The 72,089-nt window shown below is 37.6% G+C and overlaps 3 protein-coding genes, 1 non-coding gene and 2 pseudogenes across 4 annotated transcripts; 1 reads left to right on the plus strand and 5 right to left on the minus strand.

The window, feature by feature from the left end:
• Positions 1–9,154: 9,154 nt before the first annotated feature.
• Positions 9,155–13,090, minus strand: LOC133261244 (olfactory receptor 52N2). The gene is made up of 3 exons (XM_061439755.1): positions 13,028–13,090; positions 11,108–11,246; positions 9,155–10,246 (listed from the first exon to the last, which is right to left on the minus strand). The coding sequence occupies exon 3, from the start codon at positions 10,194–10,196 to the stop codon at positions 9,231–9,233; it is 966 nt and encodes a 321-aa protein (XP_061295739.1). The 5' UTR covers positions 10,197–10,246; positions 11,108–11,246; positions 13,028–13,090; the 3' UTR covers positions 9,155–9,230.
• A 7,545-nt stretch (positions 13,091–20,635) lies between these two features.
• Positions 20,636–20,742, minus strand: LOC133227213 (U6 spliceosomal RNA). The gene has a single exon (XR_009729765.1). It is a non-coding gene; the product is annotated as a U6 spliceosomal RNA (small nuclear RNA).
• A 1,929-nt stretch (positions 20,743–22,671) lies between these two features.
• On the minus strand, positions 22,672–29,470 carry LOC133260958 (olfactory receptor 52N2-like; annotated as a pseudogene).
• Positions 29,471–36,510: 7,040 nt separating this feature from the next.
• Positions 36,511–37,505, minus strand: LOC133261245 (olfactory receptor 52N2-like). Its single transcript, XM_061439756.1, has one exon. It carries the CDS (start codon positions 37,483–37,485, stop codon positions 36,511–36,513), a length of 975 nt encoding a protein of 324 aa, XP_061295740.1. The 5' UTR covers positions 37,486–37,505.
• Positions 37,506–50,755: 13,250 nt separating this feature from the next.
• Positions 50,756–51,714, minus strand: LOC133261246 (olfactory receptor 52N2-like; annotated as a pseudogene).
• A 9,024-nt stretch (positions 51,715–60,738) lies between these two features.
• On the plus strand, positions 60,739–68,867 carry LOC133261247 (olfactory receptor 52N1-like). Its single transcript, XM_061439757.1, has 2 exons — positions 60,739–60,761; positions 67,834–68,867. The coding sequence occupies exons 1-2, from the start codon at positions 60,739–60,741 to the stop codon at positions 68,774–68,776; spliced, it is 966 nt and encodes a 321-aa protein (XP_061295741.1). The 3' UTR covers positions 68,777–68,867.
• The last annotated feature ends 3,222 nt before the right edge of the window (positions 68,868–72,089 follow it).

Raw genomic sequence — 72,089 nt, forward strand, 5'->3', positions numbered from 1 at the left:
AATCTGTGGTTTGCTTTGAGTGGTATGATTATTTTAACAATATTGATTCTTTCAATCCAAAGGTATGGTACATCTTTTCAACACTTTGTATTGTTTTCAATTTCTTTCATTCATGTCTTATAAATTTCCAAGTATAGGTCTTTTATTTCATTAGATAGGTTTATTCCTAGGTACTTTATCCTTTTGATGTGATGGTAAATGGAATTATTTCCTAACTTCTCCTTCTTATAGTTTGTTATTAGCATATAGAAATGCAACATATTCTCTCCAATAAGTGGTGATGGGAAAATTGGATAGCTACATGTAAAAGAATTAAATTAGAACATTTTCTAACATCATATACCAAAATAAACTCAAAAATTCATTAAAGATTTGAATGTAAGACTATAAATAATGAAACTCCTAGAGAAAAACATAGGCAGAACAGTCTTTGACATAAATTGTAGCAATATTTTCTTCGATCTGTCTCCAAAACAAAAGAAACAAAAGCATTACAAATAAAAAATGGTACCTAACTAGGCTTAAAAGCTTCTGCAAAGCAAAGGAAACCACTGACAAATTAAAAGAGAATCTACTGAATTGTGAAAATATTTGATATGACCTGTAAGGGATTAACTTCCAAAATATATAAACATGTCATACAACTCAATGTTCCCTCCCCCCAAAAAAGCATTTAAAAAAGGACAGAAGACCTGAATAGACATTGTTTCAAAGAGGAAATGAAGATGGCCAACAGACACATGAAACAGTGCTCAACATTGTGTGTCATTCAGTTCAGTTAAGTTCAGTCGCTCAGTCATGGCTGACTGTTTGTGACCCCATGAATCACAGCACGCCAGGCCTCCCTGTCCATCACCAACTCCCAGAGTTCACTCAGACTCACGTCCAACGAGTCAGTGAGGTCATCCAGCCATCTCATTCTCTGTCATCGCCTTCTCCTCCTTCCCCCAATCCCTCCCAGCATCAGAGTCTTTTCCAATGAGTCAACTCTTTGCATGAGGTGGCCAAAGTACCAGAGTTTCAGCTTTAGCATCATTCCTTCCAGAGAACACACAGGACCGATCTCCTTTAGAATGGACTGGTTGGATCTCCTTGCAGTCCAAGGGACTCTCAAGAGTCTTCTCCTACACCACAGTTCAAAACCATCAATTCTTCGGTGCTCAGCCTTCTTCACAGTCCAACTCTCACATCCATACATGACTACTGGAAAAACCATAGCCTTGACTAGATGGACCTTTGTTGGCAAAGTAATGTCTCTGCTTTTGAATATGCTATGTAGGTTGGACATAACTTTCCTTCCAAGGAGTAAACGTCTTTTAATTTCATGGCTGCAATCACCATCTGCAGTGATTTTGGAACCCAAAAAAATAAAGTCTGACACTGTTTCCACTGTTTCCCCATCTGTTTCCCATCAAGTGATGGGACCAGATGCCATGATCTTCGTTTTCTGAATGTTGAGCTTTAAGCCAACTTTTTCACTCTCCTCTCTCACTGTCATCAAGAGGCTTTTTAGTTCCTCTTCACTTTCTGCCATAAAGGTAGTTTCATCTGCATATCTGAGGTTATTGATATTTCTCCCGGAAATCTTGATTCTGGCTTGTGTTTCTTCCAGACCAGCGTTTCTCATGATGTACTCTGCATAGAAGTTAAATAAGCAGGGTGACAGTATACAGCCTTGATGTACTCCTTTTCCTATTTGGAACCATTCTGTTGTTCCATGTCCAGTTCTAACTGTTGGTTCCTGACTTGCATACAGATTTATGAAGAGGCATGTCAGGTGGTATGGTATTCCCATCTCTTTCAGAAACTTCCACAGTTTATTGTGATCTACACAGTCAAAGGCTTTGGTATAGTCAATAAAGCAGAAATAGATGTTTTTCTGGAACTCTCTTGCTTTTTCCATGATCCAGCGGATGTTGGCAATTTGATCTTTGCTTCCTTTGTCTTTTCTAAAACCTGCTTGAACATCAGGAAGTTCATGGTTCATATACTGCTGAAGCCTGGCTTGGAGAATTTTGAGCATTACTTTACTAGCATGTGAGATGAGTGCAATTGTGTGGTAGTTTGAGCATTCTTTGGCATAGCCTTTCTTTGGGATAGGAATGAAAACTGACCTTTATCATTAGGGAAATGCAAATCAAAATCGCAATGATATATCACCATAAAGTATTAGAATGGCTATCATCAAAAAGACACAAATAGCAGATATTGGTGAGGATATGAAGAAAAGGGAACTCTTGTACATTGTGTGTGGAGATGTAAATTGGTTCAGTCACTATGGAAAACTTGTAAATGAGCTCTGTTGAGATGGCTTAAAGAAAATTTAATTTTAATTCCCACATAAATGTTCAAAAAAAAAAAAAAAAGGCTAACCCAAATGAACTTCAGGTTCATGTGATCAGAGAAAAATTCAATATTGTATGAAAACTGGTGCTAGAGTTAGTTTAAGTTTGTTGGTTGATTAATACAGACTTATCTGTATAGTCACCAATATTAAGTGTAATAATTTTATTATACCTAGACTTACTGTAAGCCAGTGAGATCTTATTATTTCTATTATAAAAGTTTGTCAGCAAGAAAAATAACTTGGTCTGATGAAACTTTTAAGTAAATTAAATGTAAATGAAATATGAGTTTTTAGGCAAACGTTTTAAGAATAATTATGTTTTAGGTTTGTCTATCTAAGAATAGTTTCTCCAGATTTTTGGTAACTTGCAACTTTAGAGTTTTTGTAAGTTAAGTTAAATAATGTTAATTCATTGAATAACAGTTATCATTTCCAAAAAAGATAAAGCACTGAAATATTAATTGCTAAACAATTTTAAGTTTACCTATCTTTGTCTTCTTGTTAGAGAAAAACTAAAGATGTTTACGTTGGCTGGACACATATCTTGTACTACATTGAGGAAAACATTATACTATGAGAAAATGAATGTTTCTAGAGTTTACAGAATCTATTCATAAGCTTGTCAATTGGGAAATACTGATATGACAAACATTTCACAGTTACTTGCTTCTTGGTTTTTGCTAAAGTTTAAGGTTTTAAGGTTAAAGATTGAAATACATATAGATATGTGTCACTAAAATTATAAAGAAATAATAAAAATATTTTAGTATGGAAATAAAGTAGGATGTATGTTTTCAGTAAAATGAGGCATGAGAATAAGGTATGAGAAGTGGAAATGTATTTTAAAGGAAGAAAAAGTAATTTTATCCCAAATTTGGTTGTTTTTCAATATGAAAAAAATAAGGGGAAAATTAATATGAATACAGGAAGTTTTGGAAAGTTTTTGGAAAAAGAACCCTGAGAAAGAAATTTAGTGTATGATAAGGAACAGTTAGAACTGGACATGGAACAACAGACTGGTTCCAAATAGGAAAAGGAGTACGTCAAGGCTGTATACTGTCACCCTGCTTATTTAACTTCTATGCAGAGTGCATCATGAGAAATGCTGGACTGGAAGAAGCACAAGCTGGAATCAGGATTGATATGCAGATGACACAACCCTTATAGCAGAAAGTGAAGAGGAACTAAAAAGCCTCTTGATGAAAGTGAGAGAGGAGAGTGAAAAAGTTGGCTTAAAGCTCAACATTCAGAAAACGAAGACCATGGCATCTGGTCCCATCACTTGATGGGAAACAGATGGGGAAACAGTGGAAACAGTGTCAGACTTTATTTTTTGGGGCTCCAAAATCACTGCAGATGGTGATTGCAGCCGTGAAATTAAAAGACGTTTACTCCTTGGAAGGAAAGTTATGACCAACCTAGATAGCATATTCAAAAGCAGAGACTTTACTTTGCCAACAAAGGTCCATCTAGTCAAGGCTATGGTTTTTCCAGTAGTCATGTATGGATGTGAGAGTTGGACTGTGAAGAAGGCTGAGCACCGAAGAATTGATGGTTTTGAACTGTGGTGTAGGAGAAGACTCTTGAGAGTCCCTTGGACTGCAAGGAGATCCAACCAGTCCATTCTAAAGGAGATCGGTCCTGTGTGTTCTCTGGAAGGAATGATGCTAAAGCTGAAACTCCGGTACTTTGGCCACCTCATGGAAAGAGTTGACTCGTTGGAAAAGACTCTGATGCTGGGAGGGATTGGGGGAAGGAGGAGAAGGCGATGACAGAGAATGAGATGGCTGGATGACCTCACTGACTCGTTGGACGTGAGTCTGAGTGAACTCTGGGAGTTGGTGATGGACAGGGAGGCCTGGCGTGCTGCTATTCATGCGGTAGCAAAGAGTCGGACACGACTGAATGACTGAAGTAACTAACTAAGGACTAGCTTGGTAACACAGTCCAGTATTCTTGCCTGGAGAATCCCCATGGCCAGAGGATCCTGGTGGGCTAGAGTCCATGGGGTCGCAAAGAGTCAGACACGACTGAACAACTTAGAACAAGGACTGGCTAAAATTAAGTTGAAATTAATTGGGTAAATGACTTTTGTTATTAAAAATAATTTGGAGCAAAATCAGAATTTGATTTTCTGTCTCTGTTAAGAGAACAAAGTTTTGTTGAAATGCTGATCTGTTTTAGATAATGGATTATAAATTTCTTTACCTTTAAGTAATCTGTTGTAACTTTCTGCATTTGCCTTTAAAACTGTTATTGTCATTTTGATTAAGTGAATAAGTGCTGTTTCACAATAGCCTATGATCCTTCTTGAGTAAGTGTTTTAAAATCTCTTGAAGACTGTTTTGTATACTTCTTACAAACTTTTCAAAGGTCAGATTTTAATTAAATTTCTTTTGATTTCTCATTAACTTTGGAATGCTTTGGAGGGGTTCTCAAACGTGCAAAGAGATATTAAATTAATTAGGGTTACGTGGTATGTTAAGTTGCATGGAAACACTGTGAAATGAGTGGTGCTAAACTTCATTAGATTGTATTATATGAGTAAATGTCATAATCTAAATGTTCTAGAAATTATATAATATTAAATTTCTAAAATTTGTGTATGTCTTAGCATATTATCTTTCATAATTCTAGTTATTATTGTAAAGTATTATATGTCACAAAAATAACTGAATGTCTTTCTCACTTGCATTGTAATTGGATCTTTAACCATGACCTGTGAGTCTTTGTCATTTATTGACAATTATTGTTGTCTCCGATGTTTTTGCAAAAATGCTTCGTTTTCAAGAAGATTCATACAAAGGACTTTTAGACAATGACACATTTCTGATAAATTTCAGATCATAACACTGAATTGGGTAAGAAATTAAAGAATTCTAATGGAAACTCTGATGACTTCATAAAAAAACTGCTGACAAAAGATAAAGATATAGGATTAATTACATAGGAATGTGTGAACTAATGAAGAAGGTCATAAGTTTCATGTCTTTTGCATAAAGTATTATTGAATTAATTTTTGCTTTCTGTATATTAGGAAATCTTTCCCCTTAAACTAATTATGACTTACAGAAGTTTAGTAAATTGTACTTTTATAAGTAGAATTGAAATATTTACTTTTTCTATCTACCTAATTCAGCCAGAATTTGGAAACTCTTAGTGAGCATTTTTATTTTTAATAATATAGTTACTTGCATAAGTTCAATAAGGATCTCTCCTTATAACAGATATAACTGGAAACATTGGTTATATTACTATGGTGTTGAAAGGAATATTATATTTGTGAATACCCATAAAATCAGATATAATCAAACTGTTTTAGAAAACTAAATTTATGGACCTGTGAAAACTCTTGGAAAAACCACCTGGTATTTTGCTTACCAGGTTTCCCAGCAGCCTTACCAGTTTACCAGAGTAATCTACCTTTAGATGAGGATGATCTGAAAGCCGGAGATTATGCACATTGGAAAAGATATCATATAAAAGACTTTTAACAGCCACATTGAAAGGAATCGTGTCAGGACTCCTCTCCTGAATGGATTGCAATTCATAGACAACAAGAAGAGAACATCTGAAGGAGACAGCTGACCCAAAATGCTGGACCAGGTCTGTATATGATTACGTTGATGATTGTTCACACTTTTGTTTATAAATAAATGTACTTCTCTCTTGGGATCAATCATATTCAAGTATCAAAAACCAGTTCAACTTTAGTTTAATGGCCAATTTCTAGTACTCCTAGGTTACCTAGGTTGATCTGTCCTCATCATTGTTCTAGTTGGATAGCCCTTTAGGAAGTTTAACAGAAGGAAGTTATAGCTCTGTTCTGATCACTATTGATATCACTAGATAAGACCCTTTTGTGTTGTTGATCAATCACAGTTGCTCTGACCATGGCCATAAATGGGAGCTTTCTTTAAAGTTACACAGACTCCATTAGGGCAAAGAGCTAAATTACAGTCAAAGAATATAACTTCCCTGTTATTAGAAGGGCCATTTCCTCAATTATGGAATGAATTTACATGGCTAACAACAAGCTATGATCATTTAAGTTTAAAGGTCCTCATGTTGGGAATCGTTAAATCATTTTAAGGATAATCAGCCTAATAACACTAGGAAATTGAGCTGTGTACCTTATGAACAATGGATATATCATTATCTTTCAGATTCAGTAATTGTTTTGGAACAGATTGAGATGACCAGGAAAATACTGGGTAGCTTTTAACAGGACCCAGTGGATTTATGGAGCAAACTTATGGTCTTGGTTCACCCCAGGTTGGTAGGGAGATACACAATTGGTTTCCCTTGGACTCAGGTTTGCCTGATAGGGCTTCCTGATGGCTCAGTTGGTAAAGAATCTATCTGCCTGCAATGCAGGAGACCCTGGTTTGATTCCCATCTCCACTGGAGAAGGGATAGACTACCCACTCCAATATTCCTGGGCTTCCCTTGTGGCTTAGCTGGTAAAGAACCTGCCTGCATTGCAGGAGACCTGGATTCAATCCTTGGATTGGGACGATCCCCTGGAGAAGGGAAAGGCTACCCATTCCAGTATTCTGGCCTGGGGAATTCCAAGGACTAGTCCATGAGGTCACAATGAGTCAGACATGACTGAGCGACTTTCACTAACTCACTCAGGTTTGCCTATGGGTGAGTAGGCACTTTCAGGTAGCCTTGAAAGTGACCCTGACAATCTACTTTTAATGTAGCACACTGGGGCCAATACGTTTTCTAGTGGTAAGGTCATTGGGCTGCAATGTTTGTTTCTTTACTTGGAAAGAAGGATGTCATTAATCACATAGAGGCTTTAAAAAAATTTACTCAGCAAGCTTTGAATGATAGTAATCAATCTATTAACTTGGTAAATTTGAAGTCTCCAGGATGACAAAAATGGTCCTACAGAATCACATGTCCCTCAGCTTTGCAAGGGTGGGACTTACACTATATGTACTAAATGTTGTGTTTTTAAAGCTGAATGAGTCTTCTAATATAAACAATCTTGTGATACACAAGAAGAGTGAAATTTCTACTCTGAACGATCCTTTTCTCAGTTTAGGCAAAATATGAGGAAAATAGTTTGGTTAAGGAGAATCTGGCTTAAATCTTTACTAATGGCATTGTTACTCTTATTGGCAATTTGGATTACTTGTGTAAGATAATATCTAAAAAAGTTGAACTATTGGTCACATCTGTAGTTGTTTATAAATTAATGAGCATGAACAATGTACTTGCAAGGTAAAATTGGCATAAGTCCTACTGGACAACTTGAAATTGACTGTCAGTCCTTCTAGACATCCTGTCAATATAGCCTATATAAGAGTAAAGAAATAACTAGACTATTAAGACCTGGAATTGAGGGACATGATGGACTCAGGACAGGAAAGCAACCATGCTGGCATCAATGCATGAAATAATCGATCACCTAATTCTTGAATTAATGAAATAAAATTGTTTTTATGGCAGGAAAAGAAAAATTCTACATAAAATTTTCTCTGCCGTTTAAGCCACTAACATCATTTGATAAAAAGAATGGAAGCTGAGATTTAGAGAGATTAAAGACTTCCCTGGTGGCTCAGATGATAAAGCACTGTCTACAATGCAGGAGACCCGGGTTCAATCCCTGGGTTGGGAAGATCTGCTGGAAAAGGAAATGGCAATCCACTCCAGTACCTGGAAAATCCCATGGACAGAGGAGCCTGGTAGGCTCTAGCTACAGTCCATGGGGTTGCAAAGAGTCGGACACGACTGAGCGACTTCACTTTCAAAGTCTGTCAAAGTCTTGTAATTGGAAATTAAGACACAAAATTTATACTTTGGAACTCTTCAAATCCAAAATTAATGTGTTTCCCAACTCTTCTGAACTGATTTTTTGCTCTCTCCATATTGAATTCACTTTTTATCATGTCTTCTGTTTCACATTTGTTTCCTCTCATGATTTCTGGCTAAAATCTAGCTTCTGAGCACATTGTTGCCAGGGATTACATCATACTCAGTTCTGCCTTTCTTTCATTAAACCCAAGATGTGACCCACAATATGACTTTAATAAGTATCTGGAAAAAAAATGAATGAGTGAATGAATTATAACATATACTAGAAATTAAACAAGCACCTTTGCTTGCTTGACTGATAAAATATAATAAAATATAATAAATATATATTTATAATATTATATATATATATATAATTATATATAAAATATAATAAAAATTATATTTTTAGGTGTATTTTAAACGGAGGGTCCCAAACTGATGAAATGAAAAAAAAAAAATAGAAAACTTAGATATCTATAAAATGAAAAATATTTTAAAATATTTAGTTGATAGTTAAAATTGGAAGATTTCACAAAACATCTGAATTTAGCTTGCTTAAAAAAATACTGGAAAGTATTTAATATTTGGCCCACATAACCCCATAGCAATTATGTGCTTGATTTGAGTAGAATCTGTCCTTTATGGAGAGGATGTGCTTGCTACATATCACCACAGCTTCATGTTCTTACACACAATGCTTGCATTGACATTAGGCCTGTGTTTTTCATTTTCTTACCTATCTGTTCACACATCTTGAGTCTATTAACCCTTATATAAAATATAAAATCTATAAGAAATGAGTATGTTACTTCTTTACACTGCATTTTCTTTTTTGGTAGAACTCTACATAGAAAAAAATTTTTCATAATGTATACTTGAAAAAGTTTCAAAGACTCTATCTACTGGAGGACTTAATTTTTAATACTATTTTTTTTTTTACAAACATTACAAAGCTTTTACAAATTTCTTGCTTCTTTTACAAATTTGCTCACATCTTTTACAAATTTCTTCTTCATTCTATTTTATGCTCCCCCCCCATCACCCACCCCAAGCAATGTATCTATTTTAAGATTTATGTGTCTTGGGTAAAAACGACCTTCTCTCCAAGTAAAAATTTGATCACACCCTCACGAATCAGTTTGGTCTTGATACCATAAACAATTGGGTTCATTGTAGGAGGCAGGAGCAGATAAAGGTTGGCCACAATAATGTGTATGTGGTGAGGGACACTGTGTCCTCCAAAACGGTGGGTGAAAAAAGTGAAAAAAGCTGGGACATAGGTGATCACAATAGCACAGATATGTGATGTACAGGTGCTGAAGGCTTTGTGACGAGCATCTGTGGATGACAGGCTCACCACAGCTCGCAAGATCATAGTGTAAGACACTGCAATACAGCACATGTCAAACACGCCGATGAGGAGAGCAACCATCAGACCATAAATAGCATTGACCCTGAAATTGCCACAGGACACCTTGGCCACAGACATGTGGTCACAGTACGTGTGGGGAATGAAGTTGCCTCGACAATAGGGCAGGCGCTTGGTAAGGAAAGTGAATGGAAAGATGAGCATCACACCCCTCAGCAGAGTGGCAAGACCAGCCTTGGCAATGACAGCACTGGTGAGGATGGTGGCATAGTGTAAGGGGTAGCAGATGGCCACATAGCGGTCCAGCGCCATGAGCATGAGCACCCCAGACTCCATCCCAGTCAACATGTGGACAAAAAACATCTGAGCCAGGCAGCCACTGAAGTCAATCTCCTTCAGGTTGAACCAGAATATGCACAGCATGTTGGGTACCGTGGTGGTGCACAGGGTGACATCTGTGAAGGAGAGCAGGGCCAGAAAGTAGTACATGGGGTGATGCAGGGCTTCCTCATGGCCGATGAGGTAGATGAGTCCACAGTTGCCCACAACAGCAATGATGTACATGAAGCAGAATGGCAGGGAGATCCAGATGTGTGCGGTTTCCAGCCCAGGAACACCATTCAAGATAAAGAATTTTGGGGTTAGACTGGAGCTGTTGGCTCCAAACATAATGGCTGACAGGAGGAGGGCATATTATATTCTTTAGAAGTGATCCTTTCCTGGACAAGAAAATAACTCAGGTGAGCAGAGGGCTTGAAAACAAAAAGTAAAACAAAGTAACCAAAATGACTTTTCAAATAAGAAGTATTGATTAAGTTCCTTGGGGTCACCTTATCTAAATTCATATTCCATCTCTGGTTCTTACCTAGGATATGCTATTGATGAGTTATTTAGCCATTGTATATCTGTTTTCTCAATATACAATGAAAATAATAACTTTGTCTGGCTCAGAAAGTTGTCAATATTGCTCAATAAGATAATCTATGTGTTGTGCTAAAACTGTGTATAACACACAGTGTTATACAAAAAATAGTGGCAGCAGTATTGCTGTTGTTATCACTATTATTATCATTTCTTGCATGTGTGCTAAGTTGCTTGTCATGTCTGACTCTGTGTGACCCTATGGACTGCAGCGCATTAGGCTCCTCTGTTCCTGGGATTCTCCAGGCAGGAGTACTAGAGTGGGTTGCCATGCCCTCTTCCAGGGGATCTTTCTGACCCAGGGATCAAACCTGAGTCTCATGTCTCCTACACCTCAGGTGAGGTAAGGTGAGGTAAGAGTGCCCCTTACCTCAGGATAAACACGTCATGTGATCAAAATTGCCCTGATTAATATAGTAAATTCAAATGGAGCTGCTCAGCTCTGTTGTAATTCAAGTGCCATTGTGCACTTTAGGACAGGACAGGTAATATGAGATTTTGAAAAACCTCAATTATATTGAGATGAGTGAGAGGCGAATTTTAGATAGCAAGTGCTAGTAACTGGGAACTCCAAGATTAAAATATATTCTCATATCTTAGAAAAATAATTATAAATGTCTCAACCCTGAAAATAAATCTAAATAAATCCAGCTAAATACCTGCAAGTTCTTGCTGATTCCAGGTAGCAGGTAAGCATGTAGCAATTGGAACTTCTGCAAAGAGAATTGGCATACATGAGATTCCACCTCTGATGTCTGCCTCCTTCTAAGATAGCTCGAGGGCACTAAAGTCACAGGACTGAAAAGAAAAGACCAAGATATTAAGCTACCAGAGGAGGAAAAACTTTTGGCTCTGCTCATCTGGCTTGTAAACTAAAACTGATTATGGCAAATTCTCAGGCTCTTCCAAACGTCAACACCATATAACTAAATAATCTATCCACACTTATTAAATCATAAACAGATGAACAGATCAATTCAGTGCCAGTTCTTTTCCTCTTACCTTCAGTAAGATTTATCTTCATACCCTCCCTGCCAGATGATTCTGCTATAACATGAGCTATTTTTAAATGTAAAATATATTTGTAAAAGGAAAAGTAGATGGATCTCTGAAAATATGAGAATAAAGTTTTATTGTATGCTTATTTATAGAGACATAGACACCCAGACTCCTTGATGGACTTGAACAAGTCTCACATCTTCCTTTTTAAAATTTTCGTGACTTTTAAAGAAGGAGGGAGGTGATAAAAGTACATAATTAGAGGTGTTAGAATGGGTAAATAGAAGTTAATCCTCCAAGTGGTGTCTAATAATTTATTAATGTACATTACATATTATAATAGTAAAAATAACTCTCTGGCTATATGCTAAAATGTATGTATTTAACAGAGGCTTAATGTTTAACTAGAGGCTTAATAATAAGCCTCTAGTTAAGCATTCTAGTTTCTAGAGATATAGTCATGACTGAAATAGAAAAAACCCTCTCCATTCGTGGAGCTAATGTTCCAATGGAGGTTAACTTCTACCTTTGAACTTGTAACAATGGCTAGGGTGTGTGTTACCATCCTCATTTTATGTATGAGGAAATGTAAGTTCAAGGTAACTTGATGTGAAGTGTGTCAGCAAAAATTTAGAAATTGGTAAAGTCAGGATTCAAATTCAGGTTTGTTTGACCTTGAAGCTGTGTGTTTAATCATTCTATATCTGTTGCCTAAACTGAAGAACTGCATTAACTGGACATAACTAGCTTAATTTGTGATGGCAGAGGAAGAAAGAAAAAGCTTGCTCTTATTACTATCATAGAGAATAGATAGAATAAATGTGTGAAGTTATATAGAAAGTCAGTCTTTATGTAAAAGACCTATCTACAGAGAGAGAACTTATCTGTGAAATAGCCAGATGCCTATTCCTGGACTTATTCACATAGACACTGCATAAAACCTGGTAGGGGGGTTGCATGAGATTTCTGCTTCCCTGGTGGCTCAGTGGTAAAGAATCCACCTGCCAATGCAGGAGACAAGGGTTCGATCCCTGGGTTGGGAAGATCCTCTGGAGATGGAAATGGCAACCTACTCCAGCATTCTTGTCTGGAGAATATCATGGACAGAGGAGCCTGGCAGGCTACTTCTGTGGGATTCCGGAAAGAGTCAGGCACCACTCAGCGACTGAACAACAACAACAAGAAAATATCTACAGGGAAGCCACTCAGGAACTCCCCTCACTACCTTCTAAGATTCAAGTATACACATCAATTACTTTCCACAACACCCATTCTCCTGGAAGCAGTTTTGAGTATAGATATCTATTAATGAAGGCAAAAACTTTTGTTTTCCTCACTTTCAAGTCCACTGTTGTCTGTAATTCATCGTTAGTGAACCATGAGGTAGTTTTAAATATATTTCACAATTAGGGGGATGTTGTTTCTTTCCTTAGTCCCCAGAGAAATTGTCATCTATTTTGCTTAGAGTCAAAAAGAAATACTGAGTTTCTAATCAATAACATCTCAAAGAAATTGCATTTCTTGTATGAAAACTTTACCTTTGGGGAAAGTGCAAGTCTTTGGGAATCTCTGAAACTCACCTCAGTGTGGGCAAAGACCAGACTCATGGGCATGACTGAGACTTCTGAGTGTCAGAATTCAACAATCAGTTTCTACCTCTACATAGAATTTCTGTGTCTTTTGAGGATTCCACATACTGGGGTGTTTACAGCTGATTGGATCTCCACATTGATATGTCAGAGGGCTCAGGTTAGAGTCAAATTCCTTTGGGACTTTCAAAATTATTTCTATATTTATCAGCTTTTATATTCATAATTATCAGCAGGAGAGATGTTGATAAGAGTATTAAAGTTAAATATCTTCCCCCAGGTGTGGTTTCTAACCAAGAGTTCTGATAATCATAAGAATTATTTGCTTTTCAGTTATCTTGCTTTATAAAATAATGATCTAACTATGTAATCATAAAATTTCAAAAATATACTGAAACATATTCAATGCATATATCTATGTTGCATATATGTTCATAATATATTTCCATAGTATATATAGTATAATATTTATTTTATATTTAGAGAGAGAGGCAGAAATTGAAAGTGACAGATACAGAGAATAAAATATATCATATAAGAATAATAGAAATATTTTGTGCCTACTTTGTGGTTTGTCCTGAGTTTATTAGATAAGCTAATAAATACACAAACCCACACATGTGAGAATATTATATATATGTGTATATATTGTGGCAAAGTAGTTCTACGTTTATCTTACATTTTATTACCTGAGCTTCCCCTGTACTATTTAATATGAAGAAAACTAATTCTGGAATGATTGAAAAGCAAATTGAAATGATTTTTGTCATTCTCAATGCTGAATATGTAAAGATTCCTTTTAAATAGAGCAGTTGGAATTCTCTCAACCATTGAAAGTGTATCACAAAACTCTCCTGATACTGTGATACTCTAACACAATATTGGGGAAAGTTTAAAATTGTATGGCTATTTTGCAGAAAAGCTGAAATACTTATATACTGGGAACTATAAAATACTGATACAGAAAACTGTAGATGATTCACAGAAATGGAAAGATACGCCTTGCTCTTGAGTTGGAAAATCAATATTGTTAAATGACAAAACTATCCAAGGCAACCAACAAATTCAATGCAATCCCTCTCAAAATACCAATAGTGTTTTTTCAGAGAACTAGAACAAATTATTTTAAAATGTGTGTGGCAACACAAAAGACTGAATAGCCACCGAAATCTTGAGAAAGAACAGAGCTGGAGACAGCATGCACAGGAACTTCGGGCTATACTTACAAAACTATTGTCATCAAAACAGAATAGAGAACCTGGAAATAAACGCATGCAATTCTGGTCAATTAATCTACAATAGAGGAGGCAAAAACTTACAATGGAGAAAAGACAGTATCTTAATAAATGTACAGTTTACAAGTAAGAGAATAAAATAACTGGACAGCTACACGTATGAGAACAAAATTTAGAACATTCTCTAACACCATATACAACAGTAAACTCAATAACACCTCTGCCTTTTCCACCCCAGTTCAGCAAGTTCTATCAGAGGCAAGGAAGTTAGCCTCAAAATATCAACAATTTTATGACACACATCGGGGAAAATAAAGCTTTAGATCTTCAGTCAAAAGGGCTTGTTTATATTTTGCCCCCAATTTAGGTATGTTTGCTCACTCAGGCAGCATAGACAAATGAAAATCTCAATGGGAGGGGCTGGCTACTAACTACACCAATGTGGATAGATCAGAATGTATGGTCTATTCAGAGAGAGGTTGACTAGTGTGAGGGAACAGGGCTTAAGTTATGACTCACTAACATCAGATGCCCAACCGAAGCTTCTTATTCAGATGAATGAGTTAGAACAAAAAGTTAAGAGTTTCAGTCTAAATGAGGACCCTATACTTTAAGTAATGATTGAGAAGAATAATTGTCCCCTGCCTCAAGTCTCCTTTTTTCCCCCTTTGCTTATGAACATTACTATTTGTTCTTTCCCATTGTACCATGTCTTGTACAATATTCAGATTGTGATAACCTCCCTTAAAATTTCCTTTTCTCTCTTCTCTTTTTCCTTTTATTCTGTAATGCTTTTATTTCTCTTTCTTTCCTTTTTGCTTGAATTTCTTCTTTTATGGCTTCAAAATTCCAGATTTAAGTGCAACCTAAGTGCTTATCACTGCTCTAGGGTGCAATATTTTACTCTCGAGAACTGTGCTTAGCAAAATGCTCCACTTGATACACACAACTCTTTCTCCACAGAACATTCAGCACTGCTTGCACACAACCCCATAAACAGCAGCCTACAAACTCTTTGTGTGCTATTGTTCTCTGGGGGCTTAGGGTGTGTTTGGGTGCATGAAGATAGTATTGGTTATATAAAAAAATCTGTGCCTTTGATCTTTTAACATAAAATATCCAAAGGTAAATAGATAAGCAGAATTGTCTAATATTTCTATAGATACTTATTTTTCCAAAGGAACTGGGGGAAAATACCAGACTAATACTAAACTTCTTTTCTGTTGACTGAGATGCCTTTGACTTCTGAGCTCAAACATAGAAATGGTAAACTCAAAAATCTCTAATTATCCTGCAAAATAATTAAACCATCTCTATGCAATCTTGTTCAGTTTTTAGCATTCTATAAAATTGCTTTGGAAATAGCTTAAAGTTACTTTGAAAGACAAGGTAGATGCATGGTGTTTTTCATTTCAAAAAGAACAAATAAATTTGTTATTCATGGATTCTGAGAGACAGAACTCAGGGAAAGAGTGAGATAAGATTCTAGTTATAATTTTGGCTTAACTTTTCCAGCTCATTAAAACATAAAACCATACTGTTGGCAGAGTCTTGTGAAAAGGTCGTGTGGAATGCTCACTGAATTTTGTGTTCTCCTAGTTGTACTGTTTTGTTGTTATATTTTCTTTATGTCTATATATCTACACATGTGTCCATATAGAAGTGGCCAAATGATTCTGGAGATTCATAAGAAAGATAACTTTCACTACCTTGGCATCCCCTTGTAATTTCTTTATACTTCCTCTCCTTTGGAAATATTAACATATCATATTTTAAAGGAATTATGATTTAATTAAACTGAAATATGTGTGGGAGTTCTTTGTACCTGATACATTGGTTCTAGATCTAATCAAACTATGTGAGGTTGAATGTGGGAAGACTGAGTCTTTTTCACGAAGCCACTGAGCCTAGCTTCACAACTTTGTTACTAGGGCACGAGATGGAATTAGAAATTGCATCCACCTTTTTTTCCATTTCTTTACTTCTCTCCTTCTCTCTTATTTTCCTCTTTCTATGCTTTTCTGTATCTTCCTTCTCATAAATACTGAGTAGAATATTCTTTTTTTTTTCTTTTCTTTTCTTTTTAACTTTACAATATTGTATTGGTTTTGCCATACATCAAAATGAATCCGCCACAGGTATACATGTGTTCCCCATCCTGAACCCTCCTCCCTCCTCCCTCCCTATACCATCCCTCTGGGTTGTCCCAGTGCACCAGCCCCAAGCATCCAGTATCGTGCATCGAACCTGGACTGGTGACTCGTTTCATATATGATATTATACATGTTTCAATGCTATTCTCCCAAATCATCCCACCCTCTCCCTCTCCCACAGAGTCCAAAAGACTGTTCTATACATCAGTGTCTCTTTTGCTTTCTCGTATACAGGGTTATTGTTAGCATCTTTCTAAATTCCATATATGTCAGAAACCAGTGTGAGGAACTCTGCCTGTGGCAAAGGTCATGAGGAAGGAGGCTTGACATACACAAAGGCAGGATCGACCCTCAAGGGTCCCCCTGGAAATTCTCGAGCATCTACCCCCAAAACCAGAGTCTGCCTACTTTACTACTTTGTGCTCTCACCTACACCTCTGACTTTACGGGGGGCTGTCCCCCACCACCTCTTTTGTAGAAGGAGTTAACTTAGAGCTCTAGTTAATAATAATTCCTGGGTGTGATAGGAGTGTTTCAACCTACAAACTCTTCTGAAGTTTCTCTAGCCTGCCTGACAGGCTTGTCCGGCCACATGTGATTGCTCACAGCCTCCCAGCCGTGAGAGGCAGGAGATGCTTTAAACCTTCTAAAAATAGGTTCTTTAGAGAAGTTAGGAAACTATTAGTATAAGTTTGGTGGGCTGATTAGAAATTGTATTGGTGAAGGGTTTTTCATTTGTTGAGCCAATGTTTGCTGCTAAGTCTCCACATCCCCTGCCTTTATACACATTAATGAATATATAGAAGAAATAAGTATTAACCTTTGATATTAATCAACATTAGACCATAGGCTAAGCAAATTCTTTTCTTAATTAAAACCCACTTCACCCTCACCCTATAGGAATATAACTTTATCTGGTACCTTTGGAAGGTGGCGTCTGTTTTAAGAATAATCACCCCTGGAGAAATAAGTGTTCTGGTTGACTGACCACTGTCACAAGGAGAGGGTCATAAATTGTCAGCAGGCCTCCTGGCCAGAAGATGATGTAACACCCCTAAGACCTCTGTATACGTTTGTATGAAGCACCTGACTTTAATAAAAGTCAGGACTGCTGACCCCACATGAATTTTGTATAACACCTCAGTGTGTAAAAACAGACCCTGGAAAAGTAAAGAATGGGATCAGTTCCTCGAAAGACTGGTTTCCCCATGTCATTCTTTCTCTCAACCTCTAGCTGAGTTCCCATCTGGAACGTGGAGGCTCGTCAAGCCTACTAATTATGCCTGGGCTTCTAAGATCTGACCAGGGAGGCCTTAGTGTCTCCTCTCCTTCAGGAGAATGGGAGGACGCCTGCAGCCTATGTAGGTGACGTAAATTCCTTGTCTTGGAATTTTATTAGCTTTTCACGTAAACCAACTTATTCAGCCTCTTTTCCCCAATGAATTTTCTTATTGAGCTATCCTTATTTTATCACTCTTTATATCTTTAATTAACATTTAATTAAAGCCACTGTATTTGCCGATGCCGTCTCTCCTTCGAATTTCATTGGATCCACTGGGACTGGAGCCTGGCAAGTGGCCCCTATACTGTATTGGTGTTTTTCTTTCTGGCTTACTTCACTCTGTATAATAGGCTCCAGTTTCATCCACCTCATTAGAACTGATTCAAATGCATTCTTTTTAACGGCTGAGTAATACTCCACTGTGTATATGTACCACTGCTTTCTTATCCATTCATCTGCTGATGGACATCTAGGTTGCTTCCATGTCCTGGCTATTATAAACAGTGCTGCGATGAACATTGAGGTACACGTGTCTCTTTCAATTCTGGTTTCCTCAGTGTGTATGTCCAGCAGTGGGATTGCTGGATCATAAGGCAGTTCTATTTCCAGTTTTTTAAGGAATCTCCACACTGTTCTCCATAGTGGCTGTACTAGTTTGCATTCCCACCAACAGTGTAAGAGGGTTCCCTTTTCTCCACACCCTCTCCAGCATTTATTGCTTGTAGACTTTTGGATCGCAGCCATTCTGACTGGTGTGAAATGGGACCTCATAGTGGTTTTGATTTGTATTTCTCTGATAATGAGTGATGTTGAGCATCTTTTCATGGGTTTGTTAGCCATCTGTATGTCTTCTTTGGAGAAATGTCTATTTAGTTCTTTGGCCCATTTTTCTATTGGGTCATTTATTTTTCTGGAATTCAGCTGCAGGAGTTGCTTGTATATTTTTGAGATTAGTTGTTTGTCAGTTGCTTAATTTGCTATTATTTTCTCCCATTCTGAAGGCTGTCTTTTCACCTTGCTTATAGTTTCCTTTGTTGTGCAGAAGCTTTTAAGTTTAATTAGGTCCCATTTGTTTATTTTTGCTTTTATTTCCAATATTCTGGGAGGTGGGTCATAGAGGATCCTGCTGTGATGTATGTCGGAGAGTGTTTTGCCTATGTTCTCTTCTAGGAGTTTTGTAGTTTCTGGTCTTACGTTGAGATCTTTAATCCATTTTGAGTTTATTTTTGTGTATGGTGTTAGATAGTGTTCTAGTTTCATTCTTTTACAAGTGGTTGACCAGTTTTCCCAGCACCACTTGTTAAAGAGATTGTCTTTAATCCATTGTATATTCTTGCCTCCTTTGTCAAAGATAAGGTGTGCATATGTGCGTGGATTTATCTCTGGGCTTTCTATTTTGTTCCATTGATCTATATTTCTGTCTTTGTGCCAGTACCATACTGTCTTGATGACTATGGCTTTGTAGTAGAGGCTGAAGTCAGGCAGGTTGATTCCTCCTGTTCCATTCTTCTTTCTCAAGATTGCTCTGGCTATTTGAGTTTTTTTTGTATTTCCACACAAATTGTGAAATTATTTGTTCTAGCTCTGTGAAGAATATCATTGGTAGCTTGATAGGGATTGCATTGAATCTATAGATTGCTTTGGGTAGTATACTCATTTTCACTACATTGATTCTTCCAATCCATGAACATGGTATATTTCTCCATCTATTAGTGTTCTCTTTGATTTCTTTCACCAGTGTTTTATAGTTTTCTATGTATAGGTCTTTAGTTTCTTTAGGTAGATATATTCCTAAGTATTTTATTCTTTCCGTTGCAATGGTGAATGGAATTGTTTCCTTAATTTCTCTTTCAGTTTTCTCATTATTAGTGTATTGGAATGCAAGGGATTTCTGTGTGTTGATTTTATATCCTGCAACTTTACTATAGTCATTGATTAGTTCTAGTAATTTTCTGGTGGAGTCTTTAGGGTTTTCTATGTAGAGGATCCTGTCATCTGCAAACAGTGAGAGTTTTACTTCTTCTTTTCCAATTTGGATTCCTTTTATTTCTTTTTCTGCTCTGATTGCTGTGGCCAAAACTTCCAAAACTATGTTGAATAGTAATGGTGAAAGTGGGCACCCTTGCCTTGTTCCTGACTTTAGAGGAAATGCTTTCAATTTTTCACCATTGAGGAAAATGTTTGCTGTGGGTTTGTCATATATAGCTTTCATTATGTTGAGGTATGTTCCTCCTATTCCTGCTTTCTGGAGGGTTTTTATCATAAATGGATGTTTAATTTTGTCAAAGGCTTTTTCTGCATCTACTGAGATAATCATATGGTTTTTGTTTTTCAGTTTGTTAATGTGGTGTATTATATTGATTGATTTGTGGATATTGAAGAATCCTTTCATCCCTGGGATAAAGCCCACCTGGTCATGGTGTATGATCTTTTTAATGTGTTGTTGGATTCTGGTTGCTAGAATTTTGTTAAGGATTTTTGCATCTATGTTCATCAGTGATATTGGCCTGTAGTTTTCTTTTTTTGTGGCATCTTTGTCAGGTTTTGGTATTAGGGTGATGGTGGCCTCATAGAATGAGTTTGGAAGTTTACCTTCCTCTGCAATTTTCTGGAAGAGTTTGAGTAGGATAGGTGTTAGCTCTTCTCTAAATTTTTGGTAGAATTCAGCTGTGAAGCCGTCTGGACCTGGGCTTTTGTTTGCTGGAGATTTCTGATTACAGTTTCAATTTCTGTGCTTATGATGGGTCTGTTAAGATTTTCTATTTCTTCCTGGTCGAGTTTTGGAAAGTTGTACTTTTCTAAGAATTTGTCCATTTCTTCCACGTTGTCCATTTTATTGCCATAGAATTGCTGATAGTAGTCTCTTATGATCCTTTGTATTTCTGTTTTGTCTGTTGTGATCTCTCCATTTTCATTTCCAATTTTATTGAAATATATGGAACGCTTCACGAATTTGCGTGTCATCCTTGCACAGGGGCCATGCTAATCTTCTCTGTGTCGTTCCAATTTTAGTATATGTGCTGCCGAAGCGAGCACATGAGTAGAATATTCTTTCATCATCATTTATTTTATAATTATTTAAAACTTCCTCAATGATTCAGCCTGTTATCTCTAATTTAGTTGTAAATTATAATTCAGAATTATATTGTTGTTTTTATATTTATTTTCTGTGAAACCTATTTTGTGTTAATAATGGGGAAGATAACATAAAATTAATTGGGAATTCTTACTCAGTGCCTCAGATATACGTCATTTATTGCATTTTACTTTTTCAGATTTTTAAAAAGTTTATCATCTTGCTTTACTTTTTATTGTTGTTGCCTCCCATACACTCTCCCCACAATGCAAGCTTATTTACATTATTGTATTTAAATTTTAATTTTAATATTCTGAGATATAAAAAGTCTAGGAATATATATATTCCTTTATATATGAGGATAATAATAACTATATCATAATTTTGAAGTAAGAATTCAATGAAATATATATATATATATATGTTTTAAAATGGCAGTTTAGGTAAATTTCTTGATTTCTTTCCTTGTGTGTGAATATGATTTAAGTGAGAATATATGATGGGCAAAATTTACCAAATCCAAAAACAGAAGTCCAGAAGAGAGAATTTTTTCTGATTATCACTTTACAAATTTTATTACATGCAAACACTTAAATTATTTTATTTAAAAATATTCATTTTAAATTTTTTAGAAATTCAGGTTTTTCTTCAAAGCATCAAAACTAATTTTGCAAAAATACATGGAATTTTCATTATAGTTCACAATTATTTTATCATATATTTGTTGTTGTTCAGTTGCCAAGTTGTGTCCGACTCTTCATGACCTCATAGACTGTAGCTTCCCTGTCCCTATAACATTATATTAAAATATATTATCCATATTAGCAAATGATGAGCATAATCTTAATCTAATATTTCTAACTCTTCCTCTGTTTGTAACCATTTGCTGATCCCATTCTATTTCTTCAGTTTTCTTTTGAATTATTCCCTTATTTTCTTCACTTTTCATTCATTATCACTGTTTCTGAATACCACATTTATGATTCTTCTTTCATTTCTTTTATTATTCATATTTCCAGATGTCTAAATAAGGTGCTCTTCTCTTCATTGTCCCTGATGATTAATTGTTGCTCTTTCAATGTTAAAATTAAGGAAAGTAGTTAGCTCAGCCATCTTTAATTGGCTGAGTACATAGATTTTCTTCAAGTCTGCTTTCCTGTACTTATAAATCCTTTCCTCACATAGCCATCAAATATTATCCCGTGTACCTTACAAGATTCTGTTTGAAATAAATTCAAAGGAGTACGTTCCAGATTATGAACAGCTCTAGTAATCATATCTACTCCCACTTCATTTGCATTTACACTGACACAGTCAAAGGCGTCCAGATAATTTCCTAGGAACAAAAAAGTCAGAAATAAATTAACAGTCAAGGTTTTTTATTCCTCTAAAGTTATGCAAGTGTCACATAAATATTGAACAAAAAGGTTGACAAAGACCCTTGGAAATCAGCACATTCAGGAAAGTGTCTCTTGCTTCCCTGTAACACACATGACAGTTCACTTAGGTGCCTTCCTCAAACCTCTAGAGTTTCTCCAGGCTACCAGACCTTCTTTATTCTTTACTATATACTCCCTCATGTTGTTTGGATCAAAGTGCTTTCATCATCAAGCATTTACTTCAAGTTGTATATTCTATTATTTCATTCTGTGCATCCATTCCACAAGATCTAACTAAAGTTAAACTGCAGGGGAATACAATAGTTTCTTGTCAATTTTATTTTTTCTATCAAGTTAGAGTTCTCAGATTATAAATTTTGTGTTAGTTTTGTAAATCTCATAGGAGAATATTGACAGGTATTTTCTTTTGACCTCATGGTTATTGAGTTTTATGCTTGTTCTCTTATATTTCTTTATAATTATGCTAAATCCAGATTCCATATATTAGATTTATCTTACATTCAAAGTGTCTTCCTCTCTAAAAAACAGTTTGATCACTCCTTCACAGATCTGCTTGGTCTTCACACCATAGACAATTGGATTCAAGGTGAGGGGCAGCAGTAGATAGAGGTTGGCTATTAAAATGTTGATATGGTGAAATATGCTGTGTTCCCCAAAGCGATGAGTGAAGAAGGCTGGGACATAGGTGATGACAATAGCACATATACGTGAAGTACAGGTGCTGAAGTCTTTGTGATGAGCATCTGCAGAGGATACATTTCCTACAGCATGGTTAAGTATAGTATAAGAATAAAATAAAATGCAGAAAATATCAAACCCTCCAGTCAACATGGAAGCTATGAGACCATAGATGGCATTATCTTGATGTTGCCACAGGATGGTTCTGCCAGAGACATATGTTCACAATAGTGTGTTGAATGAGGTTGCCTTCGCAGTGGGGAAGACACTTGATCAGGAAAGTGAATGGTATCATAAGCAACACACTTCAAGTCAAGGTGACAAGGTCAACTTTGGTAATTATGGTGTTGGTGAGGATGGAAGAATATCATGGTGTGTATTAGTTGCTCAGTTGTGTCCAACTGTTTAAGACCACATGGACTATAGCCTGCCAGGCTCCTCTGTCCATGGGATTTTCCAGGCAAGAATCCTGGAGTGGGTTGCCATTTCCTTTTCCACGGGATCTTCCTGACCCAGAGATTGAACCCCGTTCTCCCACATTGCAGGCAGATTCTGTACCATCTGAGCTACCAGGGAAGAATAACATAGAGGGTAGCAAATGGTCACTTAGCAATCCAGAGACAGAAGCATGAGCACACCAGACACCATGCCTATAAGCATGTGGATGAAAAACATCTGCACAAGGCAAGCATTACAGTCAATCTCTCTGAAACTGAGCCAAAAAATACACAAAATATTGGGAACAAATGAAGGGCACCCACTAGCATCTGTAAGGGACAGTAAGGCTAGAATTAATACATGGGCCAATGAAAGGCATCCTCATGACAGATAAGATAGATAAGGCCACAGTTCTCCATGACAGCAATGATGTAAATGAGTCAGAATGGCACTGAGATCCAGATGTGTGGAGGTTCCAGTCCAGGAATCTCATTGAAGATGAAGTATCTTGGTGTCAGGCTGGAGCTTTGACTCCATGCATGATGGTCAATTGCAAAATATTTTACTTTTGGTATCAATAAATGTGTCCTATAAAAGAAGGTAGTAGTTTTTCAGTCAGAGTCAAAAGATGGACAAGTATTTGCACAATATAAAGTATGTTTAGAGGAGAAATCATCTTTTTTGTAGCCTGACTGTGCTATTTGATCCTACTCAACAGTCTTGAGAATTCTACCAAATCAAAAGAATTCAAACAGTGCAAACATAATAACAAAGACCTGGTCTTGCTTGGCTTTATATTGTTAACTCTTCCTATAGGAATCTGTTCCTATTCCTAGGCCATTCACTAGCCCTTGCTTTGCTCTCATCTACAAATTTCCAAATGATGGACTCAGTTTTAATAAAACTGATTCTCTTAAGTCACATAATTTCCCTTCCTACAAGAAGTTCTTTCTGTTGTGTCCACTGGATTATAGTCGAATTTTGTGAGCACCTAATTATTGCAATGAAAGATGAACTCCCCAGGTGGGTAGGTGCCCAATACACTACTAAAGATCAGTGTATAGTAATAACTCCAGAAAGAATGAAGGGATGAGCCAAAGCAAAAACAACACCCAATTGTGGATGGGATTGGTGATAGAAGCAAGGTCCGATGCCATAAAGAGCAATATTGCATAGGAACCTGGAATGTCAGGTCCATGAATCAAGGCAAAATGGAAGTGGTCAAACAGGAGATGGCAAGAGTGAATATTGACATTCTAGGAATCAGTGAACTAAAATGGACTGGAATGGGTGAATTTAACTCAGATGACCATTATGTCTACTACTGTGGGCAGGAATCCATTAGAAGAAATGGAGTAGCCATCATAGTCAACAAAAGAGTCTGAAATGCAGTACTTGGATGCAATCTCAAAATGACAGAATGATCTCTATTCTTTTCCAAGGCAAACCATTCAATATCACAGTAATCCAAGTCTATGCCCCGACCAGTAATGCAGAAGAAGCTGAAGTTGAATGGTTTTATGAAGACCTACAAGACCTTTTAGAACTAACACCCAAAAAAGATGTCATTTTCATTATAGGGAACTGAAATGCAAAAATAGGAAGTCAAGAAACACCTGAAGTAACAGGCAAATTTGGCCTTAGAGTACAGAATGAAGCAGGGCAAAGGCTAATAGAATTTTGTGTGTGTGTGTGTGTGTGTAATAAAGTTTTATTAAAGTATAAAGGAGATAGAGAAAGCTTCTGACATAGGCATCAGAAGGGGGCAGAAAGAGTACCCGCTTGCTAGTGTTAACAATGAAGTTATATAATCCAAAGACTATCTGGAGGTTGTAAAGACCTCATCAGACCTACTCCCATAACTTACATTTTAAGATAACACTGTCCTCAGGCAAGATACATCCTTGTAAAGACCAGGTCTACTCCCATAATTAACATTTTAAGATAACAGAAGGTTGAATCCAAAGACTGTCCTTAGGCAGGATACGTTATTGTTATATAATCCTAAGGAATGTGGAGAAAGAAAAAAAGTTTGTCCTTTCTTCCTCCTTGAGAATTCCAGATCCCTCTCTCCTTGGGGACCCCTAGACTCCCTATCAACCTGCCTAGGAACTGACTCTCTCATTCCCCTCTTTTCTTTTTAGGAGAATTATGTTGCCTAGGGAAAAGGGGCATCGTTCTCATTCCATAACTACTTCTAAGCTGACTGGGGCATTGTCCCTAAATTGGTGAGGCAACATATTCTCCTAATCCTCATATTGAGGATATCTGATCCAGGGGGCCCAAATAGTAGCTGGAGGAAGCTACAGCAGTAGCAGGAGTTTGAGCAACCATTTGTAACTTAAAAGCTTTCATGCGGCTAGAAACAAATCCAGTTATACAATTACAGATGCAGAGAGCAAACAGCAAAAACACAACATTCAGAATCAAAATTAAAAGTCACATCATGTCCATAGTTAAAGTGCAAAGTGTTGCACCAGTCCATTTTAGGGTTGGTAGATGTCATCAGATGAAGAAGAGGCATCGCATGTGATTGTTGTCGAAGGTATTCACAGACTTGCCAAGAGAACGCACTGGTGATAGCAAACACCCTCTTCCAAAAACACAAGAGAAGACTCTACATATGGCCAACACCAAAATCAGATTGATAATATTCTTTGCAGCCAAAGATGGACAAGCTCTATACAGTCAGCAAAAATAAGACCGAGAGCTTACTGTGGCTCAGATCATGAACCTCTTACTGACAAATTCAGACTTAAATTGAAGAAAGTAGGGAAAACCACTAGACCATCAGGTATGATCTAAATCAAATCCCTTATGACTATACAGTGGAAGTGAGAAATAGATTTAAGGGACTATATCTGATAGACAGTGTGCCTGATGAACTATGGATGGAGGTTCATGAGATTTTACAGGAGGCAGGGATCAAGACCATCCCCAAGAAAAAGTAACGCAGAAACACAAAATGGCTGGCTGAGGAGGCATAACAAATAGCTGTAAAAGGAAGAGACGTGAAAAGCAAAAGAGAAAAGGCAAGATATACTCATCTAAGGGCAGAGTTCCAAAGAATAGTGAGGACAGATAAGAAAGCCATCCTCAGTGATCAGTGCAAAGAAATAGAGGAAAACAACAGAATGGGAAAGACTTCAAGAAAATTAGAGATACTAAGGGAGCATTTCATGCAAAGATGGGCTCAATGAAGGACAGAAATGGTTTGGACCGAACAGAAGCAGAAGATATTACGAAGAGGTGGCAAGAATACACAGAAGAACTGTACAGAAAAGATCTTGAGGACCCAGATAATCGTGATGGTGTGATCACTCACCTAGAGCCAGACATCCTGGAATGTGAAGTCAAGTGGGCCTTAGAGTGTATTACTACCATCAAAGCTAGTGTAGGTGATGGAATTCCAGTTGTGCTCTTTCACATCCTAAAAGATAATGCTGTGAAAGTGCTGCACTTAATATGCCAGCAAGTTTGGAAAACTCAGCAGTGGCCACAGGACTGGAAAAGGTCAGTTTTCATTCTAATCCCAAAGAAAGGCAATGCCAAAGAATGCTCAAACTACTGCACAATTGCACTCATCTCACACGCGAATAAAGTGATGCCCCAATTCTCCAAGCCAAGCTTCAGCAATACATGAACTGTGAACTTCCAGATGTTCAAGCTGATTTTAGAAAAGGAAGAGGAACCAGAGATTAAATTTCCATCTTCTGGATCATCAAAAAACAAAAAACAAGAGAATTCCAGAAAAACATCTACTTTTGCTTTATTGACTATGCCAAAGCCTTTGACTGTGTGGATCACAATATACTGTGGAAAATTCTTCAAGAGATGGGAATACCAGACCACCTGACCTGCCTCTTGCAAAATCTGTATGCAGGTCAGGAAGCAATAGTTAGAACTGGGCATGGAACAACAAACTGTTTCCAAGTAGGAAAAGGAATATATCAAGGCTGTATATTGTCACCCTGATTATTTAACTTCTATGCAGAGTACATCATGAGAAACGCTGGACTGGAAGAAGCACAAGCTGGAATCAAGATTGCCAGGAGAAATAGCAATAACCTCAGATATGCACATGATACCACCCTTATGGCAGAATGTGAAGAGGAACTCAAAAGCCCCTTGATGAAAGTGAAAGTGGAGAGTGAAAAAGTTGGCTTAAAGCTCAACATTCAGAAAACGAAGATCATGGCATCTGGTCCCATTACTTCATGGGAAATAGATGGGGAAACAGTGGAAACAGTGTCAGACTTTATTTTTCTGGGCTCCAAAATCACTGCCGATGGTGACTGCAGCCATGAACTTAAAAGACGCTTACTCCTTGGAAGGAAAGTTATGACCAACCTAGATAGCATATTGAAAAGCAGAGACATTACTTTACCAACAAAGGTCCGTCTAGTCAAGGCTATGGTTTTTCCTGTGGTCATGTATGGATGTGAGAGTTGGACTGTGAAGAAAGCTGAGTGCCGAAGAATTGATGCTTTTGAACTGTGGTGTTGGAGAAGACTCTTGAGAGTCCCTTGGACTGCAAGGAGATTCAACCAGTCCATTCTGAAGGAGATCAGCCCTGGGATTTCTTTGGAAGGAATGATGCTAAAGCTGAAACTCCAGTACTTTGGCCATCTCATGTGAAGAGTTGACTCATTGGAAAAGACTCTGATGCTGGGAGGGATTGAGGGCAGGAGGAGAAGGGGACGCCAGAGGATGAGATGGCTGGATGGCATCACTGACTTGATGGACATGAGTCTGAGTGAACTCTGGGAGTTGGTGATGGACAGGGAGGCCTGGCGTGCTGCGATTCATGGGGTCACAAATAGTCGGACACGAGTGAGTGACTGAACTGAACTGATGCTGGGAAAGATTGAAGGGCAGGAGGAGAAGGGGATGACAGGGGATTAGATGGCTGGATGGCATCACCGACTCAATGCACATGAGTTTGAGTAAACTCTGGGAGTTGGTGATGGACAGGGAGGCCCGGTGTGCTGTGGTCCATGGGGTCGCAAAGAGTCAGATACGACTGAGCAACTGAATTGAACTGAATTATTGCACATGTCTTCCAAGCTGAGCATGATCTCTCTACAATTCTCGATATTCCAAGTCATATTAATCATGGACAAAATATTTGATAGGCCAAAAAGTTACAAAGATTTATAGCTTAAAAAGCACAGCCATAGGCACATCTTTTATATCTCTAATTGTTTCTTGTTGATAAAAGTGAAAGATTTTAGTTTATATTTAACTAATGGCAATGTTAGACTCTAATTAATTCTCATGTTTTCTATTTATTCTCTTGAATCTCTATGTTGGTAAGCAGAGAATATATACATATTATATAAGTAATCATATGCTCATATCTTTTTTTGTGTTAGTTTTAGCCCCCAAATAGCTATGAAACATTATATTGGATAGGGCATAATATTTATTAATCAAGCTGCGTTTTGGGAAAGTTCAGTTCAGTCACTCAGTCGTGTCGCACCTTTTGCAACCACATGGACTGCAACAAGCCAGGCTTCCCTGTCCTTCACCAACTCCTGGGGTCTGCTCAAACTCATGTCCATTGAGTTGGTCATGCCATCCAACCATCTCATCCTCTGTCGTCTCCTTTTCCTCCTGCCTTCAATCTTTCCTAGCATCCAGGTCTTTTCCCATGAATCAGTTCTTCACATCAGGTGGCCAAAGTATTGGAGTTTCAGCTTCTTCATCAGTCCTTCAAATGAATATTCAGGACTGATTTCCTTTAGGATTGACTGGTTTGATCTCCTTGCTGTCCAAGGGACATTCAAGAGTCTTCTCCAACACCACAGTTCAAAAGCATAACCTGGTAAAGTTAGAGTTCCAGTTTTCTTCTGTACTCTGGGACACATATAAAGTTTTTATGATTAATATCAAAAGATTTCAGGATCCTTCTTTTCTGAGAAAATTCTTCACTTATATTTTTAAACCTTCTTCTTTAGTCTCTTTTGATAACCAACTTGATTATATTGTATTTTATACTGTATATTTTTATCATTTTCATAAAATACTTCATATATTTTCTGTTACATTTTAATCTTCCCCATATCACATACTTTTCCAACATTCTAATCTTGATTGTGTTCTCTCTCTCTGTCACTCTCTCACCATGAGATTTAGCCTCGAGTTGTCTATAAGTGCTTTTTTTAACCATTACTTTAATTGGTGGAAAATTTTTAAAATAATTTTATATAAATAATATCAATATATAAAGCAGAATAAAAGCAAAATTTTCTAGAAAGAAAAAAGGATTAGAGCTATAAAATTTTAAAGCAATCTTCTCAACTGTGAATTCTTTTAGTATTAAGAAAAACCAGGGAGATTTTGACCACAGGCCAGGACATTTTCAACAAAATATACAAGACTATCACAAATACATTTGGTATTACTACTGTTATTTGGCTCTATAAGATAAATATAAGTAAAGCCATGCCTAGCCATCTCTTAAGCCTCTATATTGGTTTCAGGTGTATAGCATAGTGACTCAGTATATTTACAGGTTGTACAGCATTAAACTTTATTGCAAGATGAGGACTAGAATTCCCTGTGCTATATAAGATATACTTCGGTGAAAGTCTTACCATTTCCTAAGGAAGATTCCTTTGCCTTTGGAGAGCAGATAAATTTTTCTATTATTGTACAGAAATATGCTTGTTTGCAATATTATCTTTGGTCCTTGTCATATCAACATCACACAATCTTCTTTCTCTAATGCCTAACCTACATTTAATTTTTCCCGCATTTCTACTTTCTCTTCATGGCAGTTGGCAAATCCCATTGGTTTCAGAAGACCAAAAGTAAGATAATGTAGTCGTCCTTATTCAACCACCCTATGATTCAAATCCCTCCTCTTTAGTAGTGTCTGTGTGCCGCTTTTTTTCTTCTGAATCACTCAAACCACTTGGTTTTTCTTCTGAATCACTCAAACTCCGCCTGATGTCGAATGTTTTAAAATCCCTATTCATGACTGATCTTGCTCAGAATGACTGTACTGCATTGGTTAGTGACTTCTCTGGGGATTTTCCAAGCAAAGGGAAAACATTTGTTTAGAGCTTCACAGGTAGATACTATTTAGGTCCCTAATGAGAGAGGAGGTAATTTTAGCGTTGTTGAAACTAAGTCTATATTTAGAATATATTTGAAAATGGGGAGACCTCAATAATTACTATTTTAACATTTTTTCTTTGGTAGGACATATGAACTGTGTCTAGTATTCACTGAAGTATAAACTACAATTATATATTAGTTCCCAGAGTGCTTCAATTCCAGCTTTATAATTTTTGTCATAACTTTATCTGCATGGCATGTATGGGGCTCAAACCTTTCTAAAAAATATTGAGTAAACAATAATATTAATATTTTCAAGTCATTAAAAGTGGAAGTCACCGGTTAGAAGAAAATATATGGCAACATATGTAACTGAGAGAAGGTTTCCAAAATACATAAGGAAATCCTGTATACCTATGTATACGAATACAATATTCTAAAGTGAAATGGGCAAAAGGTTTAGCTTCCACCTGCTTCCTTGAAAAAAAGTGTTCAATAACCTAGGATTTATGAAAGGGTATTCCATCCTCATTATCACCAGGAAAATGCAAATTAAGATCCTATTGTTGTTGCTCAGCCAGTTGTGTCTGTTTCTTTGTGGCTCCATGGACTGAAGCCTACCAGGCTTCCCTGTCCTTCATTATCTCCTGGAGTTTTCTCAAACTCATGTCCATTCAGTCGGGGATACCATCCAGTCATCTCATCCACTGTCACCCACTTCTCCTGCTGCCCTCAATCTTCCCCAGCATCAGGGTCTTTTCCAGTGAGTCAGCTCTTTACAACAGGTGCCAAAGTATTGGAGCTTCAGCTTCAATATCAGTCTTTCCAATGACTATTCTGGTTTGATTTCCTTTAGGATTGGTTTGATCTCCTTGCTGTCCAAGGGACTCTCAAGAGTCTTCTCCAGCATTACAGTTAGAAAGGGTGAATTCTTCAACCTTCTTTATGGTCCAACTCTCACCTTTGTACATGACTTCTGGAAGAACCATTGCTTTGACTATATGAAACTTTGTCAGCAAAATGATGTCTCTGCTAATGAAATACCACAGTTCTGACAATATCAAGTGCTGGGAAGGGTAGAAAGTGACTAGAATTCTCACACTGTGGATAAGAGTTTAAACTAATGCAACCATCTTGGAATATAGTTGATGCTATATACCAAAAGCTAAGCTAAAAATACCATATGATCCAGAAATTCCACTCTGTGGTTGTAAACCAAAGAAATGCACAAATATTTGCTGCAAAAGATGTATACAAAAGATATATACAAGATTGTTCATTGGAGTATTATTAACAGGAATTCATCAAAAAAGTGTTCAAGAGTACAATAAATAATTGTATATTCACAACTCACAATATTACTGAGGAATGAAAGTGATCCAAATAATGCTTCACAAAACAACATGGATAATTTTAAATACAATCACTGTAATTTTTAAAGCTCAGAACTGAGCTTACTCTCTTCTGAAACTTGGAGTTGCAAGATAGTACATAATAATTACATAATAATAATAATTATTATTGCATAACAATAATTGCATAATAATTGCAAAAATACATCTACATTTCTTTTTCATTCTGTCTCTTTCCATTTATTTCCCTTCCCTCCTCTCTTTCTTCCCTCTTCTCTTGTTTCTCTTGTACCATACCTATTTTCTCTTGTTTTCTTTACATGTAACCTATTCCCTGCCTAAATCTGAATTGAATTTTGTTTTTAATCATTATTGTAGTCCTAATATTTGTAACCTCTCTGTTGTAATCTCTTGAAGTGCTTTTTCTTTGTATGTGGCACAGTCTTTGAACTTTCATGTGTGCTGCTGCTGCTGCTAAGTCACTTCAGTCGTGTCCGACTCTGTGCGACCCCATAGACAGCAGCTCACCAGGCTCCCCCCTCCCTGGGATTCTCCAGGAAAGTACACTGGAGTGGGGTGCCATTTCCGTCTCCAATGCATGAAAGTGAAAGTGAAGTCGCTCAGTTGTGTCCGACTCTTAGCGACCCCATGGACTGCAGCCTACCAGGCTCCTCTGTCCATGGGATTTTCCAGGCAAGAGTACTGGAGGGGGGTGCCATTGCTCATGTGTGCATCTAATATTAACTTTAGATGCGTTATTTTCTTCATGGCTTTGAATATTGTCTGTGTTCAGTAATTCTGATCACTGCTTCATTATCCCCAGGAATATTTATTTATTCTTCATTCTCTGTCCTTTATCTTCCTCAGCATTATCACCTCATTATATATATCTACTGTCTTCTATTACAGCTTATAGTGTTTTCTAAATACTAATTTTTAATAACCACTAATTTAAAAGCATAGATTTTAATGTTTGCAATTGTTTTACTTTCCTAGTTAAACTTTCTTATTCTCATTTATAATTTTTGTTACTATCCCATTACTTTATTATCTCTCTGTCTAATCTGGCCATTCATTGTATCTCTGTCCTATGATTTTTTCCTTCCCCTTTAATAGATTATATAAAATCATTCCCTTTTTTTAAAACTATAGTCTTTTTAAAAAAATTTATTTTATTTTTTAACTTCACAATATTGTATTGGTTTTGCCGTGTATCAACATGAATTTGCCACAGGTATACATGTGTTCCCTATCTGAACCCTCCTCCCTCCTCCCTCCCCATACCCTCCCTCTGGGTCGTCCCAGTGCATCAGCCCCAAGCATCCTGTATTGTGCATCGAACCTGGACTGGCGACTCGTTTCATATATGATATTATACATGTTTCAATGCCATTCTCCCAAATCATCCCACCCTCACCCTCTCCCACAGAGTCCAAAAGACTGTTCTATACATCAGTGTCTTTTTTGCTGCCATGTATACAGGGTTATTGTTACCATCTTTCTAAATTCCATATATATGCGTTGTTGCTGCTGCTGCTAAGTCACTTCAGTCGTGTTTGACTCTGTGTGACCCCATAGACGGCAGCCCACCAGGCTCCCCGTCCCTGGGATTCTCCAGGCAAGAACACTGGAGTGGGTTGCCATTTCCTTCTCCAGTGCATGCATGCATGCTAAGTCACTTCAGTCTTGTCCGACTCTGTGTGACCCCATGGACAGCAGCCCACCAGGCTCCTCTATCCACAGGATTCTCTAGGCAAGAACACTGGAGTGGGTTGCAATTTCCTTAGTATACTGTATTGGTGTTTTTCTTTCTGGCTTACTTCACTCTGTATAATAGGCTCCAGTATCATCCACCTCATTAGAAGTGATTCAAATGTCTTCTTTTTAATGGCTAATAATACTCCACTGTGTATATGTACCACAGCTTTCTTATCCATTCATCTGCTGATGGACATCTAGGTTGCTTCCATGTCCTGGCTAGTAAACATTTTATATGCCCACAATAGTCTTTTCATTGTCCTACATGCTAATCTTGTCTCTCCTTTATCAGGACATTATCACAGGCTCAATATAATGCTTGTCTGTGGTGGTATTATTTTCCCTTTTTATTCATCTTTAACCAGAGTTAGATTTGTCTATTTCAAGTGTTTTTCAGCAAACATGGAACATTCATATGTATGTTTCTTTCACTCTTATCCTTGTTGTACTTAGACATGGATGGAAGAACAGTATATAGTTTCGTATACCACTGTCAGTTTTTAGCAAAGTTTGATCAGGTTCTCTCTTCTTGAGGAATTGTTCTTCTTCTACCATGGCTATTAGTGTACAATTTATAAATTTGAGAAACTTCTTAAATCAAGATTTATCCTATCAATACCCCCACCTAGTAATTATTAGCAAAGACTTATGGACTAAATTACTAGCGCACATTTCTTGCTACATTTTAATACTTACTTGTTGTTTAATTGTTTTCTATACTTGAAGCTTTCCCCAGTCTGTTGAAGGTAGTGTGGTGTGGTGAATTATATATGTGGTATGGGGAATTAAGACAGTTGCATAAAATGTCAGGATATACACTGATTACTTCACTATATAGAGAAAATAACTGAATGTAGAGAGAAAGATTATTGCCAGAAAATGTCTTTACTGCAGTAATCTTTGTCTTTTTGATTCATCTATAATAAAATGTGTTTGCATTAGTGTTTCCAAAAATTATGACAGTTATAACATTTTTTCTCTATCTTTGGGCTAATGGGCATAGATTTTAGCAGAACAGTATGATGATGTAAGATTCTAGGATTAATGCTTATCTAACTTTTACACATGAACAATAGATTATCAATACTGAAGTTATTTAAGTAAAAGTTTTGTATAGGTACTAAATTTTCATCTATTCCCTTGCTTTTGTGATTTCTCTTTTTATTTCTTTTTTTTTTCTGCTTTTAGATATTCCTGTCTGTAATTTCAGAAATATATTTAATCTAGTATTTTTATATATATTTAGAGTGTCAGGGGAAATTGTGTTCTTGTTGACATTTACACTATCATCCTTGCTGGAAACCGTCAAAATATCAGCTCAAGATGACTAATAGCAAGTATACTAGCATTTTTGGTGTAATATATCTTCAGAAATCTCTGCTACATATCATAGTGTTCAAAATTTTTAGCAGACATATAGCATACTTTTCAAATTACTTTCAATGATACACTTCAATATTAATAAATGTGTATTTAAAATGTGCATTTCACAACTACCTGTCACCATACATGGTTTGGATTGACAATAAAGTTCATAAAACTCAGAAAACTTTCATCTAGAACTGCATTTCCTCAGTGTACAGACAGATATAGGTAATGGAAATCAGTATACAATGTATCTTCATGCTTAAGTGCCCAGTAATGGTCCAAGAGCAGTTTCCTAGCTTTCCAAATTTTGCAGTTCGTAATGGTACCCCACTCCAGTACTCTTGCCTGGAAAATCCCATGGACGGGGAGCCTGGTAGGCTGCAGTCCATGGGGTTGCTAAGAGTCGGACATGACTGAGCGACTTCACTTTCTCTTTTCACTTTCATGAATTGGAGAAGGAAATGGCAACCCACTCCAGTGTTCTTGCCTGGAGAATCCCAGGGACAGGGGAGCCTGGTAGGCTGCTGTCTATGGGGTCGCACAGAGTCGGACACGACTGAAACGACTTAGCAGCAGCAGCAGCAGCAGCAACAAGGCCTGTTACAAGAAACAAAAAATCAGTATTTGTGAATACTTAGCCATTATGCAAGCTTGCTTGGGGTGATCAACCTCACCTTGGAGTCAAAAATCCAGATGTTCAGCTTTGTGGTAGCTGAACTTAAAGAAAACAAAACTATAAAGTCAGCCAAACCCAAACGATTATAGATTTTGCTGGTGAATTTCATCTATTTCTTCTGCTGCTGCTGCTGCTAAGTCGCTTCAGTCGTGTCCGACTCTGTGTGACCCCATAGACGGCAGCCCACCAGGCACCGCCGTCCCTGGGATTCTCCAGGCAGGAACACTGGAGTGGGTTGCCATTTCCTCCTCCAATGCATGAAAGTGAAAAGTGAAAGTGAAGTCGCTCAGTCGTGTCTGACTCTTACTAGCACTTCACAATTATTTCAAAGACTTATTCCATGTCTGCTTCAAAAATCTTCCAGAGTTATCTTTAAGAAATTATTTCTTCTATGTTTCTATGACTCTATTTCCTTGCTTACCTTCATAGTTTTCATTTAGATCACATCGATTGAAATATTTGAATATTATTCTCCTTAATAGGGGAAATTCCACACAGCTTGTGTAGACATGGGATAGTTTAAAAAACTAAACCCAGTAATACAAAATGATGTGGTAAGAGGAATAGTGAAGTAAATGAAGTCATTAGAATAAGTGAAGGGCCTTATGAAACAGACTCAGATTTCTTTTTCTATGGGTTTCCCCCAAGAACAGATGAATCTCCAACACAGGGTCAGTAAATCTTTTATTTTTTATGATGCGCACCCTGTTAGAGGCTTGTTCAACATACAAATCATTAGGACTCTATGCATCACATTATTTAAAATAGTTTTAAAATCACTGTGGAAGTCCTTTTAGGAAAAAGTCCTCAAATTCATAGGCGTATTTCTTATTTATTTAATTTTAACCATTGATGAGTTCTACCAAAAGGTCAGTTAATAGTATAGCAGATATTCAGTGAAACAATGAGATCAATTGGTTTAAAATTTACACTCAAGAATCTCATCTAAAATATTATTTGTCCTTCCTTGCTTTTCAATATTAATGCTTTAATCTATTTCGCAGATAAGATATCTTTCTCCTTAAAAAGTAACTTGATGACTCCTTCCCGGATCTGCTTGGTCTTGACTCCATATACAATTGGGTTCAGGGTAGGAGGCAACATCAAATAGAGATTAGCAATTATGATATGGACATGAGGAGGAATGCTTTTTTCCCCAAAGCGGTGAGTAAAAATGGTGAATAAGGCTGGAACGTATGTAATGACAATAGCACATATGTGAGACGTACAGGTGCTGAAGGCTTTGTGACGAGCATCTGCAGAAGACAGACTCACCACTGCTCGCAAGATCATAGTGTAAGACATAGAAATACAGAAAATATCAAAGCCCCCAATCAGGAGGGCTGCCAAGAGACCATAGATGGCGTTGACCTTGACTTTGCCACAGGACACCTTGGCCACAGACATGTGGTCACAGTACGTGTGGGGAATGAAGTTGCCTCGACAATAGGGCAGGCGCTTGGTAAGGAAAGTGAATGGAAAGATGAGCATCACACCCCTCAGCAGAGTGGCAAGACCAGCCTTGGCAATGACAGCACTGGTGAGGATAGTGGCATAGCGTAAGGGGTAGCAGATGGCCACATAGCGGTCCAGCGCCATGAGCATGAGCACCCCAGACTCCATCCCAGTCAACATGTGGACAAAAAACATCTGAGCCAGGCAGCCATTGAAGTCAATCTCCTTCAGGTTGAACCAGAATATGCACAGCATGTTGGGTACCGTGGTGGTGCACAGGGTGACATCTGTGAAGGAGAGCAGGGCCAGAAAGTAGTACATGGGGTGATGCAGGGCCTCCTCATGGCCGATGAGGTAGATGAGTCCACAGTTGCCCACAACAGCAATGATGTACATGAAGCAGAATGGCAGGGAGATCCAGATGTGTGTGCTTTCCAGCCCAGGAACACCATTCAGGATAAAGAATCCTGGTGTCATGCTGGAGATATTGGCTCCAGACATAATGCCGGACATGTGGGGGACATTTTATATTCTTTGTCCGCAATTGCTCTCTGTATAGGAGATAGAGGTGGGGTTAGAGACCAAATATAAGAATGGTTTGTAGAACGATAACAATGAAAGCCATGAACATTCATCTTGTTAGGATAATCAGGATGGTTTTTTATTTCCCCAGCTCTAGCAAAAGAATCTTTGAACTATGTTATCTAAAAATAAATAGTAGAGTCTTACTTTGTTTAATGTGCAGCAGCAAACTTTCTGCTTAAGAAAGTTAGAAAGGATACTTTCTACTATCCTTACTGTCTCTGTCTCTTACAGCTCTTGCCTTGAAGATTATGAGGAAAGCAAGTTATATATGCAAAATTGTTCTGGATATCTTGCTAATGATAACATACTGTAGAAACTCAATAACATTTTTGAAGCAGTAAGGATTTAATATTATTGGCATTCAATCTCTGATGCCAATATCATGCTTTTCCATGTTGTGAAAATTCAGGTGTTCTTGAGAAGGAAAAAAAAAAAAACAGTATTTACATTTCTAAATCATTAAAAAGTTTTATGGCATTTTGGTAAAATTTAAAAAAAACTTTTTGATTTCATTCAGATACAGAATTCTTTTCGTTTGGCTTCTCTGTCTTTCTACCTAAAATAATTTCTTTATTTTTAAAACAAACTAACACTCAAGAAACCCTTGAATTTCTGAAGATTATTGATTGCCTATACTGCTGTAATTTAAACAATATTTCACTATAATTGTACAGGTAATCAGTACAACAGACAATACCATATCTTTGGGTTGTTATTTCTTGTAGGGCAGTAGAAATGAATGAAAGATATTTGAAGAAATTTATAGATTCAGGGATATTTGAGTAAAATGAAGGTTCCAAATGGTTAAAATTCTTCTTTTATTCGAAAAAATAAAATGATGCTTAAGCTGTGCCATAAACCTGAGTTCTCATGCAGCAAAGTCAGTGTCAAACACACCCATCATTCAGCAGACTTAAGTAGATACTTGTAGTGTGATGGCATGTATTACATGGCAGTGAAGCCATAAGGTACAGATTCTTTTCACCTAAATATTCAAGAAATTACCATTATGTCTACTTCTACTGACCAGACTACATAGAAACCACCATAGAAAGAAGAAATACAAAGGAATACAAGTTTCAGAGGCTCATGGTCTCTGCTTCCTAAGCTGACTTCATCTTGTGTGAACCATCTCTTCTAATAAAAAAGGCTCTCCCAAACTTCTCCTGAAATGTCACCACCTGGAGAAACTATCATTTTATGGACCTGGATTAGAAACACTTAAAGATAAAAATCTCCAGTGTCCACCATCTTTTATGTATACACCATGAGGAAATGAATAAAGTGGAAATGAGGTTAAGTCTAGCCACCCATAAACACAAAAAAACATTGTCTCTTAAGAAGTGAAAGGGAAAGAGAAATACATTGCTTCTTGCTAATGTTGTCTTTTGGTAATTGTGCCTATATTCTTAGCCATTGTATTATTATCCAGGAATATCTCTATCTTTTTCAAATGGCTATTTTTAAAAATTACCCAAACTTACCTCAGTGTTAGGCACAAACAAGTTCTTATTCATGGCTGAGAATCCTTAGGCGTTTTTCAAAATCTGGGCTGGCAACTTCTTACATAGGAATTTTAGTTTCCCTGGAGAATCTTCAGCAAGGTATCCCAGGTGATTGACTCTCCACAATTAGATGTCTCAGAAGAATCTGTATGAAAGAGAAAGAACTTTGGGCTTATGGTACTAGATAGGCATTTAGAAACTTTTTAATAGAAAAAGGAACAACAAAAGCAAAAACATATTAAAGTTTAATGCTTTATTCCCAAGTGAGAAATATGACCACCAAGACTGGTGGAGACAAATATCATTTAAAAGTTTCTTCTCTTATTGCAAAATAAATACATTTTTTTAATGTAGAAAAAATCTAAAAAGAAACTATAGAAAAGCATAATAAAAACTTGGAAAATCACTTGTTATTCTAATGAAGCAATAACCATTTTAAAATGCTTTATCTATTTGTCCAATAATTTTGGATTACTAATGTATAATATTCTCTTTCATATAAATTTCATACTGTATGAAGTTTTGCACATTTTCCTCTATTTAATATAATGTACATTTCCCATGTCATTCTATACGCCTTGCAGTTGAAAGTTTAGAGCTAAACTTTTCATTCAATAGTTGAAGCAAAATTAAACATTTTATTACTCTTGAATATTTAAATTGTTTCTAATTTTTGCTATCAAAGAGAATTATTTTATGGATATCCTAATCTGTTTGTACTATTGATTTTCCCCTCTTAGAATTATTAGAAATAGATTTGAAATTTGTGGAAAAAGAGGCATAGACAATTCAATTAGGTTGATAAAAGTTGGAAAAATTCATCTTCGTAAAAAAATCTTCTTCATATGGGATTTTCACTCCCATACACTATTAGTATGCTATCCATCTAAAGTATTAGCTATCATATGCTTGCTCTCTTTTCCCCAACTGAATTTGTTATTTAGCTTGATATTTTGATATTTTAGCTTGACTTAAAATCAACTTTGTTAGTAGGGCCTATGAACATTCTTTCCAAGTGTTTTTTGGTCAGTTGTTTTTCTAATATTTGGATTATTCATGCTTCTCATTATCCATCTCAGTAGAGGTGTTAGCTTTGATTTTATTGCTTGCTGGGCACTTTCAGTACTAAAATATGAACACATCTTCTGTCATAGTTTGCAACCATTTTCAAAGGTAGTATTGTTACTAAACTGAACTGGAATCCACTTGCCAGATGCACAGCAAATCAATCTACTGACACCAACTTGTGGTGAGGGGAAGTATAGCATTTATCGCAGGGCACCAAGCAGGGAAAAGAGGAAGATGGTAAAGAACCTGCCTGTCAATGTTGGAGATGTAAGAGACACAGATTCAGTCCCTAGGTCTGGAAGATCCCTTGGAGGAGGGCATGGCAATCCACTCTAGTAGTTTTGCCTGGAGAGTCTCATGGACATAAGAGCCTGGCGGGTTGTAGTCCACAGGGTCACAAAGAGTCAGATACTACTGTAACAACTTAGCACACACACATGAGTGCATGCTCAAAAGATCCAAACCCCTCGTGTCTTTTAAGGAAGGGTTTTCAAAGACAGTGAGAAGAATAGAATCATAAGATGTGTGATCAGTTTTGCACAGATCTCTAATTGTTGGTGAGGATATATCAAGGTGAAGTTTCAGGAATCAACATCAACAGTCTTCTGACTACAACCAGTCTGGTGTCTGTGTGATTGTGGTGAGCAGTCTCCTTTGGTGGGGCTCTGGTTTTTGCAAAACAACTGAGGAATGCACATGAGCCCTTTACCTATATCTTCCAAAAGGAACTGGGAGTTCTTTATGGCTGACATTGTTTAAGTTATTATTACTTTTCTTGTCTGACTGCTTTTACTTTGTACTTTGCCTCTACATTCCCTTACTTCTCTAATGTTAATTCCTTGGGCTTTCTCTTTGGAATTTGGAGAAGGACTAGGAGACTAAAGCTTTTTCTATAAACAAGAAGCAGGGGAACACAGAGGGGTCTTGTCACCAAGAAGGTTCCTTGGGGTCCTGCCCAGTTTCAATTCCCTCTTTTCTTTGATACTCCTCCATCTTGAAGGGAACAGGGGTGACGATGGCTCTGGCTACTTTCTGATGGATGGGGGCAGCATCAATTTTTCAGGATTAGAGAAGTGATAATCATAGACTTTCATTTGAAGGAATTCTCAAGTCCTAGGCTTGGAATCAACATTTTGCATTAGGAAGACATTACTCCTTTGTGACTGCCTGTCAAGGCACCTAGACAATCATATGAACATTAGTAGATGTATTACAATGAAGATGATGATCAAGACGCATCTTTGTAGAATTCCTGAGAAAACCCTCCCATCCCAGACAGCAACCAGGAAAATAAATCTTGGAGTGGGTCCTCTTTTCATTCATTTTGTAACCAAGTGGCCTTTTGAAATAATCTATTCATTAGGCTTTCAATTTCTCCTGAGGTATTTGTATATGTACAGCCTGTGGCAAGTACACATATCCCTCTGTGTTTGGTCAAAATGAAATCCAAGGAAATTCTGTTATCAAAGACCACCAGAACCAAAGAATCTAGAAATACATGTTGGGGCATGATGTTTTTTGGGCAATGTGTCCAATTGTAATAGACAGGTTGCTTATCATATCTACTGATATATTGACATGGACTCTAGCAGTTGTGATGAGGATACCAAGAATACTTTGTCCTACTATCCTACCAACATCTTCTTAAGGTGTATTCTATTTCTAGGAAGAGATGTAAGGCTTTCTGAGCTGTGCACACACACACAAAAAGAGTTAGAAAATATTCAGTATAAACAGGACCCTTCATGAGGTTCGTGACATTGTACAGGAGACAGGGATCAAGACCATCCCCATGGAAAAGAAATACAAAAAAGCAAAATGGCTGTCTGGGGAGGCCTTACAAATACTGTTGGAAAAAAGAGAAGTGAAAAGCAAAGGAGAAAAGGAAAGATATAAACATCTGAATGCAGAGTTCCAAAGAATAGTAAGAAGAGATAAGAAAGCCTTTTCAGAGATCAATGCAAAGAAATAGAGGAAAACAACAGAATGGGAAAGACTAGAGATCTCTTCAAGAAAATCAGAGATACCAAAGGAACATTTCATGCAAAGATGGGCTCGATAAAGGACAGAAATGGTATGGACCTAACAGAAGCAGAAGATATTAAGAAGAGATGGCAAGAATACACAGAAGAACTATACAAAAAAGATCTTCACAACCCAGATAAACATGATGGTGTGATCACTGACCTAGAGCCAGACATCCTGGAATGTGAAGTCAAGTGGGCCTTAGAAAGCATCACTACGAACAAAGCTAGTGGAGGTGACGGAATTCCAGTTGAGCTATTCCAAATCCTGAAAGATGATGCTGTGAAAGTGCTGCACTCAATATGCCAGCAAATTTGGAAGACTCAGCAGTGGCCACAGGACTGGAAAAGGTCAGTTTTCATTCCAATCCCAAAGAAAGGCAATGCCAAAGAGTGCTCAAACTACCACACAATTGCACTCATCTCACATGCTAGTAAAGTAATGCTCAAAATTCTCCAAGCCAGGCTTCAGCAATATGTGAACTGTGAACTTCCTGATGTTCAAGCTCGTTTTAGAAAAGGCAGAGGAACCAGAGATCAAATTGCCAAAATCCACTGGATCATAGAAAAAGCAAGAGGGTTCCAGAAAAACATCTATTTCTGCTTTATTGACTATGCCAAAGCTTTTGACTGTGTGGATCACAATAAACTGTGGAAAATTCTGAAAGAGATGGAAATACCAGACCACCTGATCTGCCTCTTGAGAAATTGGTATGCAGGTCAGGAAGCAACAGTTAGAACTGGACATGGAACAACAGACTGTTTCCAAATAGGAAAAGGGGTACGTCAAGGCTGTATATTGTCACCCTGCTTATTTAACTTCTATGCAGAGTACATCATGAGAAAAGCTGGGCTGGAAGAAACACAAGCTGGAATCAAGATTGCCGGGAGAAACAGCAATAACCTCAGATATGCAGATGACACCACCCTTATGGCAGAAAGTGAAGAGGAACTCAAAAGCCTCTTGTTGAAGGTAAAAGTGGAGAGTGAAAAAGTTGGCTTAAAGCTCAACATCCAGAAAAGGAAGATCATGGCATCCGGTCCCATCACTTCATGGGAAATAGATGGGGAAACAGTGGAAACAATGGCAGACTTTATTTTTCTGGGCTCCAAAATCACTGCCGATGGTGACTGCAGCCATGAAATTAAAAGATGCTTACTCCTTGGAAGGAATGTTATGACCAATCTAGATAACATATTCAAAAGCAGAGACATTACTTTGCAAACAAAGTTCGTCTAGTCAAGGCTATGGTTTTTCCTGTGGTCATGTATGGATGTGAGAGTTGGACTGTGAAGAAGGCTGAGCGCTGAAGTATTGATGCTTTTGAACTGTGGTGTAGGAGAAGAGTGTTGAGAGTCTCTTGGACTGCAAGGAGATCCAACCAGTCCATTCTGAAGGAGATCAGCCCTGGGATTTCTTTGGAAGGAATGATTCTAAAGCTGAAACTCCAGTTCTTTGGCCACCTCATGCGAAGAGTTGACTCATTGGGAAAGACTTTGATTCTGGGAGGGATTGGGGGCAAGAGGAGAAGGGGACGACAGAGGATGAGATGGCTGGATGGCATCACTGACTCGATGGACGTGAGTCTGAGTGAACTCCGGGAGTTGGTGATGGACAGGGAGGCCTGGCATGCTGTGATTCATGGGGTCGCAAAGAGTCGGACATGACTGAGTGACTCATCTGATCTGATCTGATCGTGTTGCCAGCTCTCCAGCCCATAGTATAACTACCCTCATGTCAAAGGGTCACTTCCTATACCACAGACAAAAATATAACTGGCCAGGGGCCGCAAGTTTTCCTAACCATTGTGGTATCATTAATGTCTTCATTTTTAGAAAGTACAAAGATTGCCTTATGAAGCCAAATTTTCCATATTCCATTTACATGATATCCAATCTGTGTGACTTTCATGTATTACCTATTGACATTTACACTTTTTGTACATGGATCAGTTGTACATTAGGGGTAGGTGGCACATTTTTTCATGTGAAATGCAGGGGATTGCAAGGGACGGATAATCACCTTTTCTTCAATGGAGATTATTTCAGATAAGTTGAGAGAGGGGACCAGACATTCTGAAGTTCCCTGGTTAATTAAAACTGGAAAGAGAATTTTCAAGGAAGAAGATTATAAGAAGTCTTGAGCTCTAACACTGCATCAAAATTGACTATTGGGACCACTGCAGGGAGATACTGCCTATGGAAGGTCAGGAGAATTCTATGTTAAATCCAACAATCACTTCAACTTTCCCCTCTGGCTAGGCTTTGTGGCAGTTTGATTTAAAATATCAATATTTTCCTTCTAGGAAGTGGCAGACCAAGTGGGTTAAGACAGAAAATGGAGAGAAAAGGCCATCATCATTTTAATAGCAACTTCCAAAGTTATCTAACAGATCTGGCTAGGTACCAAACATTTCTAAGAAAATTAGATAGGCCCATAGTCAAGTAAGGGAATACCGATAGGTCAGAAAAATGCTCCAGTCAATCACAGATGTTACTATGAAAAGCCGTAATCAATACACTAGTTATTTAAGATACTTAAAATTTTTTCAAGGAAGGTAAACTCCCATACTCATTCTATGAGGCCACCATCACCCTAATACCAAAACCTGACAACGATGCCACAAAAAAAGAAAACTACAGGCCAATATCACTGATGAACATAGATGCAAAAATCCTTAACAAAATTCTAGCAATCAGAATCCAACAACACATTAAAAAGATCATACACCATGACCAAGTGGGCTTTATCCCAGGGATGCAAGGATTCTTCAATATCCGCAAATCAGTCAATGTTATACACCACATTAACAAATTGAAAAACAAAAACCATATGATTATCTCAACAGATGCAGAGAAAGCCTTTGACAAAATTCAACATCCATTTATGATAAGAACTCTCCAGAAAGCAGGAATAGAAGGAACATACCTCAACATAATAAAAGCTATATATGACAAACCCACAGCAAACATTATCCTCAATGGTGAAAAATTGAAAGCATTTCCTCTAAAGTCAGGAACAAGACAAGGGTGCCCACTTTCACCATTACTATTCAACATAGTTTTGGTAGTTTTGGCCACAGCAATCAGAGCAGAAAAAGAAATAAAAGGAATCCAAATTGGAAAAGAAGAAGTAAAACTCTCACTGTTTGCAGATGACATGATCCTTTACATAGAAAACCCTAAAGACTCCACCAGAAAATTACTAGAACTAGTCAATGATTATAGTAAAGTTGCAGGATATAAAATCAACACACAGAAATCCCTTGCATTCCTATACACTAATAATGAGAAAACTGAAAGAGAAATTAAGGAAACAATTCCATTCACCATTGCAACGGCAAGAATAAAACACTTAGGAATATATCTACCTAAAGAAACTAAAGACCTATATATAGAAAACTATAAAACACTGGTGAAAGAAATCAAAGAGGACACTAATAGATGGAGAAACATACCATGTTCATGGATTGGAAGAATCAATATAGTGAAAATGAGTATACTACCCAAAGCAATTTATAGATTCAATGCAATCCCTATCAAGCTACCAACAGTATTCTTCACAGAGCTAGAACAAATAATTTCACAATTTGTATGGAAATACAAAAAACCTCGAATAGCCAAAGGTATCTTGAGAAAGAAGAATGGAACTGGAGGAATCAACCTACCTGACTTCAGGCTCTATTACAAAGCCACAGTTATCAAGACAGTATAGTACTGGCACAAAGACAGAAATATAGATCAATGGAACAAAATAGAAAGCCCAGAGATAAATCCACACACATATGGACACCTTATCTTTGACAAAGGAGGCAAGAATACACAATGGATTAAAGACAATCTCTTTACAAGTGGTGCTGGGAAATCTGGTCAACCACTTGTAAAAGAATGAAACTAGAACACTTTCTAACACCATACACAAAAATAAACTCAAAATGGATTAAAGATCTCAACGTAAGACCAGAAACTATAAAACACCTAGAGGAGAACATAGGCAAAACAATCTCCGACATACATCACAGCAGGATCCTCTATGACCCACCTCCCAGAATACTGGAAATAAAAGCAAAAATAAACAAATGGGACCTAATTAAACTTAAAAGCTTCTGCACAACAAAGGAAACTATTAGCAAGGTGAAAAGGCAGCCTTCAGAATGGGAGAAAATAATAGCAATTGAAGCAACTGACAAACAACTAATCTCAAAAATATACAAGCAACTCCTACAGCTCAACTCCAGAAAAATAAATGACCCAATCAAAAAAAGGGTCAAAGAACTAAATAGACATTTTCCCAAAGAAGACATACAGATGGCTAACAAACACATGAAAAGATGCTCAACATCACTCATTATCAGAGAAATGCAAATCAAAACCACTATGAGGTACCATTTCATGCCAGTCAGAATGGCTACGATCCAAAAGTCTACAAGCAATAAATGCTGGAGAGGGTGTGAAGAAAAGGGAACTCTCTTACACTGTTGGTGGGAATGCAAGCTAGTACAGCCGCTATGGAGAACAGTGTGGAAATTCCTTAAAAAACTGGAAATAGAACTGCCTTATGATCCAGCAATCCCACTGCTGGGCATACACACTGAGGAAACCAGAATTGAAAGAGACACGTGTACCTCAATGTTCATCGCAGCACTGTTTATAATAGCCAGGACATGGAAGCAACCTAGCTGCCCATCAGCAGATGAATGGATAAGAAAGCAGTGGTACATATACACAATGGAGTATTACTCAGCCATTAAAAAGAATACATTTGAATCAGTTCTAATGAGATGGATAAAACTGGAACCTATTATACAGAGTGAAGTAAGCCAGAAAGAAAAACACCAATACAGATATACTAACACATATATATGGAATTTAGAAAGATGATAACAATAACCCTGTGTATGAGACAGCAAAAGAGACACTGATGTATAGATCAGTCTTATGGACTCTGTGGGAGAGGGAGAGGGTGGGGAGATTTGGGATAATAGCATTGAAACATGTATAATATCATGTATGAAACGAGTTGCAAGTCCAGGTTTGATGCACGATACTGGATGCTTGGGGCTGGTGCACTGGGACGACCCAGAGGGAGGGTGGGGGGGGGGAGGTGGGAGGAGGGTTCAGGATGGGGAACACATGTATACCTGTGGCGGATTCATTTCAATATTTGGCAAAACTAATACAATATTGTAAAGTTTAAAAATAAATTAAAAAAAATTTTTTTTCAGTCTGAGTCCTAGTCCAGGTTCACAAGACTATCAATTTTGAGCCAGTGTGATGGCCATTTCTCCAGTACTTGTTGAAGCCTGTGGAGCTGCAGTCCGGTCAGAAGCTGACTTTACTTAAGTGTGGTGGATCCACAGCTTAATTCCTGCTAATATGGAAGAAAAATGAGGTTTTAGCACAATCTGATAAGGTTCCACCTATCAGGTCTGGAAATGATTCTCTACATGTGTCTCTTTCCAAGTTTTAGGGGTATCCAGTCCCTAGTATAATGCAGTGAAGAGGGGCATTCAGGGAGCTTTCCTTATTAGCAAATGTATGAAGCGCATTCAGAACCACCTCCAGGTTTGTATGTATCTCACAGTGTCTAGTTTCCTACCCTCTGATCAGGTGCTTGAACCCTTAAATGCTCAGAATAGGAAAAGGGTTTCTTATATGAAATTTCATAAGAATTCAGTTGGAACTTGTTTCTAGGAGCCACTCTAATTCTAAGTAGTGCAGCTAGCAGCTCTTTATACTAAGCTAAATTAGTCTCTGGACAGATTTTTGCTATGGTCTTCTTTAAAGTATGGTTCATTATCTCTGTCTTTCCAGCTGATTGAGGCCTCTATGATTCATTTAAATTATACTTAATTTCCAGTTATTTAGATAACTCTGGTATCACATCGGCAACAAAGGCTTACTCCTGTTATCATTCTGGATTGAACCAGGGAAGTTTACCCAAATCTGAGTACTGTTTCTTTGAGCAGAGCCTTTACTATTTCACTTCAATGGGGAAATGCCTCTACCCAGGTTGTGAAAGTATCCACCATCACCAGTAGATAGCAGAAATGGAAATTTCCCTTGTCTTTAGGCCAAGCTGTAGACTCTATTTGCCAGCCCTCTCCTGGTCATTCTCCTTAGCCTGGATCTTAATGCAAGGTGAGGTAACCAGGCCTTGAAGTTGCTTTCTTTTTTTTCATTGCATTTTTAAAATTAATTTAGTTGGAGGCTAATTACTTTACAATATTGTGGTGGGTTTTGCCATACATTGACATGAATCAGCCACAGGTATACATGTGTCCCCCATCCCAAACCCCCCTTCCACCTCCCTCCCCATCCCATCCCTCTGGGTTGTCCCCTGCACCAGCTTTGAGTGCCCTGTTTCATGCATTGAATGTGGACTGGTCATCTATTTCACATATGATAGCATACATATGTTGAAGTTGCTTGTTTGTATAGATCATGCATTTTTGTACCACCTTCTGAATTGTTTTGTTCAATACAATGTTGAATCCACTGGAGAGTATTCTAATTTCTTTATCTCTGTACATCTACACATGTGACAAGTTACATGTGATTGGTTAAAGTGTTCTCAAGAGTATGTAGGAGCAAGATAACTTTCACTACATTTGGTATCATCTTGCAATTTCATTCCCCTAACTTTCCCTTGGTAATAATATTCCATAGATGAACAGGAAATGTGATTTAAATAAATTGAAATATGACTGGGAGTTGCTTGTACCCAATTCCTTGGTTCTAGATCTAATCAAATTGTGTGAGGTTGATGTGGAAAGATTGGACCATTGCCCTGAGGTCTGCCTCACAACTTGGTCTCCAGACAGGAGATAGAATTTGAAATTCCATCCACCTTTTATCTCGTCCTCACCTCTCCTCTCCTGTTCTTCCCCCTCCATCTCTAACTACCCCCTCCCATGAACGTGGAGTAGAACTTTCTTCCTTCACTCTCTGCTTCATAACAGTTTAAGAATTTGTCAATGATTCTGGCCTCCTGGCTCTAATTCAGTGGTGAGTCTTAGTTTTCCCATTTATGTTGTTGTTCATTTCTTTCTGTGAAACTCATCTTTGATTTTGAAATGGGGAAGATGATATAAAATTAATTGGAAATTGTTACTTGAGTGTGTCAAAGTTTTTATTCACTACATTTTATTTTTCCAGGTTTTTGTGTTCTGCTCTGTGTTTATTGTGGCTGTTGCCTCTCACACACTCTTCCCACAGCATACGCCTATTCACATTATGGTATTTAAATTTAAGTATTCTGAGAGTCACCCAGCTGGCTGTTTGTATTTCTCTTAAACCTCAATTATCAAATGAGAGGGACTTCCCACAGTGTGCTAGTGGTAAAGAATCCACCTGCCAATTTAGGAGACGCAGGAGATGTGGGTTTGATCCCTGGTCAGAAAGATCCCCATGAGTACAAAATGGCACCTCACTCCAGTATTCTTGCCTGGAAAATTATGCTATAGTTTTGAAGTAAATGTTTGCATATTTTATATAAAACATCATTATAATACATGATAAAATATATGTGTTTAAAACTGACAGTAGGGAAAAGTGCTATGTTTTGGTATGGTTTAAAAGAGAATACTTTGAGTAAAATTTTCCAAATCCAAAAACACAATTTCAAGAGAGAACAACCTTACTGATTATAAGCTTATAAGTAGCATTACAGAGATGCACTTTTGTATTGATAATATGTTTTTAAAATTCAGGTTTTGCTTCAAAGCATGAAAGTTATCTTGCAAAAATATGTCAAGTGGTAAACATATTTCATAATCATTTGACTATGTATATAATATGATATAGGGCTTCCCTCATAACTCAGTCAGTAAAGAATCTGCTTGAAATGCAGGAGACCTGAGTTCAATTCTAGTGTCAGGAATCCCTTGTAGAAGGAAATGGCAACCCACTCCAGTATTCTTGCCCAGAGAATCCCACGGACAGAGGAGCCTGGAAGGCTACAGTCCGTGGGGTCTCAAGAGTTGGACACAACTTAGTGACTAAACCACCAATATGATATTAAAATATGTTCTTCATATTAGCAGGCTATAGAAGAATATGGGGCTCTCCAGGTGGCCCAGTGGTAAAGAATCTGCCAACCAATGCAAGAGTCCTTCTGCCAATGTAGAAGACTCAAGTGTCTTGGGTTCAATTCTTGATCTAGGAAAATCCCCTGGAGGAGGGAATGGCAACCCACTGAAGTACTCTTGGCTGGAAAATTCCGTGGATGAAGGAGACTGGCAGGCTGCAGTCCATGGGATCACAGAGTTGGACATGACTGAGCACACGCAAACATGCATAGAAGAATATACTCTTAATCAATATCACTAATTTCTCTATTTCTTTATATTCTTCATTCTGTGCCCATTCCAGAAAATCTAAATAAAGTTAAAGTCTGTGGGAATATAATTATTTCCTGTCATTTTTTTTCTATAAAATTTAGATACCAGAGTCGAAATTTTGTGATTTTATCATAAATCTTTGAGCAGAATACTGACAGGTAATTTTTCTGACCTCATGGCTGATGAATTTTACATTTATTATCTTCTTTTACATACTTTTATTAATTTTTGTACTAAATACAGAATTCTATATCATAGATTATCTCACACTCAAAATGTCTTTCTCTCCAAAAAGCAGTTTGATCACCCTTTCATGGATCTGCTTGGTCTTCACTCCATAGACAATTGGATTCAAGGTGGGAGGCAGCAATAGGTAGAGACTGGCTATTAAAATGTGTACATGGTGAGGTATGTTGCATCCCCTAAAGCAGTGAGTAAAGACATTGAAGAAGGCTGGGACACAGGTGATGACAATAGCACATATGTGTGATGTACAGGTGCTGAAGGCTCTGTGACGAGTATCTGCAGAGGACAGATTTCCTACAGCATGGACAATCATGGTGTAAAAGAGGGAAATACAGATGATATCAGACCCTCCATTCAGTACAGCAGTTATGAGACCATAGGTGGCATTAATCTTGATATTGCCACAGGATAATTTGGCCAGAGACATATGGTCACAACGGTGTGTTGACCAAGGTTTGTCCTTGCAATAGGGAAGATGCTTGATCAGGAAAGTGAACAGTACCACCATCAACACACTTCAAGTCAAGGTGACAAGGCCAGCCTTGGTAATTGTGGTGTTGGTGAGGATGGTAGAATAGCATAGAGGGTAGCAAATGGCCACATAGTGATCCAGAGCCATAAGCATGAGCACACCAGACTCCATGCCTGTCAGCATGTAGATGAAAAACATCTGCGCAAGGCATTAAAGTCAATCTCTTTGAGGCTGAGCTGAAAGATACACAACATATTGGGAACAAATGAAGTGTTCTCACTAGTATCTATAAGGGGCAGTAAGGCTAGGAAGTAGTACATGGGCAGATGCAGGGCTTCCTCATGGCTGATGATGTATATGAGCCCACAGTTCCCCATGACAGCAGTGATGTACATGAAGCAGAATGGCAAGGAGATCCAAATGTGTGCAGCTTCTAGCCCAGGAATCCCATTGAGGATGAAATATTTAGGTGTCAGGCTGGAGCTGTTGACTCTATGCATGATGGTCAATGGCAAAGCATGTTACTTTTGGTTCTAATGAATATGTCCTGTACAAGAGACAGTAGTAGATTGTTTTCAGTCAGAGACAAAAGACAAATGAATATTTTTCACAATAAATAATACATTTTGGTGAAAATTAGCTTTTTACACCCAGATGTGTTGTTTTATCTTGCTGAGGGGACTTGAGTCTGTTACTGAATCAAAAGAACACATAGTGCAAGCATAGCAAAGACCTGGTCTTTCTTACTTTCATACCGTAAGCTCTTTCTGTATGTTCCCAGTCATATTGCCAGACCATGCACTAGTACTTGCTTCTGTCCCATTGATCAGTTTCCGGATAATGGACCCTGTTTTAATAACACCGATTCTATCAACTTCTCATAAAATTTCCCTTCTTCCACAAAGTCCTTCCAGGTATGTCCACTGGATTATAGCCATTTAAATTGTGTAAGAATTTACTTATTGCACACATATATTATGAGGTGAACATAATCTCTCTACAAGTCTGGATGTTCCAGGTTAGAATAATCAGGGACATAAGTTTGGCAGGCTTAAAATTACATCAGATCAGATCAGATCAGTCGCTCACTCGTGTCTGACTCTTTGCAACTCCATGAATCACAGCATGCCAGGCCTCCCTGTCCATCACCAACTCCCGGAGTTCACTCAGACTCATGTCCATCGAGTCAGTGATACCATCCAGCCATCTCATCCTCTGTCGTCCCCTTCTCCTCTTGCCCCCAATCCCTCCCAGCATCAGATTCTTTCCAATGAGTCAAATCTTAGCATGAGGTGCCCAAAGTACTGGAGTTTCAGCTTCACCATCATTCCTTCCAAAGAAATCCCAGGGCTGATCTCCTTCAGAATAGACTGGTTGGATCTCCTTGCAGTCCAAGGGACTCTCAAGAGTCTTCTCCTACACCAGAGTTCAAAAGCATCAATTCTTCAGCATTCAGCCTTCTTCACAGTCCATTTCTCACATCCATACACGACAACAGGAAAAACCATAGCCTTGAATAGACGAACCTTTGTTGGCAAAGGAATGTCTCTGCTTTTGAATATGCTATCTAGGTTGGTCATAACTTTCCTTCCAAGGAGTAAGCGTCTTTTAATTCATGGCTGCAGTCACCATCTACAGTGATTTTGGAGCTGCCAAAAATAAAGTCTGACACTGTTTCCACTGTTTCCCCATCTATTTCCCATGAAGTGGTGGGACCAGATGCCATGATCTTCGTTTTCTGAATATTGAGCTTTAAGCCAACTTTTTCACTCTCCACTTTCACTTTCATCAAGAGGCTTTTGAGTTCCTCTTCACTTTCTGCCATAAGGATGGTGTCATCTGCATATCTGAGGTTATTGTTATTTCTCCCAGCAATCTTGATTCCAGCTTGTGTTTCTTCCAGTCCAGCATTTCTCATGATGTAATGTAAAATCTCATGATTAAATGTCAAAAGAAAATCTTTCACATTTATCAAGAAGAAGCAATTATATGTTTAAGGGAAAATGTATATGGCTGTGCATTGTACATTGCAACGTTAACTTACAAGTTGCAATGTAAAATGCACAGCCATATACATTTTCCCTTAAACATTTAATTGTTTCTTCTTGATAAACGTGAAAGATTTTCTTTTGACATTTAATCAGTGACATTTTAAGCTATAATTATTAATAGTTCTTGTGGATTCTTAAATCTCTGAGTAGGTAAAGAAGAAATATATATGTATAAATAATTATACTTAAATTTTTGTATTTATAATTTTTAGCCCTTAATAAATATGAAGAAGTTCCAAAGAATAGCAAGAAGAAATAAGAAAGCCTTCTTCAGGGATCAATGCAAAGAAATAGAGGAAAACAACAGAATGGGAAAGACTAGAGATCTCTTCAAGAAAATTAGAGATACCAAGGGAACATTTCATGCAAAGATGGGCTTGATAAAGGACAAAAATGGTATGGACTTAACAGAAGCAGGAGATATTAAGAAGAGGTGGCAAGAATACACAGAAGAACTGTACAAAAAAGATCTTCACGACCCAGATAATCATGATGGTGTGATCACTGACCTAGAGCCAGACATCCTGGAATGTGAAGTCAGTGGGCCTTAGAAAGCATCACTACGAACAAAGCTAGTGGAGGTGATGGAATTCCAGTTGAGCTATTTCAAATCCTGAAAGATGATGCTGTGAAAGTGCTGCAGTCAATATGCCAGCAATTTTGGAAAACTCAGCAGTGGCCACAGGACTGGAAAAGGTCAGTTTTCATTCCAATCCCAAAGAAAGGCAATGCCAAAGAATGCTCAAACTACCACACAATTGCACTCATCTCACACGCTAGTAAAGTAATGCTCAAAATTCTCCAAGCCAGGCTTCAGCAACATGTGAACCGTGAACTTCCTGATGTTCAAGCTGGTTTTAGAAAAGGCAGAGGAACCAGAGATCAAATTGCCAATATCCGCTGGATCACGGAAAAAGCAAGAGAGTTCCAGAAAAGCATCTATTTCTGCTTTATTGACTATGCCAAAGCCTTTGACTGTGTGGATTACAATACACTGTGGAAAATTCTGAAAGAGATGGAAATACCAGACCACCTGACCTGCCTCTTGAGAAATTTGTATGCAGGTCAGGAAGCAACAGTTAGAACTGGACATGGAACAACAGACTGTTTCCAAATAGGAAAAGGAGTTCGTCAAGGCTGTATGTTGTCACCCTGCTTATTTAACTTCTATGCAGAGTACATCATGAGAAACACTGGACTGGAAGAAACACAAGCTGGAATCAAGATTGCCAGGAGAAATATCAATAACCTCAGATATGCAGATGACACCACCCTTATGGAAGAAAGTGAAGAGGAACTCAAAAGCCTCTTGATGAAAGTGAAAGTGGAGAGTGAAAAAGTCGGATTAAAGCTCAACATTCAGAAAACGAAGATCATGGCATCCGGTCCCATCACTGTATGGATGAGAAATAGATGGGGAAACATTGGAAACAGTGTCAGGCTTTATTTTTGGCGGCCCCAAAATCACTGCAGATGGTGACTGCAGCCATGAAATTAAAAGACACTTACTCCTTGGAAGGAAAGTTATGACCAACCTAGATAGCATATTCAAAAGCAGAGACATTACTTTGCCAACAAAGGTTCATCTAGTCAAGGCTATGGTTTTTCCTGTTGTTGTGTATGGATGTGAGAAATGGACTGTGAAGAAGCCTGAGCGCTGAAGAATTGATGCTTTTGAACTGTGGTGTTGGAGAAGACTCTTGAGAGTTCCTTGGACTACAAGGAGATCCAACCAGTCTATTCTGAAGGAGATCAGCCCTGGGATTTCTTTGGAAGGAATGATGCTAAAGCTGAAACTCCAGTACTTTGGGTACCTCATGCGAAGAGTTGACTCATTGGAAAAGACTTTGATTCTGGGAGGGATTGGGGGCAGGAGGAAAAGCAGATGACAGAGGATGAGATGGATGGAGGGCATCACTGACTCGTTGGACATGAGTCTCAGTTAACTTCGGGAGTTGGTGATGGACAGGCAGGCTTGGTGTGCTGTGATTCATGGAGTTGCAAAGAGTTGGACACGACTGAGCGACTGAACTGAACTGAATTATGAAGAATGGTGTTTAGTGGGGTAAAATATTTATTAATCAATTTAGTTAGCTTTCCACCTCTCTTTTGTGTTCTGAGACATGGATACAGCCTGAAGGCTTTCGATTAAAATCATAAGACTTCAGGGTCTTTAAAAATTTTTTTTGCATTCTGGCTTGCTTCACTCTGTATAATAGGCTCCAGTTTCATTCACCTCATTAGAACTGATTCAAATGTATTCTTTTTAATGGCTGAGTAATACTTCATTGTGTATATGTACCACTGCTTCCTTATCCATTCATCTGCTGATGGCATCTAGGTTGCTTCCATGTCCTGGCTATTATAAACAGTGCTGCAATGAACATTGGGGTACACATGTCTCTTTCAGTTCTGGTTTCCTTAGTGTGTATGCCCAGCAGTGGGATTTTTGGGTCATAAGGCAGTTCTATTTCCAGTTTTTTAAGGAATCTCCACACTGTTCTCCATAGTGGCTGTACTAGTTTGCATTCCCACCAACAGTGTAAGAGGGTTCCCTTTTCTCCACACCCTCTCCAGCATTTATTGCTTGTAGACTTTTGGATCACAGCCATTCTGACTGGCGTGAAATGGTACACTAACGCATATGTATGGAATTTAGAAAGATGGTAACAATAGCCCTGTATACAAGACAACAAAAGAGACACTGACGTACAGAACAGTCTTTTGGACTCTGTGGAAGAGGGAGAGGATGGGATGATTTGGGAGAATGGCATTGAAACATGTATAATGTCATATATGAAACGAGTCACCAGTCCAGTTTCGATGCACGATACTGGATGCTTGGGGCTGGTGCACTGGGACGACCCAGAGGAATGGTATGGGGAGGGAAGTGGGAGGAGGGTTCAGGATGGGGAACACGTATATACCTGTGGCTGATTCATGTTGATATTGGCAAAACCAATACAATATTGTAAAGTTAAAAAAAAATAAAATAAAAAAATAAAATAACATCCAAAAAAAGAAAAAAAATAAAATTTTTTTTTGCAAAAAATTTTTTGCTATGTTTTTAAAAGCTCTTGCTTAAGTTTGTATTAGATTATAAAATTGATTCATTCATTAAATCAGATAATATTATATGTTTTCTTTCATTAAGGATTATTATATACATATGTTCTATTATATTTTAATCTCCCCATATAATAGATGTTAAAAGTTCTAATTTTGATATCTACCATTCTCTGTTTTTCTCTTTCTCGCTCTTTGAGATTTTGTCTAGAGGTTTCTATGTAAATATGTGTCTTTTTTAATCTTTATCTTTAATCAGTGGAAAAAATTTTAAATAATATTGGATAAATTATGTCAATACATAAAAAAGATAAAAGCAAAGTTTTTCAGAAAATAGGAACAAGTTAAAACGGAAAACTTTTAAAAGCAATTTTCTCAACTGTAAATTTTTTACTGTTCAGAAAAGTAAAATCATGGAGATTTTTTTTACCACAACCGGGAATGTTGTCAGCAAAATATATAGTACCACTACAATTATTATTAGTGTCATTACCATTATTTTGTTTTGTAAAATGCATGTTAGTAAAGTCATCTCTGCTGCTGCTGCTAAGTCACTTCAGTCGTGTCCGACTCTGTGCGACCCCATAGACGGCAGCCCACCAGGCTCCCCCGTCCCTGGGATTCTCCAGACAAGAACACTGGAGTGGATTGCCATTTCCTTCTCCAATGCATGAAAGTGAAAAGTGAAAGTAAAGTAGCTCAGTCATGTCCAACCCTCAGCGACGGTATGAACTGCAGTCTTCCAGGCTCCTCCGTCCATGGGATTTTCCAGGCAAGAGTACTGTAGTGGGGTGCCATTGCCTTCTCCAAAAGTCATCTCTAGTCTTCCCTTAAACCTTCAGTATCTTCACATTTCAGATCAAAGCCAACATCCTTATTTTATTTACAAAATGTTCATCGCAGCACTGTTTATAATAGCTAGGACATGGAAGCAACCTAGATGTCCATCAGCAGATGAATGGATAAGAAAGCTGTGGTACATATAGACAATGGAGTATTACTCAGCCATTAGAAAGAAGACATTTGAATCCGTTCTAATGAGGTGGATGAAACTGGAGCCGATTATACAGAGTAAGGTAAGCCAGAAAGAAAAATACCAATACAGTATAGTAACACATATATATGGAATTTAGAAAGATGGTAATGATAACCCTGTATGCAAGACAGCAAAAGAGACACAGATGCATAGAACAGTCTTTTGGACTCTGTGGGAGAGGGCGGGGGATGCTTTGGGAGAATGGCATTGAAACATGTATAATATATAAGAAACGAATCGCCAGTCCAGGTTCGATGCAGGATACAGGATGCTTGGGGCTGGTGCACTGGGATGGCCCAGAGGGATGGTATGGGGAGGGAGGTGGGAGGGGGGTTCAGGATTGGGAATACGTGTACACCCGTGGCAGATTCATGTTGATGTATGGCAAAACCAATACAATATTGCAAAGTAATTAGCCTCTAATTAAAATACATAAATTTAAATTAAAAAAAATCCTATACAATTAGGACCCCTTTAAATTTCTGAATATATCTCTTATTACTTGTATTCCTTAAATCCATCCATACTTACTGGAGGTTTCTCAAGTTCAACAAATGTGCACAATCTGGGGCGTTTCCAGTTTTCATTTTCATTGCTTGCTAAGTTCTTTCTCAGGCAATATCAGCGTATACCCTTCATAATTTCAGATCTCTGGTTACTGGCAATGCCAATCAAAGCTTTTCCTTACTTCACAGTTTAAATTTTCAATCCCCAGACCCTTGCTAATAAATGGCTTGTATTATACTTACACACCCTAAGGACATACATGGGCTTTACAGGAAGCGCAGTGGTAAAGAATCTGCTTGCAGGAGATGCTGGAGACCCAGGTTTGATCCCTGGGTTGGAAGATCTTCTGGAGTAGGAAATGGCAATTCACTCCAGTATTCTTGCCTGGAAAATTCCATGGACAGAGGAGCCTGGGGGGCTAAGGTCCATGAGATCACAAAGAGTCGGACATAACTGAGCAACTGAGCACACAGCAGAAAGGCATATGTTGAATATGAATATGTTGAATATGAAAAGTTATAAGAAAGTAGACGAGTTTGATAATATTGGTCATTCATGCTGATATAAATTTTAGTTAGATAACAGGATAACTGTCATCAGATATATTCAATCAAAAGGAAAATTAGACGGTTCATGAATGTCATTGTCAGGAAGTTGGAATAGATGGTCACTGGAATTCCTTCCAACTCTTGCACTAATTTTTTTTGGCAAAGACTTCCCACTTTCTCAGTAACACTCTTACATTTATGGAGAACCAGAGTTTTCCTATTACTGTACAGAAATGTGCTTACCTGTAATATTATCTCTTTGGTCCTTGTTATATTAGAATCATACAGTCTTCTTCCTCCAGTACCTAAATTATTTTTAATTCTCCCCACATTTTGCTTTCTCTTCAGGATTATTTGCAAATCCCTTTGGATTCAAATATAAAGAGATAATTTAGTCTTCCTTATTTGCCTACCCTCTGATTCAAATTCCCCATATTTAGCAACATCTATACTTCTTGTGTATTTTTTCTTGAGTCACCCAATCTCACCCTGAGTTTGGGTGGTTTGCCAGATGTTTCTAAATCTCTATTTAAAAACTTGTTCACCAAGGGCAGGTGGGGAGGAAATATGTGTCTTTTAACAAGATATGATAAATGTACAAATATTCTTGAACATAAAGTGAAAGTAAGACAATAAAATTTGTGCCTGATGAAAGAGGCTCCTATTCAAATAACCAAGATGTGATTAAATAACTAGAATTCTAATACACATAACTTTTTAAACAATAAAAGAATAAGATTACTTGTATAAAAAAATTGTTCAGTAATATTGTGCTGCATTAGTTTAGAAAGCCTCTATGAAACACTTACCTTAGGATTTTCCAAGGAAAAGAAAAAAATTTGTTTGTAGGTTCCCAGAGAAATGTTCCCACAGGTCTCTAATGAGAAAGGAGGTAAATTTAGCTTTGTTGAAAGTAGATATACATTTAGAAAATATTTGAGCAGAGGGGAAAATCTCAATAACTACCTTTAAATTTTAACAACTTTTCTCTGATGGGGCATATGGACTGTACCTGATATTCATTGACATATAAACATGGATTTATTAATATATCTGACTTCTTAGAGTGATTCAATTCCAGATTCATAACTTTGGTTATGGCTTTATCTACATAGCACTTATGGGGTTCAAAGCTTTCTAGAAAATATTGAGTGAACTATTTCAGAATTTTATGGGATAAAGACTTGTTAAAATTTATTTTATGTACTAAGGTTGTATGCTCATTTGAAACACTACAGTCTTGTTCAGTTGTCAAGTCGTGTCCACCTCTTTGAGACCCCATGGACTGTGTGCACCACTCCAGGCTTCCCTGGCCTTCACCATCTCCTAGAGCTTCCTCAAACTGATGTCCAATGAGTCAGTCCTGCCATTCAACCATCTTATCCTCTTTCACCCCCTTCTCCTCCTGCCATCTTTAAATGCTTTTTTTTTTTTCATTCCTGCTCCTCTGTACCTCACTACAACATTCTTTAAAGTTTCAATTTCATTTAGTAGATCTTGATCAAATCTAAGGAATCACAGAAGACTGAAATTTTCCCAACAGTGAAGGAATTTCTGGGTACATGTAGCATAGTACATCATGACAACAATTTAATATTATACCTGGGGTTTGTAGAAGTAAGTACAGGCTAATGGAGGTTGAAAACAAGAAGTAATCTGGCACAACAGTATACCTTTCTTCTAGAATAGGAAGCGACAAGGGGCAGACAGACATAAATTGAGATTTTCAGTTGGCAGTGAAAAAATTCACTTTCTAAAACATGTTTAACAACAACAAAAAAACAAGTCTCAGCCACAGATCTCCTGGCCAGAGTGAAAGTTTTCAATTATAAGAGATCTCGTGAAGCACGGCTTCATTCCAGAACAGATAGCTATGATACATGAAAAGTCTGGAAGCAAACCTTCCTTTGATATATGCTGAGTTATAATATTGATTGCATTATGTAAAGTAGTATTTAAATCAAATAAATGCATGCTGTGATTTTTGGGGTCACAAAGAGTCAGGCACGACTGAGCGACTGAACTGAACTGAGCAGATGGCACATATACTCCCCAGTTCCTAAGTTCTGCAAAGTAATTCTTCAAGGAACAAAATCTTGAATGAAAACATATCTGCTTAAAGTCTGTTTTGCTTTTTCTGGTTAAAACTATATTAAGCAAGTATATGTGCTTATAAATATTATGCATGTATTTTAACATATCATATACTTATGAAATAAATAATACATAGACATAAAAGTCTCAGTGAAGCCTGTTTATCCACATGTGGTTTATCATTTGTACAACAGTTGGTAGGGTATAATAGTGTGTGCCAAGATGTCTAAAGATAATTCTTCTATGTAAAGATAATTCTTCTAAGTTTACGAGAGAATATGGAAGTGAAGGGGGCTTCCCAGGCGGTGCTAGTGGTAAAGAACCCACCTGCCAATGCAGGAGACTTAAGTGATGGAAGTTCGATTCCTGGGTTGGGAAGATTCCCTGAAAGAGGGCATGACAACACACTCCAGTATTCTTGCCTGGAGAGTCCCATGGTCAGAGGAGCCCAGCAGACTACAGTCTACAATCCATGGGGTTGCACAGAGTCAGACATGACTGAAGCGACATGGTCATAGCACGACATGGCTCAGCACATAGAAGTGAAGAAACGGACAAGAGGTCTAATTGATAAGAGGAAATTAGAAAGTTCTTTTTCTCATCATATAACTGAAAATATTTTTAATATTAGGTAAATGAGATTAAATGAATATTAAAAGGTCAAAAATTTATGTTAATATTCTATTCCTTCCTTTGAGAAAGCCTCTCTGAGTTAAGCTTAGTTCAAACTACTACCTAACAAACATGAAAATTTTTCAAGAGGTTCTCCTAAGATCTTGTTAGGAAAAAGTTCCCTGATATAAAGGACATACAAGGTGATTTTTGTAGGAATGATAGTAAGGATCATATTAGTTATGACACAATAGCAGGCAGAAAGCTGATATGTGAAATTCAGTGCAATGCAGTTGTGAATAAGTCTTTGGTGATTGATGTGCATGCTTTGTTGCTTCAGTTGTGTCTGACTCCTTGAGACCCTATGGACTGTAGCCTTCCAGGATCTTCTGTCCAAGGGATTCTCCAGGCAAGAATACTGAAGTGGGTTGTCATGTCCTCCTCCAGAGGATCTTCCCGACCCAGGGATCAAACCTGGGTCTCCTGTGTCTTCTGCATCACAGGTGGATTCTTTACCTCTGAGCCACTGGGGAAGCCCTCCTGAACTTAAATCCTTCTATTTCATTTAATGGCTATATGAATTATGTTGTTCTTTATCACCTATAAACTCCTATTGGTATCAAGCCATTTTAATCTCTATATCATTATAATAATAGTATATATCTCAAAGCCATGTTTCAAATTTTAAATGATATAATCTAAAGATAATGGATTTTTACTTTTACTCTGTAATATCAAGAACAACATTATTAATGTTCAAATGCTAAGTAAGTCTCTTATTTTTGGGATAAACTCCAATGTGCTACGTGTAACTTTCCTTTTCATGTATTGCAAAGTTCAATTGTTAATATTAGTATTTCATTTGAGATTTTTACATCTGCATGTAAAAATCATAAGGTACATTGGTCTCTAAATTTTCTTCCTTATAATCAGTTGTTAAGGTTTTAATATTGAGGCTCTGTGGCTTCATTAAACAAGTTTGGAAGTGTTGCAAATTGTTTCTCTGAAAGAGTTTATTTTGTATATGTGTGTGTGTGTGTATGATTAAATGCATTAAATATGTGGAATATCCAAGTGTCCATCAACAGATAAATGCATAAATAAAGTGTGAGGTGTATAGACTATTATGCAGCCATCAAAAATGAGACTTTGCTTTTTTGCTTTTTGCCATAACATGGATGGATCTGGAGGATATTGTACTTAATAACTCAGACAAAGAAAGATGAAACATGTATGTTATCAATTTTATGTGGAATCTAAGAAATAAAACAAAAGAATAAATACAGCATAAGAGAAATGGACTCACAGATATAGAGAGCAAACTATTGGCTATCATGACAGAAGAAGTGAGGGGATGGAGGGCAAGATAAGGGTAGGGATTAAGAGGTCCAAACTAATGTGTATAAAAAAATGATGCACAAAGATGTATTGTGTAGCCCAGGAAATAGAGTCAAAATTTTAATAACCTTGAGTGTATTCTATAAAAATATTTAATCAATATGCTGTACATCTGAAGCTAATATGGGCTTTCCAGTTGGCTCAGTAGTAAAGAATCAGCCTGCCAATGCAGGAGACACAGGAGATGTGGGTTCAATCTCTGGGTTGGGACAATACCCTAGAGAAAGAAATGGCAACCCACTCCAGCATTCTTGCCTGGGAGATACCATGGACAGAGGAGCCTGGCATGCTAGAGTTCATCAGGTCACTGAGTCAGACACAACTGAGCATGCTTCTATTTTTTTCTATGAAACTAATATACTATAAATCAACCATATTTTAATACAAAAAGAAAAAGCTAATCATTATACATCAGTGTGTTCAATAAGATGGAGAATAATCATATGACCACCCCAATAGATGTAAGTTCATAATACTATAACTTTGAATATTTACTATAAGAAAATATACCTGAGCAATCCTGCAACAGAAAAAAAAATTAAACTTACTCCATCATCACTTGAATACTCCCAAACTCATTTCATGAGGCCAATATCATACAGATACCAAAGCCAGATAAAGACTACAATAAGGTAAACTGCAGGCAAATATTCTTGAAGAATATTAAAAAAGTCTCAACAAAATGCTAGCATATGATTAACTTTTATTATTGCACAGATGTGCTTCTGTACTGCAATGTAAGTCCATATCTTTCATGTGACTGTAGAATGAGGTTTCTCTACCTGTAGTGGGTTTTACTATACTCAGTCATGATAAAGAAACAAAAATATCCAGATCATTCAACATTGTATAGGAGGGATATCCTAGCCAATAAAGAAAGGCCAAAAAGGAAAAACAAAAACAAACAAACAAAAAAATTAGAGGGAGAAGTAAAATATTCTTCATATACAGTGAGATGGTATATATTTAGATAATCCAAAATAATCTATTCAACATTATTTAATAAACACCTTTATTAGGGACACTAACAGTACTTTGGCCACCTCATGTGAAGAGTTGACTCATTGGAAAAGACTCTGATGCTGGGAGGGATTGGGGGCAGGAGGAGAAGGGGATGACAGAGGATGAGATGGCTGGATGGCATCACCGACTCGATGGACGTGAGTCTGAGTGAACTCCAGGAGTTGGTGATGAACAGGGAGGCCTGGCGTGCTGCAATTCATGGGGTCGCAAAGAGTCAGACACGACTGAGCGACTGAACTGAACTGAACTGAACTGAACATATACAAGTTCACATATAAAAGTTTCTTATATATCAGCATTATTTAATTATTCTTCAAAAATATTTTTTCAGTATGATTTTGTGCATGACTTTGTGCTAAGATTTGAAAAATGTGAACAGATCAGTCTCCCCAAAGGATTTAATTCTGAAAGTTTAAAAGGTCTCAGAGCTACATATTCTCTGTTGTACTTATAAAAAATTATACCGGGAGTCCTAGACTATGATTTGAGACAAAATAATTCCTAAAGCAATTCCCAATTGCTGAGCCAGGGTCCTTAGGACCCAGGTATATCTGATTCCTAAGCCTTTTTTTATAGATAACTTAAATACATGTACATGGAAAATAACTTTTCCTCTGAGACGATAGTAGAACGAGATAGTAACAAGTTTTTCCAGCTCTTCAACTTCAGATAATATCATATACACATACCACATGCACCAAATAGAAAATAGAAATATTCCCTTCTCCATCTACTTCCTCATGGTCTTGATACAGGTCTTACATTTGTCCTGCATGTCCATCATGTAGACATTAATATGACTTCATTTGTAGATATGTCTTCAATTTCTTGAAGAATTCCAGCAGCTTTCAGGGTAAGCAGATTTCTGAATTGAGGGTGCATTTTGCTTTTTAAAGGTGTGGGTACTGATTATGATAATGAGAGGAGAGGAAAAAGGAGAGAGTTGTCAAAAAGGATTATTGTCCTAAGTTTTGAAAGGGCATGATGGACCGTATTGTAAGTGTGCTTCTACATACTGGCTTGTATGCTCCATTTTTATGTTGGATAAAATAAGCTTTTATACTTAAATCTTGTGGTTCATACTGAATAATCCTTGTGAGGAGTATTCTAGAGAAGTGATACATCCCACTGGCTGTGAAAACTTTTTTAAAAACAGCATTTCTATGAAAAAAAAATTATACAATTGTGGAAAAAAGGAAAAGAGAAATGATGGCCTTATTTCATATGTTCTCTGTTTCTCATCTATTTTTCATTTTAGAGAATTGCCTCGATTTCACATTACACTTATGATATTTGAATTGTTTCTCAATTCGAAGGGGCCCTAGATTTCATCTACTCAGACTTTATCTTTTAAAAACTAAGGATATAACATTTTTGTAAAAGACACATATGAGGAAAGGAGAACCAATTTTTCCCAACCTTAAATTTTCAACAGAAATGTCGCTGAAGTGGCAGGTGAGTTACCTCTTATATACACAGGAAATACTATAAATCTGAATATTGATAATTGTTATTCAAAGAGATTATTATTTTTTCTCCAATAGTCCTCTCTTTTGGACTTCCTCCCTTATCAAAAAACTTGTACATTTTCCCCCTAAGTCAGCACACTCCCACCTGCTTCTTCAGACTTGTACATCCAATTTGCATACATTTTATGATCATAAATGTGTCCTTATTTCTTCACAATACACTATCACAACAAATATTTTCTTTCTTACTACTCAGAACCATTTTGTCAGTCCTTATTTTTCCCACTGCTTTTTTTCTCTATGGATTTGAAAAATGTATTGAGAGTCTCCTTTGTACTATAAAAATTTAGTTTTGGAGATAGCACACACTGAGAGATATTGAGTCTATAATTCTCTGAGGTGGTGATCAGGTTAGGAAATACAGTAGGATGTTGTAAAGCGAAAGTGAAAGTCACTCAGTCATGTCTGACTCTTCAAAACCCTGTGGACTGCAGCCCACCAGGCTCCTCTGTCCATGGGGATTCTCCAGGCAAGAGTACTGGTGTGGATAGCTATTCCCTTCTCCAACTATGTTCCAAAGGAAATGTCAATTGTGTTAGTTTACAGTGATGGATCCTCAGTTCTTATCAGATTAGTCTATGCAGTCCATTAGAAGAGATTATAATCCTAGAAAAATAATATTAATTTCCCATAAGTTATTGTGCTTCCAATGATTCTTTACTATCTATTTCTTTTGGTATTGACTCAAGAAATTAATGGGTGGCCCTTTGATCGTTAGAAAGAGTATTATTACTATTTTTTACCTTTAAGATCATTCTATAATTTTTCTTAAAGAAAGCTTTTGGCACAGGGGATGATTTATAGTTTTCTGTATTTAGATTTTCTGAGAACCCAAAGCAGAGGATTTGAGCTAAAACTGGGTTAATAGCATTGTCAGTATGCCCCCCTAGATTAGACTGGTTAACTTTGAAAATGGAACCCACCAGAGCCATTGAAGAGTGATAAAATTTCAGAAAGGAATAGACATCTTTGATTAAGGTGGTGACCAACTGGAACACAAAATATTTAATCAATCCTTGATCATACACTGTTTAAAGGTAAACTTCAGCCTAGGGAATGAACTATATGATCTTTTTAAAAAGGCACATTCAGAGCCAGCACATCAACTAGATTCAATCAGTTCATCTGGTCAGTGTCTAATGGTTAAGGCATGATCCAATGAGAGTGTTCAGTTCAGTTCAGTTCAGTTCAGTTGCTATGTCCAGTTCTTTCCAGCCCCATGGACTGCAGCATGCCAGGCCTCCCTGTCCATTACCAATTCCCAGAGCTTACTCAAACTCATGTCCATCGAGTCAGTGATGCCATCCAACCATTTCATCCTCTGTAATCCCCTTCTCCTCCCACCTTCAATCTTTCCCAGCATCAGGGTCTTTTCCAGTGAGTCAGTTTTTTGCATCATGTGGCGAAGTATTGGAGTTTCAGCTTCAGCATCAGTCAGGATGCCATGATCTTAGTTTTCTGAATGTTGAGTTTTAAGCCAACTTTTTCACTCTCCTCTTTCACTTTCATCGAGAGACTCTTTAGTTCCTCATCTTCTGCCATAAGGGTGGTATCACCTGCATATCTGAGATTATTGATATTTCTCCCCAAAATCTTGATTCTAATGTGTACTTCATCCAGCCTGGCATTTTGCATGATATACTCTGCATATAAGTTAAATAAGCAGGGTGACAATATGCAGCCTTGATGTACTCCTTTCCCGATTTGGAACCAGTCTGTTATACCATGCCCAGTTCTAACGGTTGCTTCTTGACTTGCATACAGATTTCTCAGGAGGCAGGTCAGGGGGTCTGGTATTCCTCTCTCTTTAAGAATTTTCCACAGTTTGTTGTGATCCACACAGTCAAAGGCTCTGGCGTCATCAATAAAGCAGAGGTTTTTCCGGAACTCTCTTGCTTTTTCGATGATCCAATGGATGTTTGTAATTTGATCTGGTGCCTCTGCCTTTTCTAAATCCAGCTTGAACATCTGGAAGTTAATGGTTCATGTACTGTTGAAGCCTGGCTTGGAGAATTTTGAGCATTACTTTACTAGCGTGTGAGATGAGGGCAATTATGTGGTAGTCTGAGCATTCTTTGGCATTGTCTTTCATTGAGATTGAAATGAAAACTGACCTTTTCCAGTCCTGTGGTCACTGCTGAGTATTCCAAATTTGCTGGCACTTTCACAGCATCATCTTATAGGATTTGAAATAGCTCAACTAGAATTTCATCACCTCCACTAGCTTTGTTCATAGTTATGCTTCCTAATGCCAACTTGACTTTGCATTCCAGGATATCTGACTCTAGGTGAATGATCACACCATCGTGGTTATCTGGGTCATGAAGATCTTTTTTGTATAGCTCTGCTGTGTATTCTTGCCACCTGTTCTTAATATCTTATGCTTCTGTTAGGCCCCTACCATTTCTTTCCTTTATTGTGCACATCTTTGCATGAAATAGTCCCTTGGTGTCTCTAATTGTCTTAAAGAGATCTCTAGTCTTTGCCATTCTATTGTTTTCCTCTATTTCTTTGCATTGATCACTGAGGAAGGATGAGAGTATAATGTCACATAATGAGAGTGTAATATCACATATTCAACATAAGAGAATGTACATGTGATTGATCTACAAAAAAGACAAGTTATCAACTATGATAAAGAATATCTTACTTGTCAGCTCATCTCTGATCTTACTGTTTCTGCCTACAGAGCAATTCTGTAACCGGTGTATCATGAACTTCCAACAGACAGTATGTTACTTCTGAATGACACTAGCCTAACTCCAGTCTCATTCATCCTAAATGGCATCCCTGGATTGGAAGAAGTGCATCTGTGGGTCTCCTTCCCTCTGTGTACCATGTATAGCATTGCAATCACAGGGAACTTTGGCCTTATGTATCTCATCTACTCTGAAGAAGCCTTACACAGACCAATGCACATCTTCCTAGCCCTTCTTTCCTTCACAGATGTTGTCATGTGCACCAGCACTCTTCCCAACACTCTCTGCATATTGTGGTTCAATCTCAAGGAGATTGATTTTAAGGCCTGCCTGGCCCAGATGTTCTTTGTGCACACCTTCACAGGGATGGAGTCTGGGGTGCTCATGCTCATGGCCCTGGACCGCTACGTGGCCATCTGCTACCCCTTGCGCTATGCTACTGTTCTCACTAATTCAGTCATTGCCAAGGCTGGGCTCCTTACTTTTCTTAGAGGTGTAATGCTTGTTATCCCTTTCACTTTCCTCACCAAACGCCTGCCATACTGCAGGGGCAATGTCATACTACATACCTACTGTGACCACATGTCTGTGGCCAAGATATCCTGTGGCAATGTTAAGGTCAATGCCATCTATGGTTTGATGGTTGCCCTCTTGATTGGGGGCTTTGACATCCTGTGCATCACAGTCTCCTACACCATGATCCTGCAAGCAGTGGTCAGCCTGTCCTCAGCAGAGGCTCGGCAGAAGGCCTTCAGCACCTGCACTGCACACATCTTTGCCATCGTCATTACCTATGTTCCAGCCTTCTTCACCTTCTTTACACATCGTTTTGGGGGACGCTCCATTCCTCCACACATACATATTGTTATGGCTAATCTCTATCTACTCATGCCTCCTACAATGAATCCTATTGTGTATGGGATAAAAACCAAGCAGATACGAACATGTATTACTAGGTTCTTGCTTAAAGGAAAGGACAATCCTTCTCATAACATTTAATTAGAGACTTCTGAGAAGTTTTCTTAGTCAGCCCGAGGTCAATAGGGACGACATTTTTTAGTCAATGGGGAGTCCTCCAACTGAAAGCAAATATCTGGTCATAGGAAATATTTGTTGTGATTTTTATCTTTAAACTTCTCTTAAAAGGGTACCACTATGTGCATGTAAGCAAAGATCCTTTCTTCTAAAATTTCATGTTCTCTAAAGCCTCTTTTATTCACAGGAGACTTCAAAGTTCAGTTCATATAATTTTCATAGACTGACATTTTGCTCCTGAATGACAATCCACAAAACTTTGAGTTACAGTGTTGGATCATAAGAATTGGAAGTAAACATTAAAAAATTTAAATCCCTGGCAAATGTTAAGGTGTATTCATCAATGCTTGTGCTTTTATTTACCTCAGCATTCTCCTTCCAACACCACTTGGAGTTTATTCTTATTTTCCAAGTCCTTATCTGATGTTTTCTTTACTAAGTTTGTCAGCTGTGTATCCAGCAATGCATATGTATGTTCACCAGAAAACTTATTAAAGGTGTAAGGTGCAGCGTATTCAATACCTAGAAGCTATGTCCATTATAATCCAGCTGAATAAGTAAATAATTGTGGTCTGTTCACATAAACTGTCAAGTGAAAGAAACAAAGTCATACATATTTATGATTTTATTTATATAAAGTCCACCAGCAGGCAAAACTCATTTGTGGTGTTAGAAATCAAGATGATATTTAACTTAGAGAGCAAGGGTATAGGTAATGATTGGATAGGATATGAGAGGGTGATTCTGAGGTGCTGTCAAGGCTTTAGCTCTTGACCTAAATGGTAATTACAAGGACTTGGTGAATTTTCATGAAGCTGTACACTTATGGTGTATGCTCTTTTTTGCACACTTATTATGTTTTAATAAAATACTTATTTAAAACAATATGTCTTGATTGTATTCATGCATCTCCCTAAACTGTGAAACATTTTCTTCCTTGCCTGCTATGTTGTCTATGGCTTACTTCTTTTTTCTCTCAGAAGTATGCTAAATTTAGTGCAAATATTTGTACTTTTATACAAATTATATCAAATAACATAATTAAGATAATCATAAGAAACAAAAGTCAAAACTTTTATCTTGAACACCCTTTATTTTAACTCATAACCACATCTTCATTTCCATTTTCTTGACTGGGATAGAAGAAGGAAGAGAAGGGGACAGTAGAGGTTAAGACAGTTGGATGGCATTACCGACTCAATGGACATGAATTTGAGCAATCTTGGGGAGTTGGTGATGGACAGGGAAGCCTGGAGTGATGCAGTTCATGGGGTCACAAAGAGTTGGACATGACTAAGAGACTGAACTGAACTGACTAGGACAATCTTATATAAATAATTAAAGACATTGACTTGAGTTAACTTATTTAAATTAGTGTGTAAGTCACTGAGAATTTACTTGTCCTTTAAAAAATTATTTTTCTGAGATATAAGTGGCATAAGGTATTGTATAAGTTGAAAATATATGACATGTATTACTAAAACTCCAGGATTTATTTATCTATTTGTTCCACGTTCATACTCTTACACAACATTAACCCAAATCCCCCATATCCCAAACTCTGGTAACCACCATTCTACTATTAGTTTTCATGAATCTGGCTTTTTCCACTGTCACATGTAAGTGATACCAAACAGTAATTATCTTTCTGTATCTGACTAATCTCATGTAGCATAATGCCTTCAAGATTCATCCATCTTGTCACAAGTGACAAGATTTCTTTCTTTCTCATGGCATAAAAATATTCTGTTTTGAGTATATATAAATTGAAACAATAAATGAAAAATACCTGTGATCCTGATATATTTTTTAAATTACATATACACGAAGGTAAAGAGACACAAAATCCTAATAGCCATCATTTTCTTACTGTTGGTAGTATGTGCTATTTAAAAGTGATTTTATTGCTGCATTTTTCTCTTTTTAAATTGAGTATAATATTTTAGAATTCAGAATAAAAACAACTAAGCACTATATAAAATCACACACATATATTTTTTTATTTATTTTAAATTGCCTTAGGTAAGAATTTCCAACTTGTAATCCTAAACACTGGATATTGGTACCATAGGAATTACTTTCTGGACTTCTCTCATTCTGGAACCAGCTGGTTGGGGTTTATTTTTTCCAAATATCTGAAGCTTTGTATCATGCCCTCCCTTAGGGCTCTATAGTCTTTGGGGATTTAAGCCCTGTTTCACATTGAGACTTGGGAGTCCTAAGGATGTGAGATTAAACCTGTTTCCCGTGAGAAGTCTGCTAGACTAAGCACTTCAGATCTGTGGGTTATAAGGTGAAACCAGGGTGCTACCATCATGTACATTCCTGAGCCCTTTCCCTTGCATGAGCACCTTTCACATTCCTTTTAGTCTGGATCTACTGTGTGGGTAAGGTAATGCCTTTCAGATTCTAGGCTTATGACAAAACATTGTCTTGTTTCATTCTACTGTGTCATCACAGGCATAGAGGGCTTTTCTCTACAGAGTAGGTTATTTGGTTATTTCTTGGTCAGGGAAAATTTAGGAAGAACATAATCCACCTTCAAAAGAGATATAGTATTAACAAGGAATGTGTTTTCTTTTGTGGGCAGGAGTAAGACTGCTGCTGCTGCTGCTAAGTCACTTCAGTCGTGTCCGACTCTGTGTGATCCCAGAGACGGCAGCCCATCAAGCTTCTCAGTCCCTGGGATTCTCCAGGCAAGAATGCTGGAGTGGGTCACCATTTCCTTCTCCAATTCATGAAAGTGAAAAGTGAAAGGGAAGTCGCTCAGTCATGTCCGACTCTTAGTGACCCCATGGACTGCAGCCTACCAGGCTCCTCTGTACATGGGATTTTCCAGGCAAGAGTACTAGAGTGGGTTGCCATTTCCTTCTCTCTCAAAACCTTTAGAGTAAAGAGAGAATTCTTTTTTTTTTTAATATTCACATTTATAAAGTATGGCATAATGGCAGAGACAGAGAATTAGACACTAATAAGTTTAAGATGACTTATATCAGGAAAGATAAATAGGTACATACCTTTCCCTTGAAGTCACTAGCTCAAGCTTCCCCATCTCCTTTCCTTTCTTCAGTTCAGTCATACAACTTGCAGTCATCCAATCGCTTCAGTTGTGTCTGACTCTGTGTGACCCCATAGTCAGCAGCCCACCAGGCTCTCCTGTCCCTGGGATTCTCCAGGCAAGAACACTGGAGTGGGTTGCCATTTCCTTCTCCAATGCATGAAAGTGAAAAGTGAAAGTGAAGTCGCTCAGTTGTGTCCGACTCTTAGCGACACCATG

The sequence above is a fragment of the Bos javanicus genome, chromosome 15, assembly GCF_032452875.1.
Source record: "Bos javanicus breed banteng chromosome 15, ARS-OSU_banteng_1.0, whole genome shotgun sequence".
NCBI classification, from domain to species: Eukaryota; Metazoa; Chordata; class Mammalia; order Artiodactyla; family Bovidae; genus Bos; species Bos javanicus.

Excerpts from the sequence above, each read along its gene's own strand:
- LOC133261244 (XM_061439755.1), bottom strand. The coding sequence starts at position 10,196 with ATGTTTGGAGCCAACAGCTCCAGTCTAACCCCAAAATTCTTTATCTTG.
- LOC133261245 (XM_061439756.1), bottom strand. The coding sequence starts at position 37,485 with ATGTCCGGCATTATGTCTGGAGCCAATATCTCCAGCATGACACCAGGA.
- LOC133261247 (XM_061439757.1), top strand. The coding sequence starts at position 60,739 with ATGTCTAAAGATAATTCTTCTAT. Across the intron at positions 60,762-67,833 it reads TCTAAAGATAATTCTTCTAT|CCTAACTCCAGTCTCATTCA; the intron begins GTAAAGATAATT and ends GAATGACACTAG.